General features: G+C 43.4%; 5 protein-coding genes and 1 long non-coding RNA gene across 9 annotated transcripts; 5 read left to right on the forward strand and 1 right to left on the reverse strand.

The window, feature by feature from the left end:
* Positions 1-7,760: 7,760 nt before the first annotated feature.
* LOC120699212 (serine carboxypeptidase 2-like) lies at positions 7,761-11,540 on the forward strand. The gene is made up of 9 exons (XM_039983118.1): positions 7,761-8,188; positions 8,279-8,374; positions 8,479-8,571; positions 8,689-8,774; positions 8,880-9,158; positions 9,325-9,452; positions 9,912-10,007; positions 10,919-11,024; positions 11,207-11,540. The coding sequence occupies exons 1-9, from the start codon at positions 7,831-7,833 to the stop codon at positions 11,360-11,362; spliced, it is 1,398 nt and encodes a 465-aa protein (XP_039839052.1). The 5' UTR covers positions 7,761-7,830; the 3' UTR covers positions 11,363-11,540.
* Positions 11,541-16,485: 4,945 nt separating this feature from the next.
* LOC120699213 (serine carboxypeptidase 2-like) lies at positions 16,486-20,034 on the forward strand. The gene is made up of 9 exons (XM_039983119.1): positions 16,486-16,923; positions 17,014-17,109; positions 17,210-17,302; positions 17,420-17,505; positions 17,610-17,876; positions 18,129-18,256; positions 18,537-18,632; positions 19,477-19,582; positions 19,780-20,034. Exons 1-9 carry the CDS (start codon positions 16,551-16,553, stop codon positions 19,933-19,935), a joined length of 1,401 nt encoding a protein of 466 aa, XP_039839053.1. The 5' UTR covers positions 16,486-16,550; the 3' UTR covers positions 19,936-20,034.
* Positions 20,035-22,431: 2,397 nt separating this feature from the next.
* On the forward strand, positions 22,432-26,128 carry LOC120699216 (phosphatidylinositol transfer protein 3-like). The gene is made up of 5 exons (XM_039983122.1): positions 22,432-22,698; positions 22,933-23,109; positions 23,377-23,478; positions 24,784-25,026; positions 25,506-26,128. The coding sequence occupies exons 1-5, from the start codon at positions 22,621-22,623 to the stop codon at positions 25,740-25,742; spliced, it is 837 nt and encodes a 278-aa protein (XP_039839056.1). The 5' UTR covers positions 22,432-22,620; the 3' UTR covers positions 25,743-26,128.
* Positions 26,129-26,505: 377 nt separating this feature from the next.
* Positions 26,506-27,306, reverse strand: LOC120699217. Of its 2 annotated transcripts, none has more exons than XR_005685307.1 (2): positions 27,076-27,306; positions 26,506-27,006 (listed from the first exon to the last, which is right to left on the reverse strand). It is a non-coding gene; the product is annotated as an uncharacterized LOC120699217 (long non-coding RNA). The 2 variants fall into 2 exon arrangements; XR_005685306.1 differs by having other exon boundaries at positions 26,506-26,999; positions 27,076-27,302.
* Positions 27,307-30,040: 2,734 nt separating this feature from the next.
* On the forward strand, positions 30,041-32,985 carry LOC120699215 (phosphatidylinositol transfer protein 3-like). 2 transcript variants are annotated; one of them, XM_039983121.1, is made up of 5 exons: positions 30,041-30,240; positions 30,815-30,991; positions 31,120-31,221; positions 31,420-31,662; positions 32,454-32,985. In XM_039983121.1, the coding sequence occupies exons 1-5, from the start codon at positions 30,166-30,168 to the stop codon at positions 32,685-32,687; spliced, it is 831 nt and encodes a 276-aa protein (XP_039839055.1). In that variant the 5' UTR covers positions 30,041-30,165; the 3' UTR covers positions 32,688-32,985. The 2 variants fall into 2 exon arrangements, with proteins under 2 accessions (XP_039839055.1, XP_039839054.1); XM_039983120.1 differs by having other exon boundaries at positions 30,044-30,240; positions 31,420-31,707.
* Positions 32,986-35,562: 2,577 nt separating this feature from the next.
* LOC120699218 (phosphatidylinositol transfer protein 3-like) lies at positions 35,563-51,608 on the forward strand. 2 transcript variants are annotated; one of them, XM_039983125.1, is made up of 4 exons: positions 35,563-35,828; positions 37,205-37,306; positions 50,490-50,735; positions 51,054-51,608. In XM_039983125.1, exons 1-4 carry the CDS (start codon positions 35,751-35,753, stop codon positions 51,279-51,281), a joined length of 654 nt encoding a protein of 217 aa, XP_039839059.1. In that variant the 5' UTR covers positions 35,563-35,750; the 3' UTR covers positions 51,282-51,608. The 2 variants fall into 2 exon arrangements, with proteins under 2 accessions (XP_039839059.1, XP_039839058.1); XM_039983124.1 differs by having other exon boundaries at positions 35,692-36,078.
* The last annotated feature ends 18,839 nt before the right edge of the window (positions 51,609-70,447 follow it).

The following is a 70,447-nucleotide window of genomic DNA, read 5'->3' on the forward strand; positions in this document are numbered from 1 at the left end:
AGTGGTGAAACCGTTGAGATCTTTGTACTTTCTTGTTTTGAAATGTAATCCTTGAAAGGAAATTTCCATTTTTGCGCAGATTCCGCTTCTTCTGTGGGGAGGTCAGGGATTTGCTTGCTGAAATAATTCTGGAACTGGTGCGTGACCTTTGAACTTCTTGTTATTTTACCGTACTGCCACGGGATGTCCTTATTTAACTGTTCGAGTAGATCTAGGTTTAGCACGCTTCCTTAACCTCCTCTGCCGCCGCAAAAAACTCAACTGCTCTTCGCCTCCAAGTGCCACGGGAAACTAGCCACCACTAGCCCCCGAGCGTGAAGCAAGAGAGAATTTGTTTTTCTCTATTCCCATGGCGCCGAAGAAATCCGCAGCAAAGGGGAAGGCGAGCGGCGCTGCTGGGGACGGGGCGGAGGTTTAGGAGTGGAAGTCGAGTAAGTGTACCGACTCCTATCTTCTGAATCTGATAGAGAGTCACCTTCTTCAGCACCGGAGCATGATCCATTGGAGTGGATCTGAAGGGGAGTCTTTTCCTCGTGAGGAGGGAAACGAATCTGTTGTTTTCCTGCCTTACGTTCTTTGGGGCCTCGGTTTTCCCGTTTCTGATTTCTTCCGAGGCCTTCTTCATCATTGGGGGGTCCAAGTGCATCACTTGACCCCTAATTCCATTCTTCACATTTCAATTTTTGTTCATCTGTGTGAAGCTTTCTTGGGGATTGAGCCCCACTTTGATCTTTTTCAGTATTTCTTCCATCTGAAACCCCATCCCAATGAATCTAAGGTAGATGTAGTTGGAGGAGCTGGGTTACAATTCCATCAGGGGAGGAAACCCAAGTATATTCCTTATGTGGTTTTATATTAGGAACCTTTCTTCTTCCCTTCCTCTTCGTATTCATGGCCCCCCTGTGAAGAAGTCGAGTTGGAATTCCAAGGGGAGCGGAAGGGATCAGGTTAACTTTCTCCTTGGGGAGATCGAGAGGCTGAAGGCAGATCACCAGATTTGTGGTGCTTCTGTGATTGCGCATTGGTCGATGCGGAGGATCCAACCGTTGCAGCGGCGGGTCCATTTGGGCTTTTAGTATATGGGCGGGTCGGATCCTTCCCGTTATAGCCGATCCAAGATTACTGAGGAAGATCTGAAGGATCGGGTGTTGGGTTTGTTGAAGAACGTGGCTGGTACGACCAATATTGCTGGGACTTTCAGTGATGGCGGGCGCCCTTGGGAGGTACTGTTTTTGAACAGTCGACTGAAGTGTAGTTCGAGTACTTTTTGTCGAGTAGTGGATTTGATCCAGTATCTTTCGTGTAGATTAATCCCGAAAATTATTAGAGTAGGCCTCCTCTGCCTGAAGATGTGCCTTTGGCGCATACTGACTCAAGTTTGCCTCTGATTTCTTTTATCTTGTATTTTGGTTCAGATTTACCATTGAATCCTTGATTGATCACAGTTGTATCTTGTTTGCAGGTCCTTCGGCTAGTTGTATCTACGAGGACTCGGAAGCGGGGTGCTGCTTCTGCTGGGAGTAGTGATAGGTGAGTACGGCTTGGTACATTTCTGAGTTGTTGTGTTTTTTATGGCTTTTCCTTTTCTCAGGCCTCCTTCCCCTTTCAAGAGGCAGGAGGTTGGCTCCATCGTGAGCCCTGCTGTCTCGACTCCTTCTACGTCGGCTGAATCCGGCGGGAGCGGCTCTGCTAGGGGGCAGAGTGCTTCGGGACTGAGCATGGTCCCGAAATTCACCAAGCCGAAGAGATTCGTGCTGAAGCACTCCTCTCAGTAAGTCCGACAATTGATCGACTGCTTGACTTTTCTGTTTTGATTTTGTGATTGAAGTGTCGAGTACTTCTTCTTTTTGTAGCAATCCAGATGCTCTTGGGTTTGACGAGTCGGAGAAGGGAATTTTTGATTCCCTTAAGAATATTGCCCAGCTGCCTCTGGGTTCGCCGAAGGAGGGTGATCGGTTGGCAGATTCTGCCGCTGGCGCGATGGGGGCTCTGTCCATCGGGGAGGCGGGCAAGGAGTCTCCTGCCGCTGGCACTGGTGAGTGTCTTGATGTGATCGACTGATTTTTCCGTCGGGCTTTTTGCTGATATCTTTGTATTTTTTTGATAAGCCAGTCGAAGACCAGCTGAAGAGTCCTGCTGCTGCCAAAGTTGATCTGGTCCCGCTGGAGTCGTCACAGCAGGAGGTGGAGAAGCCGGTCGGTGTCGACTGATGTCGCCTAGGGGATTCTGGGCTGCCATTCTGCTCTCGTTGTAAGTATTTTTTTGTACTCGAGTACTTTTGTTGGGTTGTCGAGTACTTTGTCTTGATCTTGTTTTGTTGGCAGGATCTGGCCAAACAAATCACTGAGCAGGCCGAGTTCCTTCGGCGGACTGTGGAGGATCTCCGATTGTCGGCTGACCAGTCGCTGCAGCTTGAGAAGATGGCTACTGTTGAGAAGTCTTCTCGGGAGCAGTTGGAAAATGTCAAGCTTCTGGAAGCCCAGATGGAAACTTTGGAGCAGGACAATTCTGCTATGAAGGTCAAGGCCTCCAAGCTGCAGGAGAGGGCCAAGGCTGCTGCCAAGGAGAAGAAAGGTATTCTTTTCCTTCTTTGATGCTTGTCCTTCGAGTGGTTTTGTTCTGTGCTTATGTTTTTCTTGCTTTGGTAGAGCTTAAAAGTTTATTGTTGAAAATGGGATGAACTGGTGATTGATCTTAAAAATATTATGTATCGCCACGCAGATGCTGTGGAGAAGCTGACCAAGATCAAGGCTGATGCTGACAAGCAAGCGGTCAGTGATATGAAACAGATCAGGGACTTGGCGGCTGATCATGATCAGAAGGCTCAGTAGCTAGCTGATCTTGAGGCAGCGGCTCAAGTAGTCGTCGAGATGGTCAAAGATGAAGAAGCTGGCGAAAAGAGTTTGCTGGAGCGTCTTCGTGAAGCCCCCCAGCGGCTCAGTAGCTTCTTCTCCGACACCTCTAGGGACTACTTAGCTCATGCCCTAGGATTGGTTAAGTCCTTTCTTCCTTCAGCGAACTTATCGCTTATTGGTGATGGGGTTGCTGTGGGCTATTTGGAAGAGAAATTCTCTGGATATGTCGCGGAGATGAAACCCATCGCTGATAAGGTTATCAGTGGGTTAGAGCCTGCGATAGAGGCTTGAACAGTTGTTTGTAATATTCCTTTGGCTTTTGCGTGGATGGGTATCCATTGCAGTACTTTTGACATTATGATGTATAGTACTTTCTTTTGAGTTGACGGCCGATTGGCTAGTTGCCTTTTTCATGATGTTTGTCATCGGCTGTCTTGAGTCATTTCTTCGAGTACCGTAGTAGTCGATTTGCTAGTCGTCTCGTGGACGAGTAGTTCCTTTGTAGGAAGTGGAGAGATTGCTTCGAGTACTGTAGTAGTCAATTATTCTCTTCTTTTGTACGTTCTCGAAGTCGAGTGCGTAGCAGTCGATGAATTGTCATCTCTTGGATGACTAAGTCCTTGAAGATAGGGAACTTGTCCCATCCGAGGATCGAGTACCGAAGTAGTTGATCAATTGTCGCCTCGTGGATGAAGAAATCCTTTTGGGAGATAGGGGCGTGTCTTGTCCGGAGATTGAGTATCGAAGTAGTCGAATAATTCGTCATTTCGTGGACGCGAAAAATCCTCTCGGGAGATAGGGAACTTGACCCATCCAAAGATCGGTGACTGTAGTAGTCGATAATTTGTCGCCTCGTGGACAAGATAATCCTCTTGGGATATGGGGAGCATGTCCCTTCGAAGGTCGAGTACCGAAGTAGTCGAAAATTTGTCGCCTCGTGGACGAGATAATCCTCTTGGGATATGGGGAGCATGTCCCTCCGATGGTCGAGTACCAAAGTAGTCGAGAATTTGTCGCCTCGTGGACGAGATAATCCTCTTAGGATATGAGGAGCATGTCCCTCCGAAGGTCGAGTACCGAAGTAGTCAAAATAGCCATCGTCTCATGGATGAGAGAGTGTAGAGAACTTGTCTCTAGGTCCGTTAGGCTCGTGTCCCTTGTCCCCGGTTACTCGATTCGCCGTGCCTTTGACTTTGAGTAAATAAAGAAAGGTTGGTATTCGAGGTAACCGAAGGAGTAACCATGCTCATGTCTCTAGGTTTTACTCCTGAAGGTGGTAGAGAACTTGTCTCTAGGGCCGCAAGGCACATGTTCCTTAGCCCCAGTTACTCGATTCGCCGTGCCTTTTACCTTGAGTAAACAAAGAAAGGTTGGTATTTGAAGTAACTGATGGAGTAACGACTCCTGAAGAAATAACCCCTTAAGAAGGGAAAGCTCATGTCTCTGGCGACGAAGTCTTCTCTTTCATCCAGTTTTGAAGCACTCGATTTCTTTATATTGGAATCTTAATCGGGTGCATCCATTGGCCTTTATTGGGTGTAAGACCGGGGATCGACTTGAATATTTGTCTTCTGCCAACAAGGGTGGTGAACTGAGTCAGAGCTCGGGTGAACCCGTCCTAGCCTTTATTAGGTGTAAGACTGGGGGTAAGCCCAATAGATGACTCGAGTCAGAGCTCGGGCGAACCCATCCTAGCCTTTATTGGGTGTAAGACCGGGGGTAAGCCCAATAGATGACTCATTTTAGTACTTGCCTTCTGTCAACACGAGTAGCGAACTAAGTCAGAGCTCGGACGAACCCATCCTAGCCTTTATTGGGTGTAAGACCGGGGGTAAGCCCAATAGATGACTCAATTGCCAGTGCGAGTAATTTGGGGTTGAGTCAGAGCTCGGGCGAACCCATCCTAGCCTTTATTGGGTGTAAGACCGGGGGTAAGCCCAATAGATGACTCAAGTCAGAGCTCGGGTGAACCCATCCTAGTCTTTATTGGGTGTAAGACCGGGGGTAAGCCCAATAGATGACTCGTTTGAGCAACTAGCACGCTTAATTCCTTATTGGAAAGGATTTTACACGCGTTGGCTCTCTTTTTTGTTGTCTTTGTTGGCAGAAGTTGGAGGTGCTCCGAGCGCTTTGCGAAGAGTATTGCATTGAAAACTCGAGTGTTTTCCTTTGGGATGCAGGAAGCATTTTGAATGAATTTTCTTGTGAGTAGAATCAATCGTCGACTGCTTTGGTTGAGAAGGAGGTGCTGCATTGTCGCGACATCATTTTCGCGGATTGTACCCGTAGATATCAGGTATCCGGTAATTAGATGTCGGAATGTAGGCTTCGACTTCCTCATGGTATTCCCTTTTGTTGATGATGACTATTTTTGCATTGCGGCCAATGTTGATAACATTGTGTAAGTCACTGTTGGAGTAGTCGAACGAGTCACCAAGTTATTGATGATGCTCTGTCTTGAGAATCATCTTCGGGTTGTTGTCTAGATGGACGGTGACTGTGATTCCCGGTGGAGGATTTTCGTGGCTAGTTGCTGCTGCTTCAGATATCTCCAGTTCAGATAGGAATTCATCGTAGTCCAAGTCTTCTAGTGCTGTAGAATCACTTTTTCGGTTTATGATGTCCGAAAGAAAAGCCATGAAAATTTCGTGATTGTGGCCACGAATTTTTGAATTGATGTTGTCTTCCTTGAGTAGGAGACCTTGCTGGAACGGTAGTTCTTCGTCTTCTGAGAGTTGCTGCTTCTCTTCTTGAATTGAGGGCTGCAGTTCTCCTTTTATAGTGACTGTGAAAGTCGACTTCTTGTCGGGTTCGGTCCTCTTGTCCGAATCGGGTTCTAGTGCGAGTCGGTTTCTTTTAATGTCTTGAACCGAAACCGGGTAGGTTTTCTTGTTTTGCTTGACTCGGGGAGGTAGTCCGAGAGTATGTCGCAGAAGGTCTTCGTCGTGTGGGATGTGGTCCGCTGGGGGCCATCCGCCTTCAACTCGAATTGATAGTTCATTTATGAATTTATTGTATTTGTCCAAATTGTCCCGTTTTTCTGAAGAACTCGTCTGCGGCATGCGGTGATCTTCTTGCGGGGTAGGGGAATTTGGAGTTTGAACAATGTTACACCAGCGATTCATCTAGTTTTCGATTGACACAGAGTCTTCTACAGGGTGGTGTTGTGATAAATGTTGATCCAGTGACCTGTGTGAGTCGTCCCACAGCTTCTTCGCTTTAGACTGCTCCCAGAGAGCTTCAAGCTTGTCGGGATTAGTTAATCCTTCCATGAACAGGTCAATGTCGTGTGACCATTCAGCTAGTTTTTCTTTAGAAATTGTTTCGTCCAATTCTTCGAGATATTCGGCAAAAGCTTGATCTTGTTCCAGCTCTGTAGAGTTGAAAGTCTGCTGGTTGGAGAATTCTTCGAGAGAAGTGTTGATGTTGAACGTGTCTTCAGCTTTCTGGAGGCAGTGCTCGATCTTTTCATCAATATCATCGCTGTTTGAAATAGTGTTTTTTGACTGTTTCTTTTTGCGAGTAATTTTCTTGAAGCTAGTCCTTGACTTTTTCTTCCGAAGACTTGGTTCAGCGACGCGGATGCCATTGGGCAGTATGGTATTTCCGTTCGTGGAAGTTTCTTGCTTGGAATCTTCCAGCAGTTTTTCCAAGTCCTCTTCCAATTCAGAGAGTGTTTTGGCTTTGATTGCGTCGAATTCGGGTTGAATCCGGGCTTCGTTGTTGAGGTTCGAAAATTCGATTTCTTCGAGTTGATCGATGAATTCGTCGAATTCACGGAGTTTTGTAGCTTCTGAAACTTCTGGGGGATCTTGATTGATTGAATAGCTTTCGAAGCTGCCTGATCCGTCGGTGACGAAGATCCTGGAGCCGACGCGAAGGGATGTGCCTTTTTCGAGCTCCAGAGTGTCGTCGAGAGAAGCCATCGAGTTCTTCCAATGATCGTTGGCGAGAGGCCCCACGGTGGGCGCCAGCTGTCGGTGTTATACCGTCGGGTTTTCCGAGGGGTATCCTGAGGACAGTGGTTATGAGTAGGGACTCGCCGAGATCCGAACGCGATGGTGCAAGGAACACAAGGATTTAGACATGTTCAAGCCGCCGGAGCGTAATACCCTACATCCTGTGTGGTGGTTTGTATTCCCTCAGGTATTGTTCGATGTTTTGGAGAGGTCCCTGCTTGCCCTTACATAGTCTGGGGGAATAGGGTTACATGGAAATCTTAGTCGAGTTCTGTTAGGATTCTAGTCCGAGAGGTTCGGCTAGTTCCCGAGACCGTCGACTGGTTCTACTCTTATTCGGGTAGATACAAAGGAGGTAGGGCATAACCATGTACTACTCCCTACTCTAGAATATTCTGTACCTATGGGCTGTCCCGTCGTCCCGGGTCTGACACTAATGGTGCAGAAAAACTAGCTGGATAGCAAGGTTTCCAACTTGGCAAGCATCGCTACACATTTCGTTTTCTTTTCTTTGGTGGATTTCTCTGACGGCGATCCTGCAACTACTACAAGAGGTCGCAATCTCATTTTATTTATTTTATCCTAGTCAAATTTGACCAATAAACTGAAATTTAGTGCTCCCTCCGTTCCAAATTATAAATCGTTTGATTTTTTTGACACCAAATTTGACCACTCGTATTATTCAAAAAATTTATGAAAACATAGTCAAATTTAACTCATTATTGAAGAACTTGTATTGATGAAGTAAGCCACAACAAAAGAACTGATATTTTGCACAAATTTTTGAATAAGACGAATAGTCAAACTTGGAGTGAAAAAAGTCAAACGACCTATAATTAGGAACGGAGAGAGTAGTAGGAAAGAAGATAACATCAGAAGAGAACGTGCGGTCCAAACCGAACAATGACATGAAGCTCCTCTACTTATACTCATTGTACTTGCACACTTCTAATACGGCAAAGTGTCACAAATTTGCAGTTAAGAAACTCTAATTCTCTAATCCGATACTGGGCACGATGGCCGGTAGTTTCCCTGCAGCTCCAGTACTCCTTGCCGTGCTCCTGGCATCGGCATGGCGAGCAGCGGCGACGAGCAGTAGCGCTGCCGACCGCATCGACCGGCTTCCCGGGCAACCGGCCGTAGACTTCCCGATGTACTCTGGGTACGTCACCGTCGATGAGCTCGCCGGACGGGCGCTGTTCTATTGGCTGCAGGAGGTGCCCCCTGAGTCCCAGCCGGCGCCGCTGGTGCTGTGGCTGAACGGTGGGCCAGGGTGCTCGTCGGTGGCGTACGGCGCGTCGGAGGAGCTCGGCGCGTTCCGCATCCGGCCGGACGGCGCGACGCTCTTCCTCAACGAGTTCCGGTGGAACAGAGGTCCGCTACTTTGCTGCCATCTGAAAACTTGCCATGTTGCGAAAGGTAATGAACTGATGGTGCCTGAGATTGCACTGTGAATGGCTGCAGCGGCGAACATCCTGTTCGTGGACTCGCCGGCCGGCGTGGGGTTCTCGTACACCAACACCACCTCCGACCTCTACACCTCCGGCGACAACAGAACAGGTACGTTTTCACGAACTTGACGGTTCCTCTGCGTCCATAATATTCTGTTGCTCGATCCGTGGCTTGAGCCTTCAGCCCACTGTGCGGAAATAATGTCTTGGCAGCTCATGATTCCTATGCTTTCCTGGTGAAATGGTTCGAGAGGTTCCCGCAGTACAAGTACCGGGATTTCTACATCGCCGGGGAGAGCTACGCAGGTGCATGTAGTAGCAGTGCTTGCTCTCTTCATTCTACCCTGTGCCGTGTCGTGTATGCTTTACTACCACACTTTCAGTCATGAAAATATCATCGCAAGAATTGAATAAAATCGGCAGGGCACTACGTTCCTCAGCTGTCCCAACTTGTGTACCGGAACAACATCGGCATCCCGAAACCCATCATAAACTTCAAAGGCTTCATGGTACTTTGCCCGGCCGGCCTCAACGCCGCATCAATCCATCGTGTGCCTTCTTTTTTTTTCTGTCTGGAACAAGAACCACGCCCAACCCCCTGAAATCTTGTCCAGGTCGGGAACGCGGTGACCAACGACCACACCGACTACGCCGGCATGTTCGAGTCGTGGTGGAACCACGGGCTCATCTCCGACGCCACGTACCAACTCCTCCGGGCCACCTGCCTGAACGACTCCCTCATGCACCCCTCGCCGGCGTGCAACGCCTCCCAGGACGCTGCCGCCACAGAGCAGGGCGACATCGACATGTACAGCATCTACACGCCTCTGTGCAACCAGACGGCGACGGCGGCGGCGGCGGCGACCAAGAGCCGGAGGCCGATGCGCCGACACGTGAGTAACGCGAGGATCATCCCCATGCTCGAACAGTTCTGATGAGCCCGGAGTTTGCAAACGCACGCTTGGTGTTGCATCTTTTTTCCCCTTTCCTTTGTGTTCACTGATCGTCTTGACCGTCTACGCATATTATATGTGGCCGGGCGGGTGCATGCTCTTTCAGCCATGGATGAGGGGATCGTATGACCCGTGCACCGGAAGCCACTCAACGGTCTACTACAACCGGCCGGAGGTGCAGAGGGCCCTCCACGCCAACGTCACCGGCATAAACTACCCTTGGGTCACCTGCAGGTTTCGTTCGTACTTTTTTTTTTGGCAATACTTCCTCCGTTTCAAATTATAAGTCATTCCAAACCATCTCAAAGTTTGACCAAAATTATAGAAAGAAATATAAAAATTTATGACATCAAATATGTGCACTATGAAAATATAGCTAACAAAAAATCTAATCATACTTAATTGGTATCATAAATGTTATTATCTTGTCATATAAATTTGGTCAAACTCGAAAAACTTTGACTCTCCAAGATTCTTGGAATGACTTATAATTTGAAACGGAGGGAATAGGTTCGTTCGTACTATGATAGCCAGGATAATGCACACAGACATGATCAGGCAAACTGTTATGTCCAGATTGTGATAGATTTAATTATTCTTACATGGAAGTTATGAGGTCTAAGTAGTGCCAAATTGGGTTCATGCATGTATGGTCGAAATGTTCTTATTCGTCTCGTTCCATGACCCGCGCAGCGACCCCTTGTATGATCACTGGGGAGATTCACCAAGATCCATGCTTCCTATCTACAAGGAGCTTATTGCAGCTGGCCTTAGGATATGGGTCTTCAGGTCAGTTCCTTGCACCATGGTTTGCTTGAATCTAGCTAGCTGCGCTATTTCCTCCTTATTGAGATTTTAGAGCTTGCATGCTAAGTTTGGATTTGGATCACATATTGTTTTTCTTGCACTTCTTACCAAAATGTAACAGTTTCCTATATTGTTATAAATTGCGTGCATAAACTAGCTCAACCTTTAATATATGATGTGTACGACATACAACAAATTGAAAAAAAATTGCTTGTTATTAGCATCATATATTTAATTTTTTGAGGAAATAAACATCAATATATATACATGTATATGTATATATATAGGACGAGTTTTTTCTACACTCGTGTGTAGCTACTCCCATCATCAGTATACCATCGTGTCCATCATCATGCGTCAGCAGAATGATTGGAATGAATAATCACGTTAGAAGGTGATGTAGTTCGTGCATGATGTCATCTGCAGAAGATTCCATCGTTGACCGTTCCTTTTCCTGAGTACCATGAGGTCACAAATGGACCACTCGTTGTATTTTGCGGCACGCGGCTCCCTTGTCCGCCGTCGTTACACATTTGCGAAATTATTGTCATCTATGCGGAAAATTTTGGCATCATCATCTCTAGTTCAATTGAGGGTCACTGTCAACTTGTCATCAAGGAGATTATGGCGAGAAAATCATGATCGAAAGTGAAACGAAACTGCTTTTGAATTCAACTACATACTCGAACCAATTTTTTCCCCCTTGGACGCGTGGATAGGCTCTAGTCCAGTAGCAGTAGGTATTGCACACTCACCTGTATGTTGATTTTGGACCGACAGGGGTGGACAGTCTTCTGCACTCAAAAGGCCACAATTATGCTGAATTTACATGGCCTCCTTTGCTATATACACAAAAACTAAGAGAATGATTTGGTCCTTCATTTATTTCGCAGCGGAGATACTGACGCAGTGATCCCCTTGACATCAACAAGATACTCCATCGATGCTCTGGGCCTTCCAACTACCACGAGCTGGTACCCGTGGTATGATCACAAACAGGTCAGGTTCAATAATCCACTCAAACTTGCATTCCTCATGCGAACCTCATGAGTCATTGACGGACGTTTTTGAACTGTAGTTAGAAGACTGTCGTATCCAAATCGTTCACGTATACTATATCCTAAAGGGTGACAACTGACGTTGTGTTTAATGTTTCTTTTGTTGTGATTGGTTTTGAATAGGTTGGCGGGTGGAGTCAAGTGTACAAGGGCCTGACCTTGGTGACCATTCGTGGCGCAGGGCATGAGGTTCCTCTCCACAGACCGCGACAGGCTTTCATATTGTGTCAGCACTTCTTGCAGGGGAAGGCCATGCCGAAAAATGGAACCACCTCATAATTAGAACTTTGTTTATTCTTGTTGGCACAAACAGGGTGAGATATCATAGTAACCATATTTGCGTCATGTAAAGCATTCGAGAGTTATGCTTTCAAATATTGTATTTCGATTGTACACGAGACAATAAATGAAACAAGAACAAGCACATGAGATAGATGTTCTTGTTTTTCTGTTCTTCTGGATTCGAAGAGAATGAGAGAGACAAGTGCAAACATGGGTTTTTCTGTTCTTCCTGAAGAATCTGTTTTATCCGTGCTAGCTCATAACGCATAGGTACCGGGGGGCTATAGCTTGACAGCTTACACAGGGTCCGAACAGAAACACTGGCACGGATGGACAACATTCATGCCGGGCCACTTTGGTGTTGGAATGGACTGAAATGGGTGAATAAAATTCAAAAACTTAGTGAAAACCTGACTCCAATTCACTACTTAGAAACTCTCTCTTCTAATCGCTATGATGACACGAGTCAACTGATGATACGCTCATCCTAGGAACGATGAATCCTTGACTCAAAGCAGAAGCCGATGAAAATCAATCTACTCGAGCTAAACATAGCACGTAGCGGAAGCAACGGATTAGCGATACGTCGAAGAGTTTTTCCAAAATGACTTGCAAAAGAACTTGCTTCACTAGGAACGATTAATAATTCTCAAGCCAATGCGGAAGCCAAACAAATAGAATGCTTGATCAAAACCAAGCAAATCCACTACTTAAGCTCATGCATTCAGTTCACTCGGAATGGAAGAAAATTGATTGGTCCAGCAAATAAACAAGCTAACTGACAGAGCAATGAAATATTCAACGTAGCAGTAAACTAATCAAGCTAGCGATCATTACCAATCATGAGTTACTGTATCATAAAAGCAACATTTCTCAAGTAAATGAATTTTCACCTCAGCTCACCTGACCAATTTGAGTGCTCATCTGCTGCTGCTGCCGTCCACGCTAGGCCGGTCAGCTGGGCCGTCTAAGCTGTGCTGGCCTTTGCTGCACGGAGCCTTGGGCCGCGGTGGCTTGGTCTGCACCAGCGCCTGGGCCGTGCTGGGCTCCAAGTCAGCCCCGCACACGTGGGCCGGCCTGCTGGTCGTGGGCCCGTGAGGCGTCGGCCTGGCTGCCGCTCGCCGAGCGCGCTGCGGCCACGCGTCCCAAGCTGCCTGCTGCACACCGAGCGCCTAGAGCATGCGAAAGAACAGAGAGTAGAAAGAAGATAACCGAGAGGAATTCCGAATCTTCACGTACAAATTACCCACTCAAAAATCACTAGATTCTAATGAAACTCTAGCCATAGGTCCGCAACTCCAAGGATTAACAGATTCGAAAAGAAGCTTGCAAAAAGATCGAGAAAAACTCGCGAATCAAAAATCACACGGAAAGTACCCTGAAAATTGTAGAAAAAGAAAAACGCGCTCAACAAGAGGATGAACACACTAGTCACTTACATCTTGACTCCCGGAGGACAAAAGGAGGTAAGAACCTTCGTTCCGATCAAAATCTCCAACAAATCCTAAAACAAAATTCAAAAGAAAAAAAATGAAAAATAAGGAGAGGAGGGGAGAGCAACTTGCTATGCCTATTAGCAAGAGGTCCTCAGCGAAAGACTAAAATACCCCTACGCTAATAACTACGGTAACCACCCACGCAGGGGCAAAATAGTCCATATGTTTATAGCAGCCTCGGATGGACATGCTGCCTTCACGATTTTGCTTTACGTCGACGAAAGCTTCGCGATAGCATCACATACCCTCCACCTCGGCAATCCGGCTACGCCGGACATGCGTCCGGTTTTGAGGCCTAAACCAGAAAACACGCCTCCGCCCGGTTTGGTGACCCAAACTGGTAAACCTGCCACCTCCAATGTCGATGCTTGTCAGGCCTCTGCCAAGCTTGGACGCCTTCATGTCTTTCGCGCTCCCGCCGCACGGGCAACGAGCTTGCCATCGCCTTCCTGCTTGACTTGACCAACGTCGTCTCCATCTCCACCTTACGCTCCATATACTCTTGCTCTTCTGTGCACCACGTGGACCGCTCATGAGTCCGCCCGGACTCTTCGGGTCCCTCAGTCCAAGCCTATTCACGTTCGTCTTCACCACCCTTGGTCTATCAGTACAAACCTTTCGTTTGACCTTCACCGCATCCGTCGACCACCACTTCGCATCCTACGCCTGCACATCACGAGCCAGGAGAGATCAAATTCACATTACATTATCAATGACTCATCATCCCGGGTTGACCACTATTGGTCCTCAGATACTCTACTCACCTGTATGGGATATAAATAAAGCCTGATACAGATATGTATCTGAACGGCACTTTTGTTCCTCCGGCAATGATACGAAGTATTGGTGAGTTGATTTTCTTCACGAAGAAGAAGACCAAGCGTGGGTGTATGCATGTACTGTAAAAGTGTTCGCTGGCGTACTTCAGCTTCCAACAGAGCTTCGATTAGAAGTTGAAGCTCAGCTGCATATTCTCGTCCCTGTATCCATGGATAGTAAAGCTATTTTTTTTTTCTGTTGAAGAATTCGGTGATGAACAGAGCAAGTTCGATAAGCATTTTTGGTTAAGGTGAATGGCAAGTACATCTCATTCTCAAACTCTATTTCATAGCAATTCGTCGAGATGATTTTGGACATTGTATTTCTGATGATTATGGGGCCATGTTTGGTGATCATTTTTGGTTAAGGTGAATGACTAGCAGAGGTGGCTTGATAGGAGCAGTGAAAATGGAAAAGAAGAGAATATGACAATAGCGTGTGGGGTTGATCATGTGGTGTTTATCAGGTCACAGTTGGGTCAAAAGTTGGAGCTGTACGTAATACGTTGTATGTGATTTTAGTGATTTTTTCCGATAATATAATCATTGAGACTAACAATATTTGTGAGCTCTACTTTGTAGGATTTATAGGTCCCATGACAGTCGAGACGAGTTGGACAGGTCTCAGCAGGAATACATTCGCCGGTTAAACCGACAATATGAAAAATCAATGGGTTGGTGCATGGTCGGTGCATTGGACAGTGCAAATGTAGATCAAGTAGCTAAACTGACGGTGCATAAGAAGGCATCAGTGCATTATTGCTGGCATTGTCCAGAGAGCATGTCGAGCAACAGGGAATATAGTCTTCAGGTTCGGTTGAACCGACAGCGCGTCAGGACAAGCGTGGGTGCAACAACGTCATGAGGGCTGCTAGAATTGAACGATAAGCTCAACGGCCTGGCATGACTGGTTAAACCGATGGTGGCGACCGGTTTAAATAATGCTTCGTTTAGTTTTGACCAACGGCTAGTAATGGCTATGTGCTACCCCACTGCCAATATATATGCCTCACCCTGGGTCATTTGAGGTTGCTGTAGTCCTGAGAAGTCACCCATACACGAGAGAAAGCCTCCAAGCCACTACAGTGCCATTTGATCACATCCTTAGGCCTTAGCACATTCCATAAATGTGTTAGTGCTAAGTTAGCTTTGGAGAGAGTGAGAGAGTAAAGCGTTGCTTCCTTGTGGACTGGTTCTAAAGTGAACCAAACTTGTAGCTCGACGAGCCGGCCCTTTTGAGTCGTGGAGACTCACTGGCAAGTTTTCGACCCTCCGACTCGGTGTGGAGCGGGGTAGACAATCGTGTGCTGTGGATGTGGAGACCCTCATCCTTCGTGTAGAAGCTCCTTAGTGATGTACTTGGCCCTCAAAGTGACCGGAGAACTTGGCGTGAGCATTGGTGGCCTAGCCTTTGTGGCAAATCAAGGGATCAAAAAAGAGACCTGGTGGCCGGGAAGCGATACTCTTGTTGAGTGCTTCAATGTGGATTAGGGATGACTTAGTGCCTACCGGTACCACAAGATAAATCCTTGCATTAGAAGTTTACTTTCCATCGTTCCTTCTTTATATTTTCACATTTTATACTTGCAACTTGTGTGTCTTCATATTGTTAGAGTAGCATCAAGCTAGGATTGGCTATATGTTGTAAAACATATTTTGGATGGATGGTTTAACATTAGTTGAACCATAGATGCACATCTAGACAGCATGATCTAATTTATATTTTCTATAATTTTAGTTGGAGCCATAGATTAAGATTTTAGGTTTGCCTAATTCACTCCCTCCTCTTCATAGGCTACGAGCATCGGTTTTTTCACATGTTGTAATAGTACTGGGGCTGTAAGCATAATAGGGTGATGCAAATGGGCGAACTCATTTTCCATTATGTAAAATGTCTTTTTTATACGTAGTACAATTACAAAAAATTGATTTGTACAGTAGTATTTGGTGCAGATATAAGTCATATCAAACTAACCTCTAGTATTTTTAAGAATTTCAAAAAACATGTGAAATGGAATTTGTACAATATTTACAGCTTCACCTGTACAAGGTAACGCTGTAAATTTTCAACTTATGTAAGGGCTGCAATGTACTGAAAGCTTCCCTAGAGGTAAGGATGATGCCAAAGTAGAGAAAAAGGCCGAACTTCAATGATATATATGTGACAGATGGGTTTTATATAAGCAGAATGTAATGACTACCTATATTTACAATGGTATTAAATGAGAATTGTCTTTGATATTGACAATAAAGCATTTTCAAACAGATCCAGTTGCTATAATACAATACATCTCAAGAATTTCTTTAGACAGAAGGTTTTTCAAACTGATGATAGAAAGTTTTTAAGTCCCTCCTGTGATATTGAATCGTGACAGAAGGTTTTTCACTGCACATATTTAAGTTATTCAATCAACACTATAACCTTCTATATTAGGATTATTAAAAGCAGATTTTGATAAATAAAGTACTCTTTGAGATTTCTGTGGCAGTCTTTCTAGGCAAGTACTTAATTTCTTTGACACAATTTTAGGGAAAATACACTAGACAATGGTTGGCCGCTTGCCCTGACCATCCGGCCTGTAACTGTCCTCATGATGTCACCATCTTGATCCGTATGGAGTTGGATAATTCCACAATCTTGCTCAGCATTTTCTTGTCGTAATCAGATTCGTCCAGCGAACTGAAAATTTGAAAAGAAAGGTGAGGAAAGGGTTCTGGCCAAACCAAACAGTGACATCAATTCCTCTATTTATACTCACTGTTCTTCCGACTCAGTGCTAAAGCATCGAACGAATACAGTTTTTTTTTTTTAATTCATGACCAAACTGGCCGAAGATCGAAGAGGTAATTTGTAATCCAAGAACTGGCACCATGACCGGTCGCTTCCATCTAGCCCCAGTCCTCGTGGCTGTGCTTGTGGCATGGGCATTCCTGCTCCGGCCAACGGTGGCGGCCACTGACATCGGGCATCAAGCAGACCGCATCGGCCGGCTGCCCGGCCAGCCGGCCGTGGACTTCCCGATGTACTCTGGGTACGTCATCGTCGACGAGCACGCTGGCCGAGCACTCTTCTATTGGCTCCAGGAAGTGCCCCCTGAGTCCCAGCCGGCGGCGCTGGTGCTGTGGTTGAACGGCGGGCCAGGGTGCTCGTCGGTGGCGTACGGCGCGTCGGAGGAGCTCGGCGCGTTCCGCATCCGGCCAGACGGCGCGACGCTCTTCCTCAACGAGTTCCGGTGGAACAGAGGTACGGCCTTGCTGCACCAGCCGGCGGCTCCTGTCGCGCGCTGTCAGTAGTGGTAGATGATGGTGTTGGTTGAACTGTGAACGGCTGCAGCGGCGAACATCCTGTTCTTGGACTCGCCGGCCGGCGTGGGGTTCTCGTACACCAACACCACCTCCGATCTCTACAACTCCGGCGACAGGAGAACAGGTTCATCAGTTGCTTCACGTCCCTTGTTCTGTCGTACTAGCAGTTTGTTCCATGGCTTTGACGTTTTTTGTTTGCAAAACGCCAAAACCTTTGCACGCAGCGCATGATTCCTACACCTTTCTGGTGAAATGGTTGGAGAGGTTCCCAAAGTACAAGTACCGCGATTTCTACATTGCCGGGGAGAGTTACGCAGGTAACATGATTTTAATTTCTCCTTTTGATCTGTGCTATTCTCTGTTCAGTTTGCTGGACCTCTACTAATAAATTTCATTGCAATGTGTAACATGCAAACATTGTATAAATCTTGCAGGGCACTACGTTCCCGAACTGTCCCAGCTGGTGTACCGGCACAACAAAGGCGTCAAGAAACCACTCATAAACTTCAAAGGCTTCATGGTAATGATATGGGGCATTGTTCATCCATCGTGTCAATGATGATTTTGTACCAGAAAGTCATCGTAGCGTGACCTGAAACTGATGAAACCTCATTTATATTCCAGGTCGGGAACGCGGTGACGGACGACTACCACGACCAGGTGGGCACGTTCGAGTCGTGGTGGAACCACGGGCTCATCTCCGACGCCACGTACCGGCAGCTGGAGGCCGCCTGCGTGCACGGCAGCATCGAGCACACGTCCCCGCCGTGCGACGCCGCGTACGACGCGGCCGCGGCGGAGCAGGGCCGCATCGACCCGTACAGCCTCTACACGCCCACATGCAACCAGACGTCGCCGTTGAGCCGCCGGAGGCTCATCAAGGGCCGTTACGTGAGTTCCCCAGCATAGCGATCTGAATTCTCCTTCGTTCTCTGCGTCATTTTCTCGTGTAAAGCAAGCAAACGTCGCTTTTGCTATCGAAACGCCCTTTGGACTTGGGACAAGCTAAGTTGGGAGGTTTTTGCTGGCAAAGTTTGCAACGTGCGTGCCCTTTTGTTGCAGCTTTGTTTTCCCTTTCTGCTGGTGTCGTCTGCTCTGTATGCTGATCAGTTTTCTTGGATGTGTACGCACACCTACGTGCAGCCCTGGATGATGGGTTCTTATGACCCGTGCACCGAAAGGCACTCCACGGTGTACTACAACCGGCCGGAGGTGCAACGGGCTCTCCACGCTAACGTCACCGGCATCAACTACACATGGACGACCTGCAGGTTTGTGCATGGCCACATGAAAATGTGCTCCATCTTTCATCAAAGAAAGGAATTTGTTATTGGGTATGTGTATGTCGGAAAATTTTCATAGGTTGATTGGTACTAGCTCCAAGTTCAAACTTCAAACCCACGGTTTGACTGGTCTTCAGATTGTTTCGTCCTTGGATTCCGAACCTGAAATATACAGTAAAAATGAAAGGGTCTTATTCTTTTGAGTTGGCATGTTTGGTTCATGTGGTTTGTGCTCACATGCATGTACTGATCGATTAATGACCCGCAGTGAAGCCATCAGCACCAACTGGAGAGATTCGCCGAAATCAATGCTTCCTATCTATAAGGAGCTTGTTGCAGCTGGCCTCAGGATATGGGTCTTCAGGTACGCACATCGTCTTCATTTCCATTACTTGGAGCTTCATTGCTTGCTAGACATCATTTCGATCTCGTCCTAGGGCTCTGTTTAGTTGGTGAAAAGTTGTTGGTTTTAGTGCTGTAGCACATTTTGTTATTACTTGACAAATAATGTCCAATCATGGACTAATTAGACATAAAAGATTCATCTCATGTTAATCAGTTAGACTGTGTAATTAGTTATTTTTTAACTGAATTTAATGCTCCATACATGTGTCCGAACATTTAATGTGACGGGTACTGTAATTTTTTTTTGAGAACTAAACAGGTCCTTAAGTTCGATCTGGTAACCACTTTTGCCAACGCAGCCGGTTATCACAAATATGTCTGCCCATGAATTTAATTTTTTAGGTTAAAACCTTACTGTAATTTCGGAACCATTTTCTCGAGGGAAAATGTGGAATAGCAGCAGGACACGATTTCATTTTTGACTACCCGTTGTCTTATGCTGTGTGACTTCTATGAACTTGTAGTCATCTTCACCTTAATTCGGTCAATTACACACAAGTTTTCCTTTGATATGATTGTCACTGTCCATCTGTCACGAAGAAGACTACTTTAGCGAGACCAAATTAAAGTCCGAAAGTGACATAAAACTGCATCTGCGTTCAACTACTCAAAATAAAAATTTTCTTTCCATAGATCGTTTTGATATGTTGATAGCAAAATACAATCCTACGAAATTGTATACGATCGAGTCGATCAATGCCAGAAATTGTTTCCGTTATCCATACCACCGACTCCATGCATGGTTCGTCTGATCATCTTAGCTAGAAAACTAATGGAATGATTGGTCTTCTGTTTATTTCCAGCGGAGATACAGACTCAGTAGTCCCTCTGACAGCAACAAGATACTCCATCGCCGCTCTGGGCCTTCCCACTGTTGTTAGTTGGTACCCGTGGTATGATAAGAAAGAGGTCAGCTTCATTATTCCTCCCAAGTCCCAACCTGCCTCATTTCTAAATTAGAGTTATCTAGACACATTAAAGGATTAGCAAATTAATTAGTCAACTATACTTGGTCAATAAGCCAATAATCGTACATGATGGACATCAGACAGGACGAGTTTATAACTGTGCTTGAGTTGTTGGTTGGTTGCTTGATTGCTCAATAGGTTGGTGGATGGAGCCAAGTGTACAAGGGGCTGACCTTGGTGACCGTTCGAGGGGCAGGGCATGAGGTTCCTCTCCACCGCCCAAGACAGGCGCTCATACTGTTTCAACACTTCTTGCGTGGGAAACCCATGCCTAAAAATGGAACTGCTGTGTAGTGTCCATTTATTTTTCATACAATGAATGAGATGAAATATCACAACGCGTGTAAGGGGATAAAGAAAGAAATGAATAATACAGTCGCTTTGTGAACTTTATCACAACTAGGTAGTTACTCGCTTTCCTGATGTACGTACGTGCAGATTATACGCACTTAAAAGTAAGGGAAGAGCGTGAGCAAGAACAGAAAGGATGCAGCTCCAATCGGACTCTTCCTTAAAATATAATAATGATGAGATGCATATTTGTACTGTACTTGGAGACTAGGAGTGGTTCAAACTTCTTCACCTTAAAGAGGACACGGCTGAGCAACATCTGAGGAAGAGGTTTTCCAGGACTGCAACGAAAACAAGGAGGAGGCTTACAAAATAGGACTTGGATACGGTACCTCAACCTTTCAAATAGGATAGCCCAACATCTGGTAGAATTTGTTAATTTGTTGGGAGCATTGCTAGATGTAAACCGTCTTAATCATATAACCTGGAAGCTAAAGCTCATGGCGAGTACACAATGACCTCCGCTTGTGGAGCCCAATTAATTGGCACTACATACTCCCTCCGTACTTAAAAAGAAATTCGCTTTGGACAAAGTTTGGGTCAAACACTGAGAATATAAGTCACAAATAACTTTTAAGTTGTTGAGTTTTAAAATACAAAAACCATATGAATAGATTTGTCTTGAAATTTTTTTCATAAAAACATAAATATATCACTCTCACTACCAGAAAAATGGGCATTCATGCGTCCGGTACTAACTGTGAAATTAGTACCGGGTAGAAATTTCTGATTCTCGGAGGCCATCTAGTACCGGTCGGTGTTTTGGACCGGTACTAAAATCGCTGCGCCATTTTAGTATCGGTTAATGACACCGACCGGTACTAAAAGTTGACATTTAATACCGGTCATTGTCTTGGCCCGGTGCTAAATGATCCTCTATGAGTTGGTTCAAAAGGAAAGCATCTCGTATCCAATCATATGTGATGCATAGGTGAGATGATAAAGAAACAACGCGCGAGGCCGGAGGTCATGGGTTCGAATCTTCGCAATTGCGCACGCGAATTTAGTACGCGTGAAAAATCTGTCACATGCATGCCCCTATACTGCTTTAATAATTAGGACCTGAAATAATACTATTTTATTTATGACTATTTATGTTAATATAATATCAAATCAAAAAATTGATTGACTATTGATTTTCAAGTGACCTTTCAAAAATATACCTTTCCGAAAACAAAAATATCTCTAACCTTCCTGTACATTCTCATCCCATACAATCAAAGTTTGATTCATGAACACAGGTGATTGATAAATTTGTGGTATCATTTATTCCCTCTTGCAACCCAAATTCTCTCGCATGTCAGTCGTTTATTGTGTGCGGGTCCAGCACGTGGGAGGGAGCCTCGTACTAGCGTACAGCTAGCTGGTCCACGGTAGCCGCACATGCTCCCTCATATTTAGTAATTCCTAAATATCTATTGATATAATAGTTATTGCATTTAATCCAACACAACAATCAACTTGCTTTAAATGTATTCCCAATAAATTCTTAAGTATATAATGCACAATATTTTTTCTCCTTTTCTCCAACCGATAGGCTTGACCAGTATTAAGTACATTGTTTGGACTAAAATTAAAGTTCGACGAAATTTTGTTTTTACTGGATTCTTAATGGCTGAAGAACAGTAATACCAGTATCAACAGAGCCATATTATTTGGCAGGACAACTCTCATTCTTCAGCCAATAAGAATCTCATGTTGCTATCGTAATTAATGTCGTCCTCTATGACCATCTGTGTCAATCCAGAAGAAAATTATCCTCACATTGTACCATGCACATGTAATGGTTAATGTCATGGTTTTCCCTGGCTAGAGCTAGTATGTAGTTAATTTTAGCTCTAGCTGATCTATGCCTTGCACCTTGTAAAGTTTTTCAAAAGAAATTTTTGCACATTTGAATTATTAAACATAGACTAATCACAAAATTAATTACAGAACTCGTCTGTAAACTACGAGACGAATTTATTAAGACTAATTAATCCGTCATCAGCAAATGTTTACTGTAACTTTACTGTAGCAATTTATTGTCTAATCATGACCTAATTAGACTCATTAGTTTTGTCTCATAATTTACAAGAAAACTATGTAATTATTTTTTTATTTCATCTAGATTTAATATCACATGCGTGTGCCGATAGTTTTGAAATTTTAAATTTTGCATCTAAACACATAGCTAATCAGGATAGCTACCACTAAACTATAATGCATTAATATTGGTCGCCGGGTAGATGAGGATGTCTCGTGTTCCGTTTTGTTTCCTTTTTTATTTATACTGAGAAATGCGAGAAACTGCGGCCGTACGTGTCTATGTCGTCTCTACGATCACCGGCCAACTGCACCACCACATCCATCCAAGAGGGGTCGCCTGAAATAGGTCGGCGTCCTTTAATTCTGCACAACTCTTATGTGTCAGCAACAGGTAGCATTGCCACATGGTTGAACACATTCAATGCTCGCGTTTATCCTCCGTGCATTGCTCAACTACCAGCTGCTCCCTTGACGATCCTCTTGTATCCCTATCGGTGTGCTGGATGTGTCTCGAGAAACTCTATAAATTCGATCCTGGAGACACTCCAGAAATATGAGAAGGTATTCCAGAAACCGTGAGTTGATCAGAATTTAGAAGCAATGAGTTACCTGCTAAAGACCAGGAAGGAGAGGGAACCACCCCTGCAGGAGCATGCGGCTTCAGAAGAGCAGGCAAAGGTAGGACGAAAGCTCTGCCGTTTACGCTGCTGTGCGGCATCGTTTTGAAAAGAATGTATTACTATCCTTTGATGAAGTAATACATAAGAATTCCTGAAGAAAAACATATTTTATGAATTTGTTGCCATGGGAGATTCATTTTGGTACGCCAGTCAGAATACAGAAGTAGTGGTGTTTGTTTCCAGATAGGAGTTTTATTAACCACATCGATCATCGATGTATATGAACATGCAGATAAATAAGGTACGGGAACTTCTGGGTGAGCTGCCGACAGAGATGCCGGGCTTCCTGTCGGACGCCACCATCCGCCGCTTCCTCCATGCAAAAAATTGGAGCGTGGTTCAGGCCACCAAGACTCTGAAAGAAGCTGTCAAATGGAGGCGTCAGTACAAGCCAGAAAAAATCTGTTGGGTAAGTATTGTAATTGCCCATCGGGGGTGTTTTTTTTTTCTGAGAACACCTATCTGGGGTGACTGGGGAGAAGATATAGTTACGTTTTCAGTTTATGCCGTAATCTCAACCCAATTCGGAAACACCTAATGGACATGCTCGATCCAAACAGACCCTAGTTTACCATCAATCAATATTGTAAATTGTCTACTATCATGTACTATTCTTTGTGTTTTATTTTGTAATTCCAATATTTACAAAGAGCTTGCTTTTTACTTTCTATGATAGGAAGACATTGCTGAACCCGAGAATGAGGTGCAGAGAGCGTATATAACCGACTACCTTGACAAAAATGGGCGTACTGTGTTGGTCGCACGGCCGTCAGTAAAGGTCAGTTTTAAGCGATGTAAGAAGCACCATATTTTATATCCAGTTGTCCAAAATATTCTATAAATATGCACACACACATTTTTCAAGTCAAATAAAAGTGATGTTATCCTTTCCAATGCTTGCTACAATATGCTATGGAGTTTTTTATGCTGTAAGTCAGAAAAATATTATGGTAGTAGTAAGTTATATAGTGGTTCGAAGACCGGTTCTAGCCTTTGCACAACTATATATAACATATACAACCTGTCATAATTGAACATTCATGTCAACATAATCCAGAGTATCATGCACCACAGTAGCAACACACGTATGTCGTTGTTGCTACAATTTCAATTAGTAAGGATTTCAACCAGTAGAGCAAATTGGTCACAATCTGCAAAACATTTTCAATAAATCAACAACATTACTACCATCCCTAGAAACAGCCAATCAACAACACCTCGGAATTTCTCCTCGGAGTCCAGGAATTGGTACTCAAACAGACACCACCACATTAAAGTCTTCTATTGTTGTTGTTCCATACTTTCAGAGCTAATGTAGCCACACCTCCGAGCCTTATAGGGGGTGTTCGATTCCCTAGCGTTTATTTTAAATCCCGTCACATTGAATGTTTGGGGTGCTAATTAGTACTAAGTATAGTCCAATTACAAAACAAATTCCATAACAAATTCCATACATCCAACCTTATTCTAGGCTAGGGGAAACACATCCCGACCCATCCCAATTGTGGTGTTGCTGGATCCGGCCATGGATGTGCATGATCCGACCATAATGCCAAGGGATATGCGAGCCAAAGGGGGCAGGCGCCCTATTGAAAATAAATTCATTAATATTACTAAACTGATGGTTAGAAATTAGCAAATGTTCATGTTAAGCAACAGACTGGATAAGCCGTGGGTTGGAGAAGATTTGCAGATGAAAGAAGCCCCCTAACGCCATCCTCATGGAGTGTGCTCACTTACAACAGTCACATTTAGCCTTGGTGCTGGCGGTGTTTGGCAACTTATGCTAAACCAGGCTGACGTGATGGTCTTCGTTGAGATAGTGATTAGCGACTAGCTAATTGATATATATCTGGGACTATCAAATTAGTATGAAAAAGATTTGTACAGATAAATAGTTCTATGGTTGATGACATCGCTTTGGTCTCAAACATAATGGAAATAAGAATGTGATTTGAACTTTGCATCTTGTGAGGGTCGAACCCTGCAAAAGGAATCAAATAGTTGTGTACAGTGGTTTATATAACTCGTAGTTTTTACTTCTTTGTATAATGTATTTACTAATCTTTGCCTATTTAAACAGAGCCTAACTTCAGTGAAGGAACAGATCAAACAACTAGTGTACAACCTGGAAAATTTGACCATGAGCTCAGAGAATGCACCAGAAAATGTTGTTTGGGTAATTGACTTCCAAGGATGGACACTATCAAGTACGCCATTGGCAATGAGCCGTCAATCATTGGACATAATTCAGAACTATTATCCAGGGTTGGTAGCAGTTATAATTCTTTGCAATCCACCAAAGATATTTGAATCTTTTTGGAAGGTATTCACGAACAGAAACATATTATATTGTTCCTATTCATGACATTATCTAAACATTTGAGATACAAGTTCACAAGCATTTTTCACATTAACTAAAAGCTTTACTTGAAATTATGTATAGCCTAGTACAATTTTTTCTAAAGGGGAGATTTTATTAATTTCATGTATAGTTGCATAGAGGCATTACATCAATGCTTGAAAACACATACGAACTTTACTAGATCAATTTTTAATTGTATCTCTAATGTATTATTTTTATGGCATAGTACAATGGAAATTAATGAAAAAAATGCTTGTTGTAGAATATGTCTTGTCCAAACCATCATATACTATTGCACCCTAAACACATAGACTAAATTTAGTAGTATATATCCTTCTACTCTAGGTTTAGATGAACCTTGAAAGTGAGCTTTTGAAGCCCTAAATTGTGCTTTCCATGAGCTTTTTCATCCTAGATCTAAGAACTTCATCTTTTTGTAGATACTGAGTTACTTCGTCGAGCCGGAAATGAAAGAGAAAGTGAGATTTGTGTACTCTAACAACTCTGAGAGCCTGAGAACAATGACTGACATGTTTGACCCAGACAAGCTCGAGTCTGCATTTGGCGGACAAAATACTTGGGGCATTGACATTGTTGAGTATTCTGAGAGAATGCGAAGAAGAGATCAAGTTAGGAAAGCTTTGAGAAATGCAAATGAAAATGCCTATTCTACCTGACCATGCCATGATTCATCTGGAGAAGTGTATATGAACTCCACTCTAACCAGCGAAGATGACATACGAAGAAGAAGAGACTGGAGCCCTATCTTTTTTATACGCAAATGAGTGAACATAAGTGTTCAAATAACTTAATAAGTTCAATTACTATGAAAGAATCTATATTACATACCAAAAGATTGAGATGTAAGGCAGATAATATGAGCCTAATGACCTACACAATCAGATGAAATGTGGATTCATGAGTCACTGTATTGTAGGTAATAAGATGTCGATTTATGATAAACACTAGTTATAAAAGCTGGAGGTGGAAGATATATCGAAAGGATGATGAAATGTGGTGACACATAATGAACATGGAGGCCGCTATGGATTGAAGTGAGAAATACATGCTTTAGAAAAGTGTTCAAGATGGTTCAGGGGAACCAGGATTTGAAAAAGATAGGGATCGTCTAGAGGTGCAACTGGCACGGTTAGGGAATATTTAGTTTCCTATGGAATCATCACACTACTAGAAAAACAGCCGTAGGCACCGGTTGAAAAGAGGCATAGGTACCGGTTTTTGAACTGGTACCCCGAAACCGCGACCAATGGCCTCCCTCTTTGTCACCGGGTAAATCAACCGGTGCCTAAAGTATTTTTTGGCACCGGTTAAAAATAACAACCGGTATCAAAGACGGTCAACCCGTTCCATCGCATCCTCTCCCGTTCCCTCGTATCCTCTTCCGTTCTCTTCTCACATTCCACCAATCATTCAAGAATCGATCAACCACAAAATATTGGATCGACATATACAAAATCCATATATAGATTTATCATTCAAAGAATCGATCACAGGATAATACAATCAACACCCATCTCTATTTCATAAAAATAAGAAAAAAAAGAAAAAAAATCACCAACGGCTGGGTGGAGCCGCTCGCCGCCGCAGAGACCCTCGCCGGCCGGGAGTTGCTCGCCTGCAAATTTCCGGTGTAGATGCCGCTGCGCAGACGGAGGAGGCCGGCAAGGGAGGGAGCAGGGGAAGGGGCGGCGCCGAGCGAGCTGAAGGCCGCCGCCGGGCAGAACCACCATCGAGCAGAGCCACCGCCGAGCTTGAGGTCTGCCATGGAGGAGGAGGGCGAGCACCCGGCCGGAGGGAGGGAGGGAGAAGGGAGGGGCTGCCGACATTGTGGCCCCGCGCGGAGGAGGCCGGCCGGGCCGCCGCGCCCCGCGAGGGAGAAGCCGCATCACATATGCAACCAAATTCAGACAAATCTTTCTCCTTTATTTTACTAGCAATATAGCAGTTCATTCTCATGAGCATAATGGAGAAAATCGAGTAAGTCTTTACCTGCTGGGGACGCCTTGAGCGGATTCAATTTCTCTCGTGCACCACCAAAACGAGCTCCCAGCAGTTCACCAGACCAAATCGAGACCCTGCCTGGCAGCTGCCCCGGCCGCACGCAGGCCCTTCCTGGCGCTCGCCTGCCCGTCGCTCGAGCAGGGGAGAGCCGAGGCGGCGGCGCGGCGCTCGCCTGCCCGCACGCGGTGGCGCGGCCCACGCGCGGCGTTCGCCTGGGGTGAGGGAGAGACAGAGCGAGAGAGAGAGAGGGGTAGAGTAGATGAGAGCTAGAGAAATGAGATGGAACGAGAGAGAGAGGACGCCCGCCCAGCACTTACAAATATCTAGAGACGCGAGAGGCATTGGTACCGGGTGGTTTCTTCCACCGGTGCTAATGTCTGCTCCATAGCCACCGGTTCATGCCACCACCCGGTGCCATTGATGCATGGCCAATTTGGTACCGGCTGATGGATTTAACCGGTGTCTTTGTCAGTGCATTGGCGCCAATTTGTGCCGTGGCGCGCCTTGCCAGTGCTTGGCACAGGCCAAGAGTACCGGTTATTGATATAGCCGGTGCTGATGTCTCACATTAGTACCGGTTCAAGCAACAAGTGGTTCCTTTGGTCTGGATCTTTGGCCTGTTTTCTAGTAGTGTCAATAAATTATAGATCTGTAAAGTTCCCTTTAATTTTTATTCTTTTCCATGGACTACAGCAAAATGCACTCAATACAAGTCGCAAACCCACTAAGTTTGATTTAGAGACTTGTATATGTGTAGATGGGATTGTTAGAACATGGTTCTTGATGTGGTATGGCACAAAAAGGTTTAAGAACAGGCAAAATGGGTTAGTTCTTTGCTGGGACATGGTACAAATAAACGGAAGAATTGGTACAGAGTGGGTTATCATATTGTTTTTCTTATTAACCTAGTACTGATACTATCACTACTAGTTTGTGGCTAAAACCTATACTGTTTGTGCTTGGCCAGGGCAACGGGTTTTCCATATTTATTTTTAACATAGCACAATAATATAATTTCTCAGACATCCAATAAAGCAAACAGACTCATTCTAAGCAAACACATAATAATCAGTTAGTATTAGTACCAGTTCACCCCCAACACACACACACGTGTGTGACATCAACAATATGTTACAAAAACCCATGTTCGTGATGGATGCGGATAGCCATAGGTAATGATCATTTTGCATCCGTCGGTAGATGGGTCGCCAATGATGATATGTGGATAATGGGTAACAACATAAGCCCATCATCCTACATTGTCACCCTTATCCTGCATGAAGTTATCAGCAACGAGAAAAATGTTATGTGCCACCTTTAAAATGAGAATAAATGTCAGCAAACTCTGGAAATATTCTTGAAAAAATCAGAAGATGGATAAATATAATCGAAAAAGATATTCACATTTTAAAATTAGAATGGGGGGGGGGTGTGAAAATGCCGCATGTCGATCCTAGAATAACTTAAGGCATGCCATGTCTCGATGAAGTCCCTTTAGGGCGAGTATCTTTGTGAATTGCATGTGATGTTCTTCTATGATAGATTAATTTTACGTCAAAATGTGAGCTAAATTTGTGCCATTTGCCACGGTAACTAAGAGGATTGAAACCGTTATTGAAATGATTGGGCATAGAGCATTTTTATGTGGCTTTGTATGCCCAAGGTCATATCCTGTGACTAATTAAGCCCTACACAGGTGATGAAAACTCGGAAATACAAATTTTAGTAGATTGGTGAAATGCTGACACTAGAAGAAAAAGTGGCATTAGTATCGGGCGCTTGCCGCTGGCCGGTACTAAATAGACGGTCCATTTACCGGTTGCATCATCCCGTACTAAATGTACCACCTCTTAGAAAAATACATCCGGATAAATATGCATGCACCGTGGTTCGAACTCGTGACTTTTGGCCTCACGCGTAGTCTCCTCTACCATCCCACCCACAAAGCACATGTAAGTGGATAGAAAATGCTATCCTTTTGAAGTAACTGAGACAGACCACTTAGTACTAGGGCATGACCATTTAGTACCGGGCCATAACACCACCCGGTACTAAATGCCATCATTTAGTACCGGGTGGTGTTAAAAACCGGTACCAGATGGCTTGGGGCTCGGGAGCCATTTAATATCGGGTCATAACACCAACCGGTACTAAATGACCCCGGAGGCATTGTGCTATACAGTCGGTACTAAATTGATATTAGTAACTTTCCTCTGTATGCATTGAATTAATATCTGAGATGTCAGTGTAAATTCCGTTATCACCGACTACACCATATTTATTTCTCAGCATGGGTCTCTTTTCAGCAGCGAATAAGAATACATATGTTACACATGTAGCCATGCTTATTAATCTATTTTGATGCCATCCCTTTCCATTAGAACAGAACTATCTTAAGGGTGTTGGGATCCAAGTACTAAATTTCAAAGTGTTAAACTTTAGCATTATCTTATCCAAAAAAAAGTGCTAATGGGTGGGCTAAACTTTAGCCAAGAATGAAAAAATTTAGCAAGCTTATAAATGCTAATAGATGCTAAATTTTAGCACTCAACTTTAGCTCATTCAAATAGACCCTTAGCATGATACTATTGACACATTTTTCTATATTCTACTACTGTCATAGACCATGCTTGCTGACTTTTCCCTGAAATTCATTGCTGCAAATGACCTATCCGAGCAATGGTCAGCGGAAAATTAGATGCTCCCTCTCGCTCTCTTCTAAACGCTCTCCAGCCAACTGCATGCCACTCTACAGAATCCACGTCCTGTACGGTCCAATGCCACCAAAGGGTTGGTTGATGGAGAGGACGCCAACGCCTCCATGTCGGCGAGACTGCATTAATTCAATGCTAACGTCGCGTCGCATTTATCCATTATCTATGACTGGAATATTGCAACTGCCAGCTACCCCGTTGTTGTTTCAATCGGCTTCGTGTCCTCCGGTCGGCGCCGGAATATGGAAATGTAACACACTTGTGTACAAACGCTATAAATCCATAAGGTTGGGACATCTTTTTTAGTGGATGATTGCAGTCCAGTTCCAGCCAGCCAGAACCCATCCCTCATAATTTGGATGCCATGAGTTATCTCTTCAAGAGCAGGAGTGAACCAACGCCGATGATACCAGCATCTTTACAAGAACAACTGGCAAAGGTAAGGAAAGAACTTTATCGGTTGTGTTTATAAGCCTGTCCACCGTGACATGGGAAATAATCAAATTATATTTCAAAAATCTCAGTGAAAAAAATTAGTGGTATTACTATCATTTATTTGTTGAAAACCAGCACATAATAAAGTTTCACACAGACTTTACGCGCTTATGTTCATATACCCACTCTATGACATTGAATAAAAATAAATATTAAACTTAACAGAAATTGTTCATGAATTTTTAAGCACTCACAAATTTTCCCTAAAATATGACGTCCTATCTATTCAAATTCAAAAAGATAACATGTAGATGGTCATATGTTCTCATCAATGTTTATTAAGAACTCAAAAAACTTCGTTAGTACTTGCGTACTGATTTCTTTTTACATACATACATGTTCCAGCTGATAGGGGTTGTGCAGCTATATGTACTGCTGATTATAGTATTCCTTGATAAATAAGTTTCTTAAGTGAGCACATATGTGATGGACTTGAATATCACTTAAATCAAAAGGACATAAGGTTTCTCCTGATGTGGCAACATAAGCTGTATGTCAACATTCTTATGAGCACGCAGATAAATGAGGTCCGGGGGCTCCTTGGCGACCTGCCGATGGAGATGCCGAAATTCCTGTCAGACGCCACTATCCGTCGGTTCCTCCAAGCAAGAAACTGGAGCACAGTTCATGCTGCCAAGAGTCTGAAAGAAGCTGCCAGTTGGAGACGTCAGTACAAGCCAGAGAAAATTTGTTGGGTGAATAACTTTTCTGACCTCATATGTAAAATAATTTACTTTGTTACTGCAGAGAAAAACTTGTATTAAACATTTTATATTATGCAGAATGACCGAAGCTTCTGTTTTGAACCAATTTATTACTACAGGAAAACATCGCGGATAGTGAGAATGAGGCTAGGAGAGCTTACATACCAGACTACCTTGACAAGAACGGAAGAATGGTCTTCATAACACTGCCAACAATAAAGGTCTTCTTAGCACTGACAAAAATTAAATATAAAGAAATTTGAGATGCAAGCATGCATGTTTACTGTTGTAATAATTTGAAAGCATGAGGGGAATATATTCTCTGAGAAATAGCTGTAAGACATGGACATGGTTGTTTATAACCTCTTTCTTTAATAGTATTTTAGCATCGTATTTACTAATCCTCACTTGTGTAACAGACGAAAGCATCAGAGAAGGATCTTATAAAATACCTAGTGTATAACCTAGAAAACTTGGTGCTGAATTCAGAAGATGCAGAAGAGAGTGTTGTCTGGATAAGTGACTTCCGGGGTTGGGCAGTATCAAGTACACCATTTTCATTGACCCGAGAATCATTGCATATAATTCAAAAATATTATCCAGGACTGATAGCAGTTGCTATTCTAACAAACCCGCCAAGGATTTTTGAATCTTTTTGGAAGGTATTCGCGGACACTAATTATACCTTCTGTGCCCTAAATTATAGGGTATGCTTCAATTAATTAATTAGTGTGTACAAATTATTGAATTAGTTTTGAAAATATATCTTTATTGGGTTTGTAGCTCTAAATGATGTACTTCATTACAAAACAACACCTCAATTATAATTCTATGCACCAACACAAAATAATATTTTTCTTGGAAGAACCAAATAATTATCTTCATTATCCATGCATATTTAGATTTTTGTGGTACATATCCAAATATACTTTTTCTAACATGTAAAATAAATTTATTTAGCTTGGTTTTATTAAGATAGCACCTAGAGATTCATTATTGATTTTCCTAACTTGAGTTATATAAAGTAGTATAGAATAGGACATGATTATATGTTCTACTAGTGAACTTGCTACTTAGTACACAATCTTTTTCAAAGATTCTTATTTTTTTACAAGATTTTTTTCCTTCGAAAAGTATTTATAAATAAACAGAAAGAGTATTTATTCAATATCCCACAACATAGGTTACACATTGTACTGGTGGAGCCCACACAAATATATAGAATGTGGTGCTGATCAGTTAGCTTAATTTTCAGAATGTTACTAAACATTTGTATGCATTTATTGATCTAAAAATAGAATCTGATATTATTCTATATTTGGACTTATCAATTAATGACTAAAACAGCAAACTAGATAAGTTTTCCCTATGTTGATATAGATGCCTTTTTGTGAAGGTGGTATTCCTATCCAAAGAAAATTTTGAATAGCCTTTCTCTCGGTTGACTTTGCAGATAATAAAGCACTTCCTCGAGCCAAAAATGAACGAGAAAGTGAAATTCGTGTACAACAATTCAGAGTGCCAAAGGATAATGGGTGATATGTTTGACCTGGACAAGCTGGAGTCTACCTTTGGAGGAAGAAACACAGCGGGCCTGGATATCGACAAGTATGCCGAGAAAATGAGAAGACAAGATCAGATAAGGGGAGCCTGGACACAAGCCAATGGCAACACCTCTTCACCCTGATTTTTAATGAGTTCCTGTTCCGTGCTAATTAAGAGCACAATAACACCACTGTCAGCAGTTAATTAAACTGGACAAAGATTGAACGACTCTATCTACCCTACATGCTCTGAGCCTCTGAGGCATGCCAGCATATTAGTGATCCCATAAATAGGTTCATGTTGATAGTTAAGAACATAGGGGGATGTTAACTTTGAAGTTCTGAATGATATTGTTCGGGATGTCGGGTTATATTAAAGATATGCCAACAAAATATTATGCATGAAGCTCCTGGGTTAAGTAAACCAACCGCAATGTGTCATATTGGATTTGGATGTGAGTTGTCACTATATTTGTCCATATTACCAACAGCGTCGTAATTATTGGTCAGCAGAAGTCTCTTCAGCCATGAATCTGTCCCATATACTATATTTAAATAATAATTTGATCACCATCTGTAAGGATCGTGGCCCAAGAAGGGGGTTGAATTGGGACTTTTTCAAATTTCTTTCTAGTCCTTAACTTAGATTAGTATTGCCCAATCTACAAATTTGAAACCTAGTCACTATAGTATGCTAGCAAAAGGTCCTTAGGTAGGTAAGCATACTATCATGATCATTTTGTTTTAAAGGTTTTACACTAGCAAGATCAAACCTAAGCAAAAGATCACACTACCATGCAAGTTGTCCTAGTCAAACTACAAGCAATCAAAAGCAAGAATAACAACGAAAGGATTTAATTGCTTGAAATAAAAGTAAGAGACACGAGACAACAGGATTTTTTTCCCGTGGTATCGAGGAGTTGACGCTCCCCCCTAATCCACGTTGGAGCACCCACACAAGGGTATAGCTCCCTTGCTTCACCAAGAAGCAAGTGATCACTAAGAATGCTCCTTCTCCATCTCCGGAACGGCGAGCTTCACACCATGTACAATCTTCTTGTCTTGGGGCTCCCACAAACTCCAAGAGCTCACCAAGAACCTCACGATCACCAAGACCGGCTAGATGCCGTCAAACACCAAGAATAACAAGTTCCTAAGTTTTCACTTGACCTACACTCAGTTGGCCCTAGCTCAAGCACACTTGCTACACTTGCAAAGGATGGATTCTTCAAGGTCGAAGCACAAACAAAATGCTAGATCTTCTCTTGTTTGCTCAAAGCACTTTCTCTTCTTCTTAAGGGTGGCCTCAAGTATTCAGGGTGTCAAAGGCAACTGAAATGAGCCATGGGGTGCCCTTATATAGAGTGGAAAGAGTTACATAGCCGTTGGAAGTCCACTGCAGAAAAACCGTGAACACCGGAAGAGCCGATGGGTGTCATATTTGAGGCGTCGGTTCAACCGGTCTGTCTGTGTCCAAATTGTAGCCGTTGAGGTCCTGACACAGTATCCAGGCTTGCGTCATTGCACCGGTGCATGCTCCGTAGGGGCATCGGTTCAACCGGTGCTGAAGAGGTTCACTGATCAACTCAAACAAACTCTCTGGAACATAGGACGTCTAATGCACCGGTGCTTTGATTTTGAAGCGTCGGTTCAACCGGTGCTAAAGAGAAGTTGAAGTCCACCAAAACATGCTCTCTGAAATAAGGTACATCCAATGCACCGGTGCTTTTCTTGGAACCATCGGTTCAACCGGTGCTATAGAGTTTGCTGACTTGATTTCTACTGGCATCCAGAGAGATAGACCGACAGGGTGTCGGAACTTCCTCCAAGCATCGGATGCTCCGATGCTAGGGGCACCGGTTCAACCGGTGCTGCTTTTTTTCTTTATTTTCAGCTGAATTGACTTGGATTCGAATGTTACTTCGATTGTTTCTTCTTCCAAGTGTTGTGTTAACTTTTATTGACTATCTTGGGCTGATTTTGAGCGAGTGTGCAAGATTTCTAAAGCCAACTTTATTTTGATCAAGCTACTAACTCATGAACCCCTCTTAATAGTACGGTCAAGAACTAAAAACTATAAACCCTAACTAAATCAAGTGTCCTTCATCACCTTGTGACACTTGAGTCTAGAAAGGTCCTTAATCTTTGAAATTGAGTCCTTGGCACGCATGGTTGTTCTGAATTGAGGGGTCTCTTTTCACATTCCATATGAGACTTAACTAATCATTAATATTTCCTTCAAAATATACATTAGTCGCATACAGTTGTCATTAATCACCGAAACTTGCCATTAGCATCTATCGGTCTAGATGCACTTCACCATCCCTATCAACGTCAACAACATTATATTAGTGTAACCGTACTAAATCGCATCTTGTATCATAGGTTGAGAGTATACAGAGTCAATGACTTCCTGTACTGTAGCAGCTTGCTGTACATCAAAACCAGGAGAGGAGACTGGGTATGCTAGCTCTCACCCTCTCATGGAGCTACACATGGATGGAATCTCGGTGATACTGGTTGGTAGCCCCCACTGCTGCCAAGCTCCAATGAAACCATGTTGTTCGAAACTGTTGTAAAACAACCGGATTAGGAATAATTCACAAGGAGGGCAGAAGCACTTAATCCGACTTTGATTGGTAATGAAACTGTAGTTTAGTTCCGAGTGTATATACGAGGAAAAAATTTATTGTAAATCATCAAAATTCAGATGATAAAGAACAGTTTCTCATATATACTTGTGCCTTGTATTTTGTTCTTCTGACTATCATAAAAGGCGTGAGAGGGAGACGATACAACCGCTGACTACCTGTTTTCCAACCGAAACATGAATGAAATAGGTACCGCGAGAGAGAGGTTTATGCACACTGCTGCATAAACCAATTAAGAACTGCCCAATCTCGAGACGTGCCCGCGCGCGCACCACGCGCAGCTGAACATGTGCACAGCGCTGAACCATTTACTGCCCCCGTCCGTCTTCATCAGCCCCATTACGCCGGCAGCAACTGCTAACCGCCCGAATTGCGTATTCGATCAATTGCGGCGTGTACGAGTGGTCTCCTTGCTGTACCGATATGCCCTCCGGCCACAGCCTCGAAATTCCACAGGATGGGAGAACGCGCGCTATAAATCCAGGGTGGCAAGGTGCATCCCAGTTTCTCGCTTGACTTCTGCGTCTTGCACTCTGCAGCAACAGTCGCAACGCCATGAGCTATCTGTTCCAGACCAGGAGTGAAAAAGCGACGCAACAAAAGCCAGAATCTTCAGAAGAACATCAGCGAAAGGTACCAGGCGGAACCTGAAGTGTCCTTTACTTAATTTCCTAATGGTTCAGATAGAGAGTAGTGAGTTGTGCCCATCTATTATGAACGGGAGCTGCTGGGCGACCTGGCGATGGAGATGCCGAGCTTCTTGTCGGACGGCACGATCCGCCGGTTCCTCCGGTCAAGGAACTGGAGCACAGAGAAAGCGGCCAAGTCTCTGAAAGAAGCTATCAAGTGGAGGCGCCAATTCAAGCCAGAAACGATTTGTTGGGTACTCGAATCTTTCGTCACCATATATGGGGGATTGTTATTTGGAAATGATAAGATAGACATGTGATGGCAACACCACTGACTTTCCTATTAACATAGGCCTACACCAGGGGTCAGCATTGAGCCCTTATTTATTTGCTTTAGTGATGGATGAGGTCACAAGGGATATACAAGGTGAGATCCCTTGGTGTATGCTCTTTGCTGATGATGTGGTGCTAGTTGACGAGAGTAGGGTAGGGGTTAATAAGAAGTTAGAACTGTGGAGACGCACGTTAGAGTCGAAAGGATTCAGACTTAGTAGGACCAAGACCGAGTACATGATGTGTGATTTCAGCGCGACTAGGCATGAGGGGGGAGACGTTAGTCTAGATGGGCAAGTGGTGGTCCAGAAGGATACTTTTCGGTATTTAGGATCGGTGCTACAAAAGGATGGCGACATTGATGAAGATGTTAGGCATAGAATTTCAGCTGGCTGGTTGAAATGGCGGCAAGCTTTTGGCATCCTTTGTGACAAGAGGGTGCCACAAAAGCTAAAAGTCAAATTCTATAGGACAGCAATTCGTCCGGCGATGTTATACGGTGCTGAATGTTGGCCTACAAAAAGACGACATGTGCAGCAACTGAGTGTAGCAGAGATGCGGATGTTGCGGTGGTTTTGCGGGCACACAAGGAGAGATAGAGTCCGGAACGAAGTTATTCGGGTTAGGGTCGGGGTGGCACCAATTGAGGAGAAACTTACTCAGCATCGGCTGAGATGGTTTGGACATGTCCAACGAAGGCCCCCTGAGGCACCGGTGCGTAATGGGGTTCTTGAGCGGGTCGATAATGTAAAGAGGGGTAGAGGTAGACCTAAACTGATGTGGGAGGAGTTGGTTAAAAGAGACCTTAAGGATTGGAATATCTCTAAAAAGATAGCTTTGGATAGGAGCGCTTGGAGACTAGCTATCAATGTGCCTGAACCTTGAACTTATTTCTTTCGGGTTTCATCTCTAGCCTACCCCAACTTGCTTGGGAAAAAAACCTATGTTGTTGTTGTTGTATGCACTTGATCTAGTCTTGATGAGTCCTTGTGCTTTATGTTAAACTTATGTTGAGCATGGTTCTGCATACTTGGGATCAATTGTTAGGACGACCTTGCTAGCATCGAGAACGAGGTTCGACGAGCGTATATACCAGATTATCTCGACAAGAATGGCCGAACTGTGTTCGTGATTATGACGTCAATAAAGGTCAGTTTGAGTTTGGACGCAGCTGCATATCTCTATAATCTAATACAGTAGCTTAGGCCTCAAATAAACATAGTTAACTTTTACACAATCAGTAAAAAAGCACAACTGCCCTTCTAAAATGCCATACATCTAAAGTTTTTTTTTACTAAATTTTGGTTATCAATACGAGCAACATCATATTGCTCAAGTAGAGTTGGACAAAAAGACATTTATGTATATGTTATGAGTTTGCTGTATACGTATAACTACGTTACAATGACTACATTTATATCTTGGAGGCTATATCTTTCCATACGAAAGTTGAAGAAGTCATATATCATGAATCTAATAAAGAAATGGACTTCATTTTAGTATAAAAACTCTTTGTCACACAGTTTCCCTTTAAATTGGCTCATAACATTAAATTGGCTCATATATGTTATGAGATAACCTATGTTTGTGTGAGCTAGCTGCATGATTGCAAGAACATAGATAAAATTAATGTAACCTTCGGAGTACCGAATCTAAAGTCCACAAAAATTCACATGAGATTTGTGTACAAGAATCTAGTTCCAATAATTTATTTGGCCCCCCTACTTCCTCTTTGTGGTACGTTTTACCTTGACTCTTGAGCGATTCTATTTTTCTACTTCCTCTGTATGATATGTTTTATTTTTCTTCTTGGCATGGTTCCATCCTTGATGGACTGGAATATTATTAGCATACATTCTTTTTGTCCCATTATGAAGAGGATTTCAGTAATACCAAGCACAAAGATAGATCACTCCCAATAAAACTTGGACTCTGAAGTGCATTTAGGCCGATAGATGTTAATGGTAAGTTTCGGTGATTAATGACAACCGTATGCGACTAACGTGTGTTTTGAAGGAAAAATTAATTATTAATTTAGTCTCATATGAAATGCGAAAAGAGACCCCTCAATTCGGAACAACCATGCGTGCCAAGGACTCAATTCTAAAGGTTAAGGACCTTTCTAGTCACAAGTGTCACAAGGAGATGAAGGACACTTGTTTTAGCTAGGGTTTATAGTTTTTAGTTCTTGACCGTACTATTAAGAGGGGTTCATGAGTTAGTAGCTTGATCAAAATTGAGTTGGCCTTAGAAATCTTGCGCACTCACTCAAAAACAGCAAAAGATGGTCAATAGAAGTTAACACAACGCTTGGAAGAAGAAACAATCGAAATTACATTCGAATCCAAGTCAATTCAGCTGAAAACATAGAAAAACAGCAGCACCGGTTGAACCGGTGCCCTAGCATCGGAGCATCCGATGCTTGGAGGAAGGACCGATGCCCTGTCGGTATATCTTCTCTGGATGCAGGCAGGAATCAAGTCAAAAACTCTATAGCACCGGTTGAACCGATGGTCCCAAGAAAAGCACCGGTGCATTAGATGTACTTTATTCCAGAGAGCATGTTTTGATGGACTTCAACTTCTCTTCAATACCGGTTGAACCGACGCTTCAGAATCAAAGCACCGGTGCATTAGACGTCCTATGTTCCAGAGAGCTTGTTTGAGTTGATCAGTGAAACTCTTCAGCACCGGTTGAACCGATGCCCTTTCGGATCATGCACCGGTGCAATGACGCAAGCCTGGATACTGTGTCAGAACCTCAACGGCTACAATTTGGACACAGAGAGACCGGTTGAACCGACGCCTCAAATCTGACACCCATCGGTTCTTCCGGTGCTCACGGTTTTTCTGCAGTGGACTTCCAACGGCTATGTAACTCTTTCCACTCTATATAAGGGCACCCAATGGCTCATTTCAGTTGCCTTTGACACCCTGAATACTTGAGGCCACCCTTGAGAAGAAGAGAAAGTGCTTTGAGCAAACAAGAGAAGATCTAGCATTTTATTTGTGCTTCAACCTTGAAGAATCCATCCTTTGCAAGTGTAGCAAGTGTGCTTGAGCTAGAGCCAACTGAGTGTAGGTCAAGTAAAGGCTTATGAGCTTGTTACTCTTGGTGTTTGACGGCACCTAGCCGGTCTTGGTGATCGGGAGGTTCTTGGTGAGCTCTTGGTGTTTGTGGGAGCCCAAAGACAAGAAGATTGTACACGGTGTGAAGCTCGTCGTTCCGGAGATGGAGAAAAAGCATTCTTAGTGATCACTTGCTCCTTGGTGAAGCAAGGGAGCTATACCCTTGTGTGGGTGCTCCAACGTGGATTAGGGGGGAGCGTCAACTCCTCGATACCACGGGAAAAAATCCGGTTGTCTCGTGTCTCTTACTTTTATTTCAAGCAATTAAATCCTTTTGTTGTTACTCTTGTCTTTGATTGCTTGTAGTTTGACTAGGACAACTTGCATGGTAGTGTGATCTCTTGCTTAGGTTTTGATATTGCTAGTGTGATATCTTTTAAGCAACATGATCATGATAGTGTGTTTACCTACCTAAGGACTTTGTGCTAGCATGCTCTAGTGACTAAGTTTCAAATTTATAAATTGGGCAATACTAGTCTAGGTTAAGGACTAGATAGAAATTTGAAAAAGTCCCAATTCAACCCCCCTTCTTGGGCCACGATCCTTACAATTGGTATCAAAGCAGGGGCTCTCTTTTTAGGCTTAAAATCCTAGAGTATGGCCGGGGGAAGTGGTGGTCCACCCAAGCTCGATGGGAGAAACTATGCTTATTGGAAAGCTCGCATGGCGGGTTACCTTGAGGCTATTAATCCCATCGCTTGGGCGGTCACGGAGAAACCTATAGTCGGTCCTTGGAATGAAGACCAAGTTAAATATGGTGCTAGAGCAAAGAATGCTTTATTTGATGCTCTTAGTGAGGAGATCTTTGCTCGTGTTCATAGCAAAAAGACCTCTCATGAAATTTGGGAAGCACTTGAAGCTATCTATGTTGGTTCTAAAAAGCTTCGTGAAGAAAAATATCAAGTGCTTAAGGAAAAATTTAATGAATTCAAAATGCTTCCAAATGAGTTGGTTGAACAAATGTTTGCTCGATTGAATGTGCTTATTGAGGACATTACCACTCTTGAAATTTCTCCTTTGTCTAACAGTGACATCATCCGGAAGATTCTACATTGTCTACACAAGCCCAAGTACAATATCGTCACCTCATTGCTATATGAGAAGGATCTTGAAACGCTTGAAGTGAGTGATGTTGTTGGGAAGATTCGGTCTCATGAGATGTTCCTCTTGGGAGAAGTTGATCCACCGCAAGACAAGAGAGATCTTGCACTCAAAGCTAAGAGTGATCATAAGTCCAAGAAAAAGAACAAGTGCAAAGCTCCATCACCAAGCTCAAGCAAAGATGAAGGTAACGAAGATTCAAGTGATGAAGATGGTGATGTTGAGCTAGCACTTCTCATGAGAAAGACCTCCAAGATGATGTCAAGGTTGAACAAGAGAGGGTACAACTATGACCCCAAGAAAAACAAGTTTCGTACCCGGAAGAGCAAGGACAATGTCAAGAAAGTTTGTTACAATTGTGGCAAATATGGTCATCTCTCATATGATTGTCCGGAGTCTTCAAAGCTCAACAAGAAACAAGAAGATGGTGACAATCAATACAAGACTTCAAAGAAAAGTCATGAGAAGAAGGACCACAAGAAGAAAGGGTCTTTCACAAGAAAAGAGAAGGTCAAGGCTTTTCTTGGAGAATGGATCACGGATGGTGAATCCTCAAATGATGACTAAAGTGATGAAGAATCCAAGCAAAAGATTGTGGGGATTGCCATGCATGATGATGAAGATGATGGTGATGAGGCACCTCTACCTCCACCACCCATGTGCTTCATGGCAAGAGGTAACTCCAAGGTGAACTACAAAGCCGGTGGCAATCATTGGGTGCTTGATAGCGGATGTACACAACACATGACCGGCTATGTAAAGATGTTCACCTCACTAGATGAAGATGTGGGCGATTATGAACATGTCACATTTGGTGACAACTCAAAAGGAAAAGTGGTAGGTTTGGGTAAGGTAGCCATTACCAAGGATCTCTCTATTTCTAATGTGTTGCTTGTTGAGTCGGTTAGTTTCAATTTGTTATCTATTGCTCAACTTTGTGATTTAGGACTAATATGCACCTTTAGTGATAGTGAGGTTATAGTGACAAGCAAGGAGGACAAAAGTTTAATATTCAAAGGATTTCGACATGGTAACATTTACCTTGTTGATTTCTCATCTAATGATGCAAGCTTGGCGACATGTCTCTTCTATAAGAACTCCATGGGTTGGCTTTGGCATCGCCGCATTGCTCATATTGGCATGAGCCAACTCAAGAAGGCCTTCAAACGAGGTATGGTGGTTGGTGTTAAAGATGTTACATTTGACAAAAACAAATTGTGTAGTGCTTGTCAAGCCGGGAAGCAATTTGCATCATCACATCCCATGAAGGCTTATTTGTCAACATCAAGAAGCTTGGAGCTACTACATATGGATCTCTTTGGGCCAACCACCTACAAAAGTCTTGGCGATAATCTCTATTGTCTTATAATTGTTGATGATTATTCTAGATATACTTGGACTTTCTTTTTAGAGGACAAGAGCAAGACTATGAGGATCTTCAAGATTTTTGTCAAGCAAGCTCAAAATGAATTTGAGTCAAGTGTTGTGAAGGTCCGGAGTGACAATGGCACGGAGTTTAGGAACACTCAAGTAGAAGAGCTTTGCAACGACTTGGGGATCAAGCATGAGTTTTCATCAACATACACACCCCAACAAAATGGAGTGGTGGAGAGGAAGAACAAGACATTGATCACCCTTGCAAGAGCAATGTTGGATGACTATGGCATCTCACAAAGATTTTGGGCGGAAGCCATCAACACCGCATGCCATGCATCCAACCGAGTTTATCTTCACCGCTTCTTGGGAAAGACACCCTATGAGCTTCTCATTGGGAGGAAGCCCAACATCTCCTACTTCCGGGTGTTTGGTTGCAAATGCTACATCTTCAAGAAAAGGAAGCACCTAGGCAAGTTTGAAAGTAGATGTGATGTTGGTTTTCTTATTGGTTATTCATCAAACTCCAAAGCATATCGAGTATTCAATAGTGCTACAAGCAAGATTGAAGAAACTTGTGATGTGGAGTTTGATGAGACTAATGGCTCCCAAGGGGAAGTTTTCTCTTGTGATGATGTAGGTGATGAACCACTTCGAGAAGTCGTGAAGAACATCACTATTGGGCAAGTCAAGCCAAAGGAGGAGGTAGAAGAGCTACAAGCCTCATCCACTCAAGTTGAAGTCACTTCCAAGGATGACTCAAAGGATGAAGACAAGTCTACATCATCACATCACCATGATGAGTCATCCGATGAAGAAGATGATGCCTCACCTCCTTTTCATGATGTCCAAGATGAACAAATGGTTGAAGAGCAACTTCCATTTGATGACACGCACATCACAAGTGAACAAGCCCAAACTCAAGATCAAGATGATGAATCACTAGAAGAATCAACGTCTCAAGCACAAGAGAGGCATACAAGAACTTCAAGGAATCATCCCATTGACTTGGTCATGGGTAATCCCTTCGGTGGAGTAAGAACTCGTAGACGTCAATATGCCTCCTTTTGTGAACATTACTCTTTTGTTTCTTGCTTGGAACCCACAAATATAGATGAAGCTCTTGAGGACCCGTATTGGGTGATGGCCATGCAAGAAGAGATCAACAACTTCATCTGCAATGAAGTTTGGGTTCTTGAAGAACGTCCTCAAGACAAGAATATCATTGGTACTAAGTGGGTCTTCCGCAACAAACAAGATGAGCATGGTGTAGTGATCCGCAACAAGGCAAGACTTGTGGCAAAGGGCTTTGCACAAGTTGAAGGGTTGGACTTTGGTGAAACTTTTGCCCCCGTTGTAAGTCTTGAAGCTATCCGTATCCTTTTAGCGTATGCTTCACATCATAACATGAAACTCTTTCAAATGGATGTGAAGAGTGCGTTCTTAAATGGCTTTATTAATGAGTTGGTGTTTGTTGAACAACCTCCCGGGTTTGAAGACTCTGGATATCCTAACCATGTTTATAAGTTGCACAAGGCACTCTACGGGCTCAAGCAAGCGCCAAGGGCTTGGTATGAACGCCTTCGTGACTTTCTTCTTAATAAGGGCTTCAAGATCGGGAGGGTGGATACAACTCTATTCACAAGAATCATCAATGAAGAGCTATTCGTATGTCAAATTTATGTTGATGATATCATTTTTGGTTCAACTAACCCCACTCTTTGCAAAGAATTTGGAGAAATGATGGCTAGGGAATTTGAGATGTCCATGATCGGTGAGCTCAATTTCTTCATTGGATTTCAAATCAAGCAATTGAAGGAAGTGACTTTCATCCATCAAGAAAAGTATACAAAGGATATTCTCAAGAAATTCAAGATGGATGATTGCAAGCCGATCAAGAGTCCAATGCCAACTAATGGACATCTTGACTTAGATGAGGGAGGTAAATCGGTTGACCAAACTCTCTATCGTTCTATGATTGGGTCGCTTCTTTACCTAACTGCATCTAGGCCTGATATCATGTTTAGCGTATGCATGTGTGCTCGTTTTCAAGCTAATCCTAAGGAATCACACATTAGTGCGGTTAAGAGGATCCTTAGATATCTCAAGCATACGCCTAGCATAGGCTTGTGGTACCCCAAAGGCGCTAGTTTTACACTCTTGGGATACTCGGATTCGGACTTTGCCGGATGTCGTGTGGATCGCAAGAGTACATCGGGTGGGTGCCACTTGCTAGGGCGTTCCTTAGTCTCTTGGTCATCAAAGAAACAAAATTCCGTGGCCTTGTCAACCGTGGAGGCGGAATACATTGCCGCCGGGGCTTGTTGTGCGCAAATCCTCTACATGAAGCAAAGCCTCTTGGACTATGGTGTAGTATTAGATAGGATTCCGCTCCTTTGTGATAACGAGAGTGCCATTAAAATTGCTAATAACCCGGTTCAACACTCTCGTACCAAGCACATAGATATTCGCCATCACTTTCTAAGAGATTATGTGGCAAGGAATGATATACTACTTTGTGGTGTTCGTTCCGAAGATCAATTGGCGGATATCTTCACCAAACCTCTAGATGAGAGCACCTTCTGTAGGTTGCGAAGTGAGCTTAACATTTTAGATGCTTCTAACGTCATATAATTGTCTTGTCATATAGATGTATTTCATATGTACATGTGTTAGGGGCTTGTCTAATCTTGTCAAGATAGTGACAAACATGGGTCTTGCATGAGCCGGTGGTCTTGGTTTCGCTCATGGCATGAAGATTGGTTCATCATGAAGAAGCTTGCCGAGGGTTCAAACTTGACAAGATAGATTTAAATTTTTTTTTGCAATGCATGTGCTTGTCATATAGAATGCATCCATGTTTAATTCTAAGCTTTGCATTGGCATTGCATCACGTTAGTAGCATCACAAGGGAGCAAATCACACTTCGAGAAAGATATTCATGCTAAATATGAAATATCATCTCTACAAGGGTGATAAGATCAATGTTGCGCTTTCATGCCTATTGAGTCACGTCCTATCGAACTTAATGTTTCAATCTCTAAGTTCATAGGCAAAGTGGCTCATACATTTGGTTTTTGTGTTTAAAACCTCGCTTGGATCTTAATTTGCCTATGTTTATGTAAAAGCTTGCGAGCACTTAGTATGAGTGTTTGAGGGGTGAGGTTGTCGCTCGAAAATGGTCCAAATTGAGTGTTTATGGCTTTGGTTTTGTAAATTTGGATCAGAAGTAGAGTTTGTAGTTCAGCAGAAATTTTCCTTAACCACCGGTTAAACCGACGCCCTGTTTTTACCTTCATCGGTTCAACCGGTGCTTAAGTCTTCGTGGCTCGGTTTCTGCATCGTCTCTGGAACAACCTCCGACCGTTACACCGATGACCACCGGTGCATCCGATGGTTGGCGGATGAACCGACGCCTCAGCATCGGTTCAACCGGTGCTATTGCGTGGAGTTTTGGCCCTTGCAGTGTCTCTGGACCTTACTCCTGCCGTTGCACCGACACCCATCGGTTGTTCCGATGCCTCAGTAACGGTTCTTCCAGTGCCCTCTGTTGACCCGTTTTCAACTCTTTTAGATCTGGTCAAACTCAAACCGGTGGATACACCGATGCCTTTTTTTTCGAACCATCGGAACTTCCGGTGCTTTAGGGTTGGCGGGCCCGCACGTCCTGTTTCTCTTAACCCTTCAGCGGGCCCCACGCGTCAGTCTCTATCTTCTTTCTTCCTCCTCGCGAAACCGCGCCGCCCGAGCACCCGCGCCCGTACGCCGCTCCGTCGCCGCCACTCCTGCGCCGCCCCTCCGCCGCCGCTCACGCGCCGCCTGCTCGCCACTCCTAGCCGCTGCCGCTGCCAGTCCCCTGCGCCGCCCGCACACCGCGTTCGCGCCAGACCCGCGCCGCTCCTGCAACAACCGCGCACCGCCGCCAACAAGGTCCAGCGCCGCCGCCTTCAGCACCAGCACGCCCTTCTCCACGCCGTGCACCTCCACCCTCCTCTGGATCTCCTAGAGCACAGGAAACCAAGTTCATCGTGCCCCTCCCATCTTGTGCTCACCTGCACTCAAGGTGTTCGACAGATTGTCCCCAAGACAATTTGCGTCAACTTTGTCGTTTCTTCCTCGCTTAATACATTAGGGTATGAACTGCTCCTCCTAGAATGTGGTGTATCTTCTTTTTCTTATTCTTTACACACATGTTCTCACATATCACTTACCTTGCACAAATCACACTCTTGCTCTCCACTACGAAATCTCGTTTAGTATGTTTTATCCACAGCTATCCACTAGAATTCACGTCATAGGCTCAAATCAAAATCCTTGTGTTTGCCTCTCTATGACAGATGGCTGGTGACAAGAAGGGCAAGGGTAAGATGGTTGTGCAGAAGAAGAAGAAGCGCACCCGTGAGGACCGCGAGCGAGAGCAAGCTGAGGCAGTTGCAGACGCAGCAGGCAGGGTTCACTCAAGATCAGAGATCCTCAGGCTCAGGGGGAGCCACAGCAGTAGTTACGTCGCTCAGGACGTACTCAGACAGCTCAGACCACACCTGAGTCCCGCTCACGTCCACGGACTCGAGGTGGTGGCACGCAGAGGGGAGCAGGTCATGCACAGCAGCACACCGGCAGTGGCACTGAGATGGGAGGTCAGGACAGTGCTGAGGAGCTGCCTGAGGTTGAATTATTTGATCTCATGGGTATTCCAGGACCTAGGGTCAAGAGACTGAGATATGTCACCCCGGAGCAGTGGTTTCCCGAGCAAAGAGACGTTGGAGTTGATCGTCGCTTTCACACTCTGCTTCAGGAGTCTTTTTACCACGCCTACTGCCAGTTGGATATCAAGATCAGTGAGCACAAGATGCTCCATTGGGTAGCTATGTGTGTAGCAGCAGGTGGGACTCCAGTGCTTCCTCTCTTTGAGAGATATGTTGGTTTGCCTGCTCTACTCAGTGAGAGGTCCAGATACATTCGAGAGTGGGTTCGACTCTTCTACGCCACTCTGTTTATTGAGGAGGACCGGCAGTTTATTGATTTCATGTTCCAGGAGAGGCACTATCGTTTGACTCGAGCTCGACTGGCTACCCTCCTTGGAGTTCAGATTGCCGAGGAGCCACACTTCGTGCACTATCAGGCTTATGGTAGCACGGTGCCTCCTCGTTGTCCTCATGAGTCTCACGTCCCATCTGATGAGGAGATCAGTGTTCTCTTTCAGCAGCCCTTCCTACCTGGCACACCGAGGACTCCGGACAGGCTGACTCCCATGGCACACTCTATCCACCTAGCTCTGAGGAAGAGTCTGCTATTCCGGATTGGATACAACGAGGGGGTTACAGCTCTGCAGCAGTGGCTCTTACTATACATCATGACAGGTTGTGACTTTGACCTTGTCGACTTCTTCATCTGCGAGCTAGAGGACGTGATCATGGATGGGATGACTGTTCACCGTCGTCACCCCTTCGCTCATTGGATCTGCTGGATACTTGCTCAGCTCAGTCAGAATGAGCATATGGATGAGCTGGAGCAGTCGAGGACACACTTCAGTTTTTACTCACCTGCTACTCCTCGAGATGGTCGTCGTGGCTCGAGAGGTCAGCGCCGAGCACAGCGGGTTCTGGATGAGCGTTCCTTGGCTGAGGGCAGAGTTGCAGACGATCCGACAGCAGCCGAGGACGCTTCACTAGCAGCAGCAGAGGCCCAGCTCCCACACTACCTGATCACAGACTCAGAGGACTCGGAGGATGACGAGGATTTCTTTCCCACTGTTATTGTTCCTCGAGGTGCCCATGACGATGAGGCAGGATCCTCCAGTGCAGCACGAGCCCCTGCTCCTCCAGTTACCACTGCACAGGTCACACAGCCAGACTCTCTTGCAGCTATACTTACTCGGCTCTCTGACCAGCAGGACCGGTTTGCTGCAGCTCAGCTGAGTATGCAAGCCGAGCAGGCTCGCCAGCAGGAGGCCCAGACGTTAGTGCTTGAGGGGATTAGACAGCAGCAGGAGGCCATGAGGCTACAGCTACAGCAGCAGTCCCAGATTCAGCAGCAGATGTTCACATTCTTCTCGGGATGCTTCGGTCAGCTATACCGTCACTCTGGACTACCTGAGCCTCAGCTCCCCACACCCCAGCAGCTCCAGTTCGACCCCACAGCTCCTGCTCCACCTGTTGGCGGTTTTGTGCAGACACCTTTGGCGTCATTCCCGATGTCACCCTTTCTTCAGACCGGGTTGTTTGCCAGTCCTGCTCATACTTCCACCACTGCTCCGGCTCATGCTCCACAGCCTAGTATCTGGACCGCCGAGCATATTGTAGAGTTCCTCAGACAGCAGCAGGTTCTGCATCAGCTACAGCACCCCTCAGCTTAGTCACTCACGTTCGACTCACCATCATAGCCTGAGGTGCTCCGTCCGTCAGTCGTATGCCCCACTCAGCCAGGCCTAACTCCCGTCACGTCTGCTCCTCCGACGGACTCCACTGTCGTCGCCAAGCCAGCTTCTACAACTACACCAGCTACTTCTGCTGTTCCGACGACTCCGGTCGAGCAGAAGTCCTCTTCGGTCGACGACGACTGGACGGACGACGACGCCGACGACTCCGCCGCTCAGTTTTCCACCGGACCCAGCCGGAAGACCCCACCTTCTCCAGCTCAGGATTAGATCGCCTTTCTTTTTGGTGCTTTGTTGCCAAAGGGGGAGATAAATAGGGGGAGTAGAGATAGGGGGAGCTTGGTGGTTTGTGGCGTGACTGGATCTTCATGGATTTTGTATATGGACATGTTTTTTGGATTTTGTGTATGCTCTGTGTTGACATGTCCCTACATGTGCTTTATTTCATGTAATGCATGCTTGTTTATCGCTTTCAATTTCAGATCTTGTGTATCTCTACTTTGTGTTGTCATCAATCACCAAAAAGGGGGAGATTGAAGTGCATATAGGCCGATAGATGTTAATGGTAAGTTTCGGTGATTAATGACAACCGTATGCGACAAACGTGTGTTTTGAAGGAAAAATTAATGATTAATTTAGTCTCATATGAAATGTGAAAAGAGACCCCTCAATTCGGAACAACCATGCGTGCCAAGGACTCAATTCTAAAGGTTAAGGACCTTTCTAGTCTTAAGTGTCACAAGGTGATGAAGGACACTTGTTTTAGCTAGGGTTTATAGTTTTTAGTTCTTGACCGTACTATTAAGAGGGGTTCATGAGTTAGTATCTTGATCAAAATTGAGTTGGCCTTAGAAATCTTGCACACTCACTCAAGAACAGCAAAAGATGGTCAATAGAAGTTAACACAACGCTTGGAAGAAGAAACAATCGAAGTTACATTCGAATCCAAGTCAATTCAGCTGAAAATATAGAAAAACAGCAGCACCGGTTGAACCGGTGCCCTAGCATCGGAGCATCCGATGTTTGGAGGAAGGACCGATGCCCTGTCGATCTATCTTCTCTGGATGCAGGCAGGAATCAAGTCAAAAACTCTATAGCACCGGTTGAACCGATGGTCCCAAGAAAAGCACCGGTGCATTAGATGTACTTTGTTCCAGAAAGCATGTTTTGATGGACTTCAACTTCTCTTCAACACCGGTTGAACCGACGCTTCAGAATCAAAGCACCGGTGCATTAGACGTCCTATGTTCCAGAGAGCTTGTTTGAGTTGATCAGTGAACCTCTTCAGCACCGGTTGAACCGATGCCCCTTCGGATCATGCACCGGTGCAATGACGCAAGCCTGGATACTGTGTCAGAACCTCAACGGCTACAATTTGGACACAGAGAGACCGGTTGAACCGACGCCTCAAATCTGACACCCATCGGTTCTTCCGGTGCTCACGGTTTTTCTGCAGTGGACTTCCAACGGCTATGTAACTCTTTCCACTCTATATAAGGGCACCCCATGGCTCATTTCAGTTGCCTTTGACACCCTGAATACTTGAGGCCACCCTTGAGAAGAAGAGAAAGTGCTTTGAGCAAACAAGAGAAGATCTAGTACTTTGTTTGTGCTTCAACCTTGAAGAATCCATCCTTTGCAAGTGTAGCAAGTGTGCTTGAGCTAGGGCCAACTGAGTGTAGATCATGTGAAGGCTTAGGAGCTTGTTACTCTTGGTGTTTGACGGCACCTAGCCGGTCTTGGTGATCGGGAGGTTCTTGGTGAGCTCTTGGTGTTTGTGAGAGCCCCAAGACAAGAAGATTGTACACGGTGTGAAGCTCGCCGTTCCGGAGATGGAGAAAGAGCATTCTTAGTGATCACTTGCTCCTTGGTGAAGCAAGGGAGCTATACCCTTGTGTGGGTGCTCCAACGTGGATTAGGGGGAGCGTCAACTCCTCGATACCACGGGAAAAAATCCGGTTGTCTCGTGTCTCTTACTTTTATTTCAAGCAATTAAATCCTTTTGTTGTTACTCTTGTCTTTGATTGCTTGTAGTTTGACTAGGACAACTTGCATGGTAGTGTGATCTCTTGCTTAGGTTTTGATCTTGCTAGTGTGATATCTTTTAAGCAACATGATCATGATAGTGTGTTTACCTACCTAAGGACCTTGTGCTAGCATGCTCTAGTGACTAGGTTTCAAATTTATAGATTGGGCAATACTAGTCTAGGTTAAGGACTAGATAGAAATTTAAAAAAGTCCCAATTCAACCCCCCCTTCTTGGGCCACGATCCTTACAGACTCTGATTCTTGTAGTTTGTATTGTAGCCTTGATTTTGTTCATCTTGTGTACTTAATTGGACATGTTCAACAGAGCTTAACTTCAACAAAGGAACATATTCAACAGCTAGTGTATAACCTGGAAAATATGGCCATGAACTCAGAAGATGCACAAGAAGAGAATGTTGTTTGGATGTGTAATTTCAGTGGTTGGACACTATCATCTACGCCATTATGGGAGACCCGTGAATCGCTGCACATAATTCAGAAGTATTATCCAGGGTTGATTGGAGCCGCGATTCTCTGCAACCCTCCCAAGATATTTGAATCATTCTGGAAGGTACTTGTGAACTATTTATCATCTATAACTTTTATCCAGCAGTTTGAATCTGTCACTTTTCGTTGCATGAAATTTTTGTAAGTTGTCAGTTTATCACAATATTGTAATTGCGACAAGTATACCATCAGTGTCTAGTTCAAATCATCATATGTTAGGAGACTTTTTTTCATTAGAACTTAATATGATGTATAAATTACACCTTCCAAAACGACTTTATACATCACAAAATTTAGTCAACACAATATTCTATTTCTATATTGATTGATGACTTGTTATGTGAAAAATTGTCAGTGCAATTTGACACACTTCCTTTTGCAGATTATAAAGCAGTTCCTCGAACCAACATTGCAAGAGAAGATAAAATTTATTTACAGCAACAATGCAGAGAGCCAGAGGATTATGACTGATATGTTTGACATGGACAAGCTGGAGTCTGCATTTGGTGGAAGAAACACAGCTAGCCTTGATATTAACAAGTATGCTGAAAGAATGAGAAGAATAGATCAGATAAGGGTAACATGCAAGCACGCAAATAGAAGCACCTGATTTTCCTGACCAGGAAGAAGATCGTTTCCCTTGTGAGCATTAAAGAGTACTTGGAACTACGATGTCAACAGCTAATATATACGAAGAACACTGAAACCTTATATTTACAAGGATGTGTACTGAGCCAAGGAAGCTCGATTTCATTAAATAGCTTAAGCTCGATAATTATGAGCTCCTTGGAGGTTAAACGTTGAAGATCTTTTTTACATGATTCATGATTTGTTTTTTTTTCAGTCCCGAGAAAATTTAACAGAAAGATGAAGTCTGTAACACTGGAGTATAAGAAATTAATGATAATAATAATGGTGCCTATTTAATTGGACGCAAGTCTGCTATGAAAGGTAGCTTATAGCTGCTTTCAAGATATGTATCGAATTTGAATAGGGATAAGTTATTGTAATGCTGTCAGACGTTCTGAATTTTCTGAATATTTGCATAACTAAATTTCATAAAAGAAGGGTTCGGAGTCTAATATGTGTATACGTGATATTACAATTGGATCTAATTAAGTTCACTACTACAAAATTGCTAATATGGGATGTTTTGTCACAGGCACGCACGTTATTTGTAACCATCTGATGTTGTGTTATCTCCAACCTTAAATTGAAAACCGTCCTAGATGTACTTGTTTTGCTACAGTGCTAAATAAAATCACTCATCCTATTGATGACCAAAATTTCATGGCCCAAATGATATCCAAGGACCAATGGTGGTCACTCTTGGATGATGAGTGATTGACAATATTGTGCAGATTTGATGTATCTTTTAGCTTGTGATGTGCAGGTGTAGAATGCGACAACACGTACTAAAGGGCGAGATCCAGCTTGGTGCGATGGACCATGCAGTGATGATGGTCAAGCAAGATGCTTGGCACTAATGCATTATATGGTGGTGAAGGACAAGTTGAGGATTGACGCCAAGGGACCCGAGCGGTCCGGGCAGACTAATGGACGATCCACATGGTGCACGATCAAAGCAAGAGTCAGTACAAGAAACTATTTAATCTGTGACGGATTGTTCATGACGGTTTCGGAGAACATCATCGATTTACAGGTATGGGTACCAAGCCCAAAAAACCGTGACATTTTATCAATTTTGCCAGGCCCAAAACATTGTGACGTTTAAGCAAATTTGTCACGAACAACAATCTAAAAATCATTGCCATATGGAAAAAAATAGAAGCATATGGAGAAGTAAAAAACTTGCGGAAGCTAAGTTTCAACTTTGGAACCTATTTTAACCCAAAAGTTTTGAACTATGAGACTTGGTTTATTATGCCTTCCGGTATTTAGTCTTTTTATAATTCTCTTCCCGCGCCACCTCACAAAATGATAAAAAACACGGCGGAGTGATGTTTTGAACCTAGCTAGTGCGGCTTAAGAGTTGAGGACATCACCACCAAACCACCTACTTATTTGTGGTAAGCACTGTTATATAATTTTGCTTAATTGCTACCTTTCTAAGACTGACGCAGACTCAGCCCAGCTCGAGTCGGTCCACATCAGCCTAGTTCCAGCTCGACTCGGCCCATACGAGCCCAGGTTGCCAATTGACAATTGAAATTTACTCATAAAAGAAAAAAATGGCGCAAGAAGAGGGGGTTCAAACGTAGGCTATGTTAGTTGTTGTGTTTGCTTTTAGCATTTTAAACATTTTGTATAGATCCAACCATTTTGCGAACAATATATACCCTATTTTTTGCAAAATCAAATGAACTTTTATTTCAAGCTTACACATCCATAAAACTATTCTATGGCAATTTTCAGAAATTTTGGAGAAATTTTAGATATTACTATCATTATTTTATATTAAGGTTGCATAAAGAAGTTTGAATTATCCCTAAAAATTATTTACAATCCTATTCCATTTACGAGATATGAGCTATAATAGAACGGAGACACTTAAAATATTTTTTTGGTATTTTCATAGATATTATTTGAGATACTTGTACTTCAAATAATAATTGTACAAAAATTACTAATTGTACTCGGACTCTGTTTGGACTGGTCAGACCCACTGATCAGACCGATCGGTCATGCCAGACCAGCTATAGAAGCCTCGACCGACCAGACCACCAGAACACACCGGTCAGTCAGGTCTCTGCCAATTTTAGTCGTCAACACCCACGTGGGCTGCTTGGCCTGGTGCCTGAGCTGCTGGAGCGCTGGCTTCTAGGCTGCCTCCTGTGCCTTGGGCCGCCTGCCCCACCTGGAGCTGTGCTCCCTTGCGCACGCGAGCAAGGCGCCTAGCTTGCAGCGCGGCCGATCATTCACCAACTTTGGTTCATCGGCATGAACCTTTCACTTGACCTTACTGCATTTGCCGACCGCCACGTCGCATTACTGCTAGAAAAATGAGCATTCCTCCTAGGGCCCCTTTGGCATAGCTTTAAGAAGAGCTTCAAAAATAGCTTCTTGTGAAGCTATGCCAAAGAGGTAAAACTGTAGCAGCTTCTTCCTTGAAGCAACCTGTGAAGCTATCCATATGCTTCCACTAGCGGGGTGAAGCTAAAAAACATGGCTTCACCCAGCTTCACTAGGAAGAAGAAATTTCGCCAAATGTTTTTCAAAACAGCTTTAGCTTCACCAGAAAAGCTGATTCACCAGAAAAGCTGCTTCACAAACTATTTTAAGAGAAGCTAAAGCTATACCAAACGGGGCCTTAGTATCAGTTAACTTTTGGTCCCATACTAAAGTCGCCACGGGGTCATTTTAGTACCGAGTCCAAATTTAAACGCTCTCCGAGCTATTTTAGTAATAGGACAGTGTCTTGGCCCGGTACTAAATGATTCTCTACGGGTTATTTCAAATGGAATGCATCTTCCATCTAGACATATTTGATGCATAAGTGGGATGGTAAGGTAGCTGCGCGCGAGGCTGAAGGTTATTGGTTCGAATCCTCGCAACCGCGAACGTTGTGCGTGTGTGGGCCTCCTGGGGGTTTGTAATATTTTTTCTTTATTTTTTTAGGTGCAAAGCCGTTTAGTACCGGCCGGTACCGACAAGTGGTAAACAACCCCTTTAGTACCGAGCCTTTTGGCCGGTACTAAAGCCATTTAGTACCGGCTAATCAGTACCGGTCAGCCGTCCGGTACTAGAGGGGTTGTTGACCGGTATTAGTGTATATTTTTCTAGCTGTGCATCTTGCATCTGTACATCACGAGCCAACAAATATTAAATTCACACCATGTTGTCAATCACTCATCATTCGACGATGACCACCATTGGTCCTCAGTTTTTATTCTTTCACTACCAGAAAATAGCTTATTCCTCACAGCCAAAAACCGTCAGGAAAGGGCTAAATGCCGTCAGGAATATAATTTCCGACGGCTCACCGTCAGGAATTCGCTGACAGGACCACGCAGTCAGGAAAGATGATCTTTTCCTGTCGGTTGGCCAACAGGAATCCTTTCCTGTCGGTAGTTCCTGTCGGCTGTTCTGAGGATGCCTTGAAGATACATTCCTGACGGTTTGTGATCAATTCCTGACGGCAAACCATCAGGAAACTAGATAAAAAAGCGAAAAAAATATATTCACACAGACACAGATTTGCGTCCATGATTACAATTTTTTAAACCAGCTAAAAGAGATAAGAAAATAATATACACACATGCAGGTCCGCATCCATGATTACAACAAATACAATTTGTAGGATAGTTTCATATGCATCAAGTACATACATACCACATTGTCATCCATCAAGTTATTGGCATAAAATTCTATATAACTCGTTGTATACGAGACTCTCAACTAGGTTTTTGAACTTGTAGACAACTCAATATGACTCCAAGTGAAACAAAAAGTAACTGAAGTTCACCGTGAAGTTGAACGGTAGTAATATAAAGGATGGCGGTTCATGCTAACTCTATGTCGCTGTATTTTTGTACCTGACCAAGAACAAAAGTAACTTAATCAGATGGCGGCCATATTGAAGTTGTCAAAACTGAAAAGAACTAGTAATGATAGAACTAGCAATTCATCCTGCTGCCTACATCTAGTTCTGAACCAAAAGGCCTTTCAACTTAGGACAGAGAATGCATATTACAAAACTGAAATTCAGTAAACCACCATTTTCATGTTCCAAGAGTGCCACACCCTACAATATTTCAGAATCAGCATTCCATTTCATACGTTTGGAAATTTATCAAGCTCCAATACTGGTATGGTCTTTTCAGAATCCTCTAAAATATCACCTTGTTGGCAAGTTGGACCCTTAGCTGTAGCTAATGAAACCTGCAATCCATGTCGTTCTGCAATATAATGATATGGCATAAGTGAACAGATACCCAAGATAATTTTGGAGGTAAACACACAAGCAGCATAGGAACATAACTTTCACGTATCGCTGGGGACATGTGTTACCTCTCTTCTCTAATTTGACAGAGCCAAAAGGATCAATGTTTTACAGAACAAACAAACCATACATGAGTGCAAGAGAGAAAAAGCTAGCTCATGAACTAACCATACATGTGTGCAGCAGCTAGCTAGCAGTTCACAACACTTCCTGGTAAATAAAACTACTAACCAATCAGTTGATTCTGCCAACATGCAAGTACACTCCAGCTAGTTACCTCCAAATAAATTCTAGGATATATCATTATGAATAGAACAGGGTCAATCCTTATCTATCGACTAATTACAAGTCATCCTAGCACATCACACTATTAGTCAAAAGCAGTAGTATGCTGAACTGTAAACAAAATTCACCTATGAAGCATCCAGCAAGCAATGTCTGGTACTTCAAATTCATTAAAACAAAAATCATCATTGCACCTATAGGTTGAGGCATGATTATTCTCCTGCAAGCTTGTGTACACATTTATAATGAAATGAATAATTTTAGAACTAATAATCAAAACTCATCCTAGTTGAAAGCATCTTGGCAAGCGAAAACAAATTGGCAACTCTTGTGAAAAGAATGACTCCAATTGCAGTGGCAGGTAGTACCATACATCTCTAGCAAATTTACAACATATATTTTTAGAAACTTATATAGATTCCGAGAACCTAAAAATAAAAGGACAACTAATTAAAATCTACATGGTACTAAGGCATTTCTAATCAACTTGAACAGCAGAGGAGAAATGTAATGAACATATCCCCAGTAAACTCAAATTTTAATCTTGTGACCTAAAAGGTCTAGATATGAAAAAAACAACCAAAAAGCCAAAATGAACATCTAAATAAACATGAAGCATGATGATTGAGACCCTATAGCGTGAACATGGTTTCATGAGTTAAAAAGATGTGCTAGAGCAATAGTCAAAGGAAGCAGTTGATGGATCTAACACATAGAACAGGAAGAACCGTGCATTAGTAGTGTAGCATCAAGAGGCAACAGTTGCATCAAGAATTGAGACCGAATTACATCTGGGAACATTCCATGCGATAGTCTATCAAGTGTAAAGTATAGAATCTGAGATATAGTTGGTGAGGTTAACTGAAAAATCATAGATGAAATTAAAATTCCGACTAAGAAGAAAGTGTACGGGGTGGTGAAGCACACATATCTGCAGCCGGCCTGAGCTTGGGGAGGAGTGCGCCGGCCCGAGGTCGGGGATGAGCGTCGCCGGCACCGAGGTCGGGGAGGAGCAGCGCCGGCCCGAGGTCAGGGAGGAGCAAGCTTGGGGAGGAGGATGCGGCGGCGTCGGGGTAGATCCACCTAGTACCGAGGTCGGAGAAGGCGGCTCCGGCATGGATCCGGCCGGCAAGCACGGCGCCGGTGCAGAGGTGGCCCCTAGGGTTAGGGTCATGAGGGGCTCGAGGGAGGCGGAGGCAGAGGAGCTTGAGTGAGGCGGTGTGGACCTGGAGGCAGGCGGCGGCGGCGCGGAGGGGACCTCGTGGGCAGGGGGAGGCGGAGGCGGAGGAGCATGAGCGGCGATGACGGCAGCGGTGGCCTAGGTTTCTAAGGAGCCGGGGGTGGAGCGGAGAGGAAAAAATTTGAGAAGCAGGTTCCAGTAGTGTTTACTTGGATTTGTTTGATCCCGTGCTTGCATCCGTAATATTTTCCGAGTGAAACCAACAGACTGTTTTCACTCAAATCTTATCTGCAAACCATGAATTAATCATTTAAATGGCGTGCCAATTTTTTGGTTGGCTACAAATATGGACGATAACACTGACAAAAACCATCCACCGGTCATCGTATAGACACAGCCTCTTTTTAATACGTTAAATTTTTTTTGGCTGAATTAATTATTGTGCACAATAAGGTCAGTGCAGTATTAGGGCTAGATATCTCCACTACAAAGGATAATATGGTGTAATATTTTAACAAACGATTTACAGTGATTTTATTATCTCCAATCATTCAAATAAAGGTCCGAGAACAGCACTTTGTTTCGTCCTTTCGCTACATATGATGTCGTCGAAAGTCCCGGTAGATGAGTAGGTATGGGCCATGTTTGGAAAAATAGCCAAGAGTTATTTTGAGGGCTAAAGTTTAGCTCAAGAAAATAGTTCTTCAATAAAATAACCCTTGAGGCGTTTTGACCCCTTGGTTATTTGGTCCATAAAACACTTTTCCAATCATTGGAACGCTTCTTTTTCAAGAGAGAGTGAGAGAATCAATGGGCCTCACACAAAACAGCCCCAAATAGCACCCCTTGGCGGATATTTTTTTGGGTATGTTATTTGGTAATAACCTAAAAATAACCTCTCTGTTTGTTTCCCTTCGAGCTATTTGGAGTCATCTGGAGTGGGCCAAAAAATAACACATGAATCCTAACAGGTCCATGGTGCCCAAATGACGTGCTGGCTTAAGGATCAGATGGGAATGATAGGACGTGTCCTCGGATCTCTCGCCCTCGACGATCAGTAACCGAACCCTCAAGTATTCATTCCGGTCTTCAATATGACCTTTGGATCCAAAAAAGAGAACAAATTCCGATCCACTTGCTAATAACAATTGGATGTAACGAATCCCTCGCTCATCCCCGTCGCGGCAATCTAGCTACGCCGGCGCCGACGTGTTGACATGCGCATGAATTATTCCCCCGCCGCCGCGCCGCTAGCTCGTCGGGCCATAAGATTTGGACGCCACGCACACAGCACATGCCTGGCCGGCCGATCACGGATGCTCCGACGGACACGTCGCGAGCTCTCGCCGCTCCGCCGTCCCCGCCCCCTTCGTCCGCGCGCGCGCGCATGTGCGCGCGGCGGCCGCTGCCTGCGCTGGCGGAAATCATTTAATTACTTCATTTAGTCATTCGCCCGCATCTCACGACGTCGAAGCAGCGCCCATTCGTAGTACCGGCCGTCCATGATGCCGTGACTAACCGTAAACAAATAAATAAACAAGGAGGTCCATGAGAGAGCTGCCTGGACCGGTACCGAACGTAAGCTAGCAACAAGAGAGCGTCAACGTGGCCGCGTCTAAACTGCTTTCGTCGTGGCGAATATTGCACGTACGCCTGCTCAGAGCCTGTAGCATGGACACGTATGGTTTCGTTTCAATTTTTTGCTACTATAAAGAAATGCATCATGGTCTGGTTCGGTTGTCTATTTACAACCACGCCGAACATGACTGGCGTCATCTGCATTGCGTTCCAATCATTGATCCTGCATACGGTACCAGGTGGACCACCTATATATATATATATATATATATATATATATATATATATATATATATATATATATATATATATATATATATTATATTTATATATATATCTCCAAGGGTTTGCTTTGCTCCTTTTTTTCATTCTTATTTACTTAACTAATTAAGTTAATCTAGCAATCAGGTTGTGCATGCGGTCCAGTCAGTTTGAATTTTGGTCACGGGCTAATTTTTCGTCTTCTTATCTAGTTGCCTGCCCGTTATTCCGTTCATATATATATGCTTCTCAAATACTAAAGTATTTTTGTTTGCTAATATTATACCACTAGAACCATTATTAGAATTATTAGCTATTCAGGAACTCGCCAAAGGACTAATCGACACAGTGGAGGAGATCAAGAACAGAGGCCTTGTATCAATGTATAAGGACTTGACGCCACTTGGATGAAAAGCCCCATGCACCCGCAATCTTAGCACCGGCATCCGAAATTACAACGCACCGATCCGGCCTACAACGCCACTAGGGCCTCTTGTTGTGCCTCGGCAATCTTAGCACCGCACTCCGGCGCACCCACTCAGAGAAAGGCCCAATCTCTCTAAAAGACTAGTCTGATAGGGAAGAGTGTCTCTCTTTTTAAGGTGGCTTTCTCCTCCCAAGATAACCAAGGTGTGATTATTCAGAGGCTCGCACAGTCGCCGCCCGACTACAACTAGGCCACTTGGCCCATTTTTTGTTGCGTCTTTGCCAGCGAGTAATAGTGGAGAATGGCCTCATCATTTCCACCCCCTTAAATAAGGTCCAGTTTTGATACCAAATGATAAGTCCGGCCCAGGCGGGGTCGGATGAAAAGCCCGATGCACCGATGCGGATTTCCCGAATCCCGCAAACTTAGCACCAGCATACAAAATTACGACGCACGGTTCCGGCCTACAACGCCACTAGGGCCTCTTGTTGTGTCTCGGCAATCTTAGCACCGCACTTCGGCGCACCCACTCGGGGAAAGGCCCAATCTCCCTAAAAGACTATCTCTTTTAAGGTGGCTTTCTCCTCCCAAGCTAAAGAAGATGGGATTATTCACAGGCTCACACGGTCGTCGCCCGACTACAACTGAGCCAGTTGGCTTATTTTTTGTTGCGTCTTTACCCGCGGGTAATAGTGGAGGATGTCCTCATCATTCACACCCTCTTAAATAAGGGCCCAGCTTTGATACCAAATGATAAGTCCGGCCCAGGTGGGGTTGGATGAAAAGTCCGACGCACCCGCAATCTTAGCACCAGCATCCGAAATTACGACGCACCGATCCGGCCTACAACGCCACTAGGGCCTCTTGGTGTGCCTCGGCAATCTTAGTATCGCACTCCGGCGCACCCACTCAGAGAAATGTCCAATCTCTCTAAAAGACTAGTCTGATAGGGAAAGGGTGGCTCTCTCTTTAAGGTGGCTTCCTCCTCCCAAGTTAAGCAAGGTGGGATTATTCAAAGGCTTACACGGTCGCCGCCCAACTACAACTGAGCCACTTGGCCCAGCGGGTAATAGTGGAGGATTCCTCATCATTAGCTTCTTGATGGGAGTCCCTATTGTAATGTAACATGGCCTAGCAAAATATAGTGTCGAATTTTTCATGTTCATTTCTTCGGTCGACTGAGGTCAAGGAAATTATCCAAATTGACCATTGTCCATAGATGAACAAGACCAACAATTATTGTGTGGTGGCATGAAGGCTTCTCAACACTCGTTTTTTCCTGTATATGTATATAGAAACATATGATACACCAAGGCCCAGTCACTACTACAAAAATAATTTGTAGGGGCGTTAGTTCCTTTTTTTCATTCTTATTTATTTTGTTCCTTTTTTTCATTCTTATTTACTTGACTAAGTTAATCTAGCAACCTCATTAAAGGACACTAGACCGTTAGTTCTATGGGACCCATAGTGCGGACCCTTTGTATCTTTCAGGTTGTGCATGCGGTCCAGTCAGTTTGCATTTTGGTCACGGGCTAATTTTAATTTCTCTCGCCTTCTTATCAAGTTGCCTGCCCGTTAATTATTCAGTTTCTTTTTGCTTGCTAATATTATACCACTAGAGCGATTATTAGAATTATTAGCTTCTTGATGGGAGTCCCTATTGTAATGTAGCAAGGCTTAGCAAAATATAGATGTCGAATATTTTCTTGTTTATTTCTTCGGTCAACCGCGGTCAAGGAAATTATCCAATTTGACCATTGTCCATAGATGGACAAGACCAACAATTTTTGTGGTGGTGTCGTTTTTTCATGTATTTGTTTATAGATCCTTATGATACACCAAGGTCCTGTCACTACTACAAAATTAATTTGTAGTGGCAGGGTCAGTTGAGAGTTTCAGCTGCCCCTACAAACCTATTTAAAAAACAAAAAAAGTGGGCTCAGCTGCCACCAGGAGCTGCCCGGCCGCCGCTGACGCCGATGCCGTGAGCCGCCCCGACGCTCGCACGCCCTATGCGCAGCGAAGACCTAATACCGCGGGCCGCACGATACTCCGTGCACGCCACCGCGCGCTGCGGCCCGCGCGCCGAAAGACTCGATGCCACACCGCTCACACGCCGACACACCGTGTGCGCCACCGCATGTGCCGCCAATGCCGGTGCAGACGCCGCGGACGCTTGGAGCAGTCGAACCCGCGGCCGTCTATCCCGCCGCCGCCGGTCCTACGGCCGCTGCGACGTCGTCTGCCCTCCGGCCGCCGTGAGGCCATCCGCGCCGCCGTTGCGATGCCGTCAGCGCCACGGCCGCTGGGACGTAGTCCGCCCCGCTGCCGCCGCATCGGGTTGCGCCCCGCGGTCGCCGCTCTTGATGGGGCCGCAGTTGAGATCGCGTGCCCACCGCGTTTGCTGGCAACAAGGGGAGGCCCTGCGCGGATATAAGATGGAGAAGCAGGGAAGAAGGAGAGGATAAGGGAGGAGAAAGGGGCTGCCGTTGGAACTGAGAGGAAGATGGAGAAATAAGTGAGAGAGCGGGGAAGGTGCGGATGAATGACGCGGATGTGATTTTTAGGTGCGGATCGATGATGTGGACAACATCCGAACTTTTCCATAATAAATTGGAAAAACATCTGTAGGGGCGGGTGGGGCCTCCCCCAACCCTAAAAATGGATTTGTAGGGGCAGGTGAGGCCCATCTATTCCTACAAATAATTTTTCAATTTATTTTGAAAAATCACTTAATTCATTAAAAATAGTAAAGTACTTTGAAAAATGTGAAATTTTTACCAAAAGCTTACTGCGACCTATATAATTTAGAAAAACTACCAAAATTTAATTTGACTTTCCATATTAGTTCAAGGTGTGGAAACCACAATGAATAGCTCTCACACTAACTTATTCAATACAAGTTAAGGCTAACTTTATATTTTTCAAACATTTAATTATTAGGTACAATGAAATACATTTATTATATTTTTTCTAGTTTTGTAGGTCAGAATAATCATATTGTACAAATTTCAAAGTTTTCAAAATTGTTTGCTATTTATTTTAAATTAATCGATTTTTGAGAATAAATTGGAAAAACTATTTGTAGGGAGGGTGACGCTATCACCCAGCCTTACAAATATATTTATAGGAGAGAGTAATGCCATCATCCGCACCTAAATTTTTTTTTAATCTGAAAATTCATTTAATTGTTTACATATAGCAAAATAAATTTAAAAAATATGAAACTTTTATACTATGGTTATTGTGAAATATAAAAACCAAAAAATATTTTAAATATATTTTAGTGTATATAAAGATTAGGGTTGTGGAAACCTGAAAGTATGACTTGAGTTATATAAGATATTATATAGTTATAGCTATTAGAGAACTTGTAATAATTTTTTGGACCATTAGATGATCTTAAATGAAAAAATTATCAACTATAAAATTTTAGATCTCCACGTTCTCTACAATTTTGATGTAAAGTTTGACTTAATCCAAGATCTTATAAAAAAGTTATGAATTTTTTGCGTGGAACCATTTGTAGACGGGCCATACCATCACCTGCCCCTAAAAATACATTTGTAGGAACGGGCTGGTGAGGCCATGACTCGCCTCTACAAATGCCACTATTTTTAGGGGCACTTTATGGTGTCACCCGCCCCTAGATCAACGCTCTTTCTGAGGGCGAGTGACGCCATGAACCGTCCCTGAAAATTAAGCTCATTTTTAGGGACGGGTGAGTCGGTGAAATTTTGGGCCGCCCCTGAAAAAAATTGGGATGTTCCTACAAATCATTTTTGTAGAAGTGTTTTTGGATGGACTAAAGTTAAGTGCTAAACACCTATTAGCACTTATACTTTTGTTTAAGTTTTTATGTCTTGAGTAAAGTTTAGCCCACTCTATTGGAACTCCTGTTTGGATACGATAATGCTAAACTTTAGTACTTTGGGGCATTAGCTTCACATGGATCCAAACAATCCCTAAGTAGTTGCATTAGACATCAAAATACAGCGCAGTCACAAAGTAAGTTGTCACAATATTGTTAATTCATTTCGCTTCTATAAAGGAAGGCACAAATGATGATCTACACAGCTGCGCAGCGGTCGATCAGAAATTCTGAATAATTTATATGTACGGGAAAAGCTATGGATATTGATGATCTTATGCATGGAGTACAGATTCAATGAATAACGTGGACACGTGATTGTGTTAACTACCTGGATTTTGGCCTGTGCATACTGCATCATGTACAGATGACACGTATCCATGGAAATTTCATCTTTGTTTATCTTATTCAGAGGCATAATCTGGTTCAGTGTTCCATTGGTCTAACATGTCTGGTGTCGTCTTGTTTCACAATCATTTGCGTGTATGCTTCATAAATCCGGAGGCGCTCGCAGGTGGATCAAGGTTCGCTTCCATTATTTTGTCTTCATATAATTCTCTGGCGGCAGGAGACTTGTTTTTGTTAGATAACAAGGGACCGGATTTCTCGTATCTCTCTACACGTGGTCCGATCCAAATATGTCGATTGTGTATCTCCTTGTCGTTTCTCTGATTCCTTCTTTAGGAATGAGTGCGGAGTGTCCTTGTCACCACACTTAGCATACTAATTACGTTTACATGTCTGAGTTTTTAGAAAGGAATGTTGTATAAGGCGTTCTGGAGTTTTTAGAACACATTATGCTTGTGTAGAAAAGGCTGAGTAACTAAATATGTACTAATTAAAATATCATGCCCTTTTCCATTCACCCTCGCCTACTAGGCTGCATGCACATCTTTCTATTAGAAAAGACTTGAAAACAACATAATTAAGTCTGTTCACGTATTGTTGGAATAAAAGAGCAAGTACATTGCTGCACGTCAGTGGTCCCATAGCTCGTCTCATGCAATGCCACGTAGAATTTTTGGTGATGTGGAGGAGAGAGTGCGAGGTGAGAGAAAAAGGTCGTTGTTTCGCGAGACAACCGCCTCATGAGCTAAATTTTAGGACTATGAGACAACTAGACCACCATTGTATGAGTTTTAATTGCCATGCAACATACAACATTCCTTTTTTTTATTTACACAAATTAAGAAATTAAAGAGTTTCAATGAGACAACCTATTATATAATGTACCTGCCACAGACATATTTTCAGAAACATAGTAACAAGCAAAAGATTTATATTTATAGTAAATTAACAAACATTGAATGTTTTAAGTTAATACCACAAAACTTGCAACTTTTCATATATTTCACCAACCAATGACGAGTTTTGTATTCAAATGAACCAAGTACAATTTGTATCAATCGTTTCTATAGACCTAAAACAATTGTGAAAGAATCGGTAATTCTGAAATTAAAAATTAATGAAAATTTTAAAAATCACTTCATGATATGATACGCGAAAATATGAGGAAAAAGATACAACATTGGACCACATGTCACCGTAAATACAACAAATGAAAAAAATGTAATTGCAATAATATTGTGCAAATCAATTGACCAGTTGGTACCCAGCCATTTGCATGATCAAGTTTACAGTCAATTAACATTGAGCACCATCTCTTGGTAGAAATGCAACGAACAAAAAATATGTCACTGAAATGACATTGCAGAGCAAATCAATTGATTAGTCGATGGACCAACTACTTGCATGATCAATTTTTCGTGTTTATATACTGAGTATTTATAACCGGATATTACTAACAAACGATGAAATGGAGAGTTCGTTAACCAAATATTTTGTTAATAAACTCACTTGGTGTAAGTTCATCGGGAGGTTCTTTGTGGCCAGCGCTCAACTTTACTAAATAAATAAATCTGGACAAGCTAAATTAGTATATATGGTCATTGAAACATATGTAAAGCAATTAAATTAAAAAAGATATTATAGATGCATGCTTACATATCACATTTCTTTGTTTAGGTTTGTTTAGGAGGTATATTTTTCTGACAAAGTTAGTAGGGCACTACCGGAAAAACCCAAATTTGCCGAGTGTCTTGGCCTTTGCCGAGTACTAGAACACGGACACTCGGCAAATATGTGCTTTGCCGAGTGCCAGGACACGAGCACTCGGCAAACATCTGCCACACGGCATGCCCGAGCTTTGCCGAGTGCCAGCTCTCGGCAACGAATGGCACTCGGCAAACCAGACATGTGGAGGTACCCTGGTGCGGGGACTTTGCCGAGTGTCCGAGTCGAACACTCGGCAAACCGCGGGACCAGGGTGGAGCCACGTGGCTTCTTTGCCGAGTATCAGGGCACTCGGCAAAACCTTTGCCGAGTGCCCGTATTCTGACTTACTTTGCCGTGGGAACCTTTGCCGAGTGTCGTTTGCCGAGTGTTACACTCGGCAAAGACTTTGCCGAGTGTAATATATCCTTTGCCGAGTGTATCTGACACTCGGCAAAGTTTGGAATTCCGGTAGTGGGGGAAGCCCTGCCCACTTTTCTTAATATTTTATTCTAGAACCCTTTTAATTCGCCTTTACGGAGTGTGAACCTAAGCCTATTGGATGGAAAACGAGATGATTGCTTTGCCTAGTAGACTATGCTTGCTCTGATGACCTGGCCTTTCTCCTGTTAAAAGGTGGGTGCCTTCCCCTAAATCCTTCTCCCCAATAAGTGAGCGGGCTCTCTCAAATAGAGATGATCTGCTAGACTACGTCGAATAATAAATTCAACGATTAAAAAAAAACAAACTAAGAGATGGATGAAATTATACAAGGAATTCTGGTTTACCGGATACTCAATTTCATTTCTAATAAAGTATAGCTGCTTTTACTTGGATAGAGCAGAGCATAAGTAAGCGAGGGGCGTGAACCTATAATATAGGTTGAGGAGATGCTACGAAAGTAGCCACTGCTCCATATAAATATAGGGAAGAGAAGTTTCTAGTCATAAATAACCTTATGCTACTCATGATAAGTTGTTTTGCTTCAACCCTCATCACCTTATAGATGGAAAAGAGATGTTTCCAATAATTAAACAGCTAAACACAAAAGTGAAAACAATGGCAGTACCAACTAGGTATTAGATACAATATCATTACATCATACCCAAGCTTTTCTTGCTTCTCTGGGGGCATCAAAGACCACGATGTATGGAGACTTTTTCATGGACCTACTCAACTGAACATGTCCAGTCTACAAATGACTCCAAGATCCCTCTTATCCTGGATCCCTGCTACCTAGAGCAGAAATTTCGGATGAGTGTTATGGGGATAAAACTTCTCCTATATCCCATGAAACCCTTTAATTATTCTCTCCGCATAAATAGTTTGCCACATATCTTGCCACATCAGCAAAATTAAATGCCTATGAAACTCTTATGAAACTCTACTGAGACTAGTCTAACCACTAGGCTAGAGACCCTTTCGCTTTTCTGAGGCATGCATGTTATCCCAACACAAGTGGATGCAAGTTGCCAGGATGGAGATGCCGGAACAATTAGAACAAAGGAGATATATATTGTGTGCATGTGTTTAGGGTAGAGGTGCGGCCTCACTTATATAGGTGGGAAGATAGAGCTAGTTAATAGTGTTATACGCAATTAATCGTAGAAGGGAAAAATCCATGATTATTATGAGCTTACTTAATTGTAGAAGGAATCAATTGTAGTCATAGCCTTCCTTAACCGCAGAAGGAATCATCCTTGATTATAGCCTTCCTTAATTGTATTACTATAATTTTTTTTTCAAATTAATCATAACATGTGAGAATTACCAAAATGATAGGCACAATTAGCGGCCATGGACGGGTGTGTGTGGGGAAACACGCGGGGGCACACATGGGGAGGGTTCTAGGACCGGCGGTGCGAGTATGCTGAAAAAAGTTTGGTTGATTTGGCAGGATTTTTTTTCCTAAAAAGTGTTTTTAAGTTCTTCACATTTAGTTCTGACAAGTAGATCCTCTTTGAGAAAAACAGTGGACTTATGTGAAAAAAGTTTTCAGTTGTTTCATTCTTTATAGTAATAATGATGATGGTGTGGATTGGATGTACTTTTAATTCCATTTTCAGTCGATTTTAGACATATGTGCAAACTATAATTTCTTTCTGACCCGCTCATTTTTGTGACTTATTCTCCTTTTATGAGAATTATGGTACTAAGTGAACAGAACACACCAAACACCATCCAATGGTAATGTTGGTATCAATGTTGGATCGTCAACGTGGCTTTCCTGGTTCGCCATGCGAGCTGATTATAAGGTGGTCCCTTACAATAAGCCCAAGAAGTAAGACTTTCTTATTTATTTGATAAAATTTTAAAATCTGTAATGTCTGCATGTTTCTTCAGAATTGTGTTTTTTAGTATAATAATAATTTGGAGGGCTCTGATCAAAGCAAATAGATCCGGGGACAAACTCCATTCCGGAAAGATATTGGAATGTATATCTACTTGCTTTCATATCAATTTATTATCAGTTTCTAACAATAGTTTCCATTATTTAAGCAGAAAATCTAATTGTACTCCCATGGGTATGTATCGCTAGAAAAGAATTGGATTAAATGCAAAATGCTCTACATCTTCATGAACCTTATGTAGTTTTAGCATTACCATACAGCTGGAGTAGCTCTACCTAGAATTAGAATATGTGCACAATGCCAGTATGCTACTATCCCTAAACTACAACTATTAGAAGAAAGCTTATTTCACTATATCTGTGAGCAGATGAATGGCTTATTTCACTATATCTGTGAGCAGATGAATGGCTTATTTCACTATATCTGTGAGTAGATGAATGGAACTCTACAAATCATAATGGTTTGTTGATTGCACTATACATGAACAGGGTACATGCATTTCACTGCTCATTGAGGTGGATGTGTCAGACAACAGTATAAGCGCTCTCACATGAAGGATATTATGGTTGTTGTCTGATGCTGGAGGATGGATCTGTTATAATAAACCACGCCATGGTGTGTGCCTGGCGTGCATCATCGCACAGGATTGCGTGTGTTCATTATTGATCATTTAGGTTGCTAGGGTCTGATCGAGTCCGTAGCATGTCCATTGACGCACGAAGTTCATGCTTGTGTTCACGTCCAGTGTTGAGTAAAATGGTGTATGTGTGTGCATCTATGAAAATTATCTCATAAAAGATATCCATAAAATGCTGCACTTCATAAATGAATATCAATTAAAATATTTGTATTCAATAATATTTTTATTTTTTAAGGTAGTTGAGTCTTGAGTTTACAGAAATTCAACATCAATAATATGTTATTGAATAATTTTTATGCATGTGATACTATTTGTAGTTGCTTATTTGATTTTCGAAAATACACGTCCTTCTCAACCATACATATTATTGAATAATTTTATTTTACCTGGTTTTTGAAAAACACGTGCGTGCGCACGTGCACCCTACTATTACCAAAATGACAGGCACAATTAGCGGCCATGGACGGGTGTGTGTGGGGGAACACGTGGTGGCACACATGGGGAGGGTTCCGGGACCGGCGGTGCGAGTATGCTGAAAAAAGTTTGGTTGATTTGGCAGGATTTTTTTTTTCTAAAAGGTGTTTTTAAGTTCTCCACATTTAGTTTTGACAAGTAGATCCTCTTTGAGAAAAACTGTGGACTTATGTGAAAAAAAATTCAGTTGTTTCGTTCTTTATAGTAATAATTATGATGATGGGGATTGGATGTACTTTTAATTCTATTTTCAGTCGACTTTAGCTGTGGGAGAAATTGGAATATGGTAGTTGTGGGGAAAGTTTGCTTATTGTCTTCGTTAAAAACTTCTTTTGAAAGAGTAGTAATTTTAGATGTTTTATGTTTAGCAAAAACTATATGTGTTGTTCCATGTATGTATCTGAAATAAACAAGTAATAGTAGCGGTAATTAAATTCTTGGACTTTATTTGTCCTCCTTAATGCCTTAAGAAATGGTTTTATAAAATTGTATATGTGATATCATACCACCTTTAATTTTTTTGTAGTATATGTGCACTTGTTCAACTGTAAAATAGAATGCCTGTAAGATTCAAATCTTGCAATAAACTACATGTGCAAGTAACAAATCTCAATCAAGTTTGAGTTGCAAGTGGAAAGCATATAGTAAAAATCATTCAAGTATAACAAATATCACTTTTTTCTATTAGGAGATGACAAACATTCACACCATACTTGCATATAGTTTCATGTGCACGCATTTTTTTGAAACACAGTACAGATGCAGATACTCGTATACACATTCTTCCTTTTGAATACACGTACGCAACCCTATCCTATGACCACCTCCGAGAGACTGAGTTGGCATCGAGATTGACAAAGTCCTCACGGACGCCTCACTATCCTATCAAATGTCCACAAATAATAAAGGGGGCTACTACATTCTTACCCCTATTTTGATCTTGAATTATGATTTTGCCCTCGTTCTCCAAATCATTATGATTTTACCTCTATTTTATGAAAAAAAGAGAGAATTTACCCCTATTTCGTGAACAAGACTTAACTGTATGAAATGGGTTGGTAAAAGATGAGATTACCCTTGCATATTTGCCTCTATTTTTGTAAACACTGTTATTTTACCCTGTTTTTGGCATTCAACATATGGACAAGATTTTATCAACTAAAATCAACAAGATTTAATTTTATCAACTAAAATCAACAAGATTTAAATAGTGCAATAATAAAAATTTTGACAGTATCATAACATAACTTGCATGTATAAATCTAGAACATGTCCATCCGCTGCTGAAATTGGTCCTCCTCTCGCGAATATGAGAGTTGAACAGAAATCCAAAAGAGATTCCATGCTTTGAGATGCTAATAGAACACTATGAAGCCTGCAGGGTCTCCATAGTGGCGCCGGGGCCCGGGCCCTCCTTGTTTAGGTGGAGCACATTCTGGACGAGCACCGTGGAGGAGTTAGCAGACACATAGTAGACGCCGTACAGGCAGCTGCCGTTGGTGGCTGCGCTGCAGTCGTTGGGCCGGTCTCACGTCAGCAGTGTGCTCATCGACGACAGCCACGGGCTGAACTCGTGGAGCTGCAGCCCACCCTTCGCCCTGACGTTTTTGGACAGTGGCGCGCACTGCTTGGAGTTGCAGAGCACCAAAAAAAGGTCGCTGCCTGTGCGTAGTACAAGCTGCAAAAGAAGTGGAATTTCGATAATAGGATCGGTACTTCAGACCATGCGTGTTCTTGGTAGATTGATTTCC

The sequence above is a fragment of the Panicum virgatum genome, chromosome 3K (genome assembly GCF_016808335.1).
Source record: "Panicum virgatum strain AP13 chromosome 3K, P.virgatum_v5, whole genome shotgun sequence".
NCBI classification, from domain to species: domain Eukaryota; kingdom Viridiplantae; phylum Streptophyta; class Magnoliopsida; order Poales; family Poaceae; genus Panicum; species Panicum virgatum.

Bases quoted from the DNA above. Each gene is read 5' to 3' on its own strand.
- LOC120699218 (XM_039983124.1), top strand. From the start codon at position 35,938: ATGGAGATGCCGAGCTTCTTGTCGGACGGCACGATCCGCCGGTTCCTC. The intron at 37,307-50,489 runs GTCAGTTTGAGT...CATGTTCAACAG, and splicing joins TGATTATGACGTCAATAAAG to AGCTTAACTTCAACAAAGGA. The intron at 50,736-51,053 runs GTACTTGTGAAC...TTCCTTTTGCAG, and splicing joins TATTTGAATCATTCTGGAAG to ATTATAAAGCAGTTCCTCGA.
- LOC120699213 (XM_039983119.1), top strand. From the start codon at position 16,551: ATGACCGGTCGCTTCCATCTAGCCCCAGTCCTCGTGGCTGTGCTTGTG. The intron at 17,303-17,419 runs GTAACATGATTT...TAAATCTTGCAG, and splicing joins TGCCGGGGAGAGTTACGCAG to GGCACTACGTTCCCGAACTG. The intron at 18,257-18,536 runs GTTTGTGCATGG...AATGACCCGCAG, and splicing joins TACACATGGACGACCTGCAG to TGAAGCCATCAGCACCAACT.
- LOC120699215 (XM_039983120.1), top strand. From the start codon at position 30,166: ATGAGTTATCTCTTCAAGAGCAGGAGTGAACCAACGCCGATGATACCA. The intron at 30,241-30,814 runs GTAAGGAAAGAA...ATGAGCACGCAG, and splicing joins TACAAGAACAACTGGCAAAG to ATAAATGAGGTCCGGGGGCT. The intron at 31,222-31,419 runs GTCTTCTTAGCA...CTTGTGTAACAG, and splicing joins TAACACTGCCAACAATAAAG to ACGAAAGCATCAGAGAAGGA.
- LOC120699216 (XM_039983122.1), top strand. From the start codon at position 22,621: ATGAGTTACCTGCTAAAGACCAGGAAGGAGAGGGAACCACCCCTGCAG. The intron at 22,699-22,932 runs GTAGGACGAAAG...ATGAACATGCAG, and splicing joins CTTCAGAAGAGCAGGCAAAG to ATAAATAAGGTACGGGAACT. The intron at 23,110-23,376 runs GTAAGTATTGTA...TTTCTATGATAG, and splicing joins AGCCAGAAAAAATCTGTTGG to GAAGACATTGCTGAACCCGA.
- LOC120699212 (XM_039983118.1), top strand. From the start codon at position 7,831: ATGGCCGGTAGTTTCCCTGCAGCTCCAGTACTCCTTGCCGTGCTCCTG. The intron at 8,375-8,478 runs GTACGTTTTCAC...ATGTCTTGGCAG, and splicing joins CTCCGGCGACAACAGAACAG to CTCATGATTCCTATGCTTTC. The intron at 11,025-11,206 runs GTCAGGTTCAAT...GGTTTTGAATAG, and splicing joins CGTGGTATGATCACAAACAG to GTTGGCGGGTGGAGTCAAGT.